The sequence below is a fragment of the Dipodomys ordii genome, unplaced genomic scaffold (genome assembly GCF_000151885.1).
Source record: "Dipodomys ordii isolate 6190 unplaced genomic scaffold, Dord_2.0 Scaffold45, whole genome shotgun sequence".
Lineage (NCBI taxonomy): Eukaryota > Metazoa > Chordata > Mammalia > Rodentia > Heteromyidae > Dipodomys > Dipodomys ordii.
This window is the reverse complement of record NW_012267261.1, coordinates 7,647,744-7,718,917: the sequence shown is the minus strand read 5'-3', so window position 1 is coordinate 7,718,917 and position 71,174 is coordinate 7,647,744. Positions and strand designations below refer to the sequence as shown.

At 44.1% G+C, this 71,174-nt stretch overlaps 2 protein-coding genes and 1 pseudogene across 3 annotated transcripts in view; 2 read left to right on the top strand and 1 right to left on the bottom strand.

The window, feature by feature from the left end:
* The window catches only part of Fbxo45 (F-box protein 45), a 16,876-nt gene extending 6,828 nt beyond the window's left edge, over positions 1-10,048 (top strand). Inside the window, exons 2-3 of the mRNA XM_013019312.1 lie at positions 281-637; positions 9,086-10,048. Of these exons, the coding sequence (XP_012874766.1) occupies positions 281-637; positions 9,086-9,271 (543 nt within the window). The 3' untranslated portion in view covers positions 9,272-10,048. The remainder of the gene's footprint in view (positions 1-280; positions 638-9,085) is intronic.
* A 26,221-nt stretch (positions 10,049-36,269) lies between these two features.
* LOC105987889 lies at positions 36,270-37,869 on the bottom strand (annotated as a pseudogene).
* Positions 37,870-42,582: 4,713 nt separating this feature from the next.
* Nrros (negative regulator of reactive oxygen species) lies at positions 42,583-56,968 on the top strand. Of its 2 annotated transcripts, none has more exons than XM_013019296.1 (3): positions 42,583-42,672; positions 54,073-54,193; positions 54,849-56,968. In XM_013019296.1, the coding sequence occupies exons 2-3, from the start codon at positions 54,139-54,141 to the stop codon at positions 56,813-56,815; spliced, it is 2,022 nt and encodes a 673-aa protein (XP_012874750.1). In that variant the 5' UTR covers positions 42,583-42,672; positions 54,073-54,138; the 3' UTR covers positions 56,816-56,968. The 2 variants fall into 2 exon arrangements, with proteins under 2 accessions (XP_012874750.1, XP_012874749.1); XM_013019295.1 differs by having other exon boundaries at positions 54,845-56,968.
* The last annotated feature ends 14,206 nt before the right edge of the window (positions 56,969-71,174 follow it).

Here is a 71,174-nt window from a genome sequence, read left to right as displayed (position 1 = left end):
AGTCTCATGGACTTTCCTGCCTGGGCTGGCTTTGAACTACAGTCCTCAGGTCTCAGCCTCCTGAGTAGCTAGAATTGGAGGTGTGAGCTACTAGCACCCAGCATGTTGTATAATCTTAATGTTTGGTTCCTATCCTAAAACTTAAGCCAATATTTGGAAACACTTGGTTATTTAAAAATATAGCCTTATTATTTAAAAACATAAGCCTCAAATTTGGGTACTTTTCAATATTTAAGAAAAATTAAATTTGTTTTCTTTGATATGTTTCTCATCTCTTTAGGTACGTGCTTTCCAACATGCCTTCAGCACTAATGACTGCTCCAGGAATGTCTATATCAAGAAGAATGGCTTTACTTTACATCGAAACCCCATTGCTCAGAGCACTGATGGTGCAAGGACCAAGATTGGTTTTAGTGAGGGCCGCCATGCGTGGGAAGTATGGTGGGAGGGCCCTCTGGGCACTGTGGCAGTAATTGGAATTGCTACAAAACGGGCCCCCATGCAGTGCCAAGGTTATGTGGCATTGCTGGGCAGTGATGACCAGAGCTGGGGCTGGAATCTAGTGGACAATAATCTGCTGCATAATGGAGAAGTCAATGGCAGTTTTCCACAGTGTAATAATGCACCAAAATACCAGGTGAGAAACAGATATTTTCTCAACTGTAGGCCTTGTTGAAATCACACATAGATTTGTTTAAACTTAGAAATTTTTATTTAGCAGTTATGAGGTTTTTTTGGTTGTAATTGTTTAAATGATATATATTGTTTAAATGATATATATTGTTTAAGTGATATTTATTTACTAATACATATTTGACCTTGAACAACTTATCTTTGCTATAGATCAGGGGTTATCAAGCTTTTTCTGAACAAGACTAGGGTAGATACTTTAAGCTTTGCAATTTGTATGGTCTTTTGTCACAGCTTTCAACTGTTGTTACAGCATGAACCTAACTATAGATACTGTGAATGAGTGAATGTGACTGTGCCCAAGTAACAGTTATAGTCTTCAGGGCAGATTTGGTCCAGTGACAATAGTTCGCCCGCTCATCTCTTGCTTGAAGTTTTCATCTTTCCTTTCATCTTTCCAAATCTTTCTTGTGTATAGGCTAGTACTGAGGCTTGAGCCCAGGTATTGCTTTTGGCCAGCTTTTGTGCCGTAAGCTGGTATATAACTAATTTGAAGTACACTTCCACTTTTAGCTTTTTCCTGGCTAATTGGGGGTAAGAATCTCAAGATTTTGTCTTCCTAGGCTGATTCCAAACTTTGATCCTTAGATGTCAGCCTCCTGAGTAACAATTATAGATTTGGTGCTGTCCCAAATCTATTTTAGATATCTTAGATACCACAGCCCATCAAATATATCTCTGTGTATTTGACTTGACACACACACACACACACACACACACACACACACACACACACACACAGCCCATCAAATATATTTCTGTGTATTTGACTTGACACACACACACACACACACATACACACAGAGGCATATTCACTTTTTGATATTTACTAATTTGTGCATTCAAAGCCCTTGGAGGCACTTGACTTTACTGTAGAGACAGGCAAGTTCAGGCAAACTTCTATGTTTTTATTCTTTTCATTTTAGCCTTAAGCCATATTCATTTTATTTTAGAGACAATTTGGGTACTTTTTAATATTTAATTCCTATTGCTAAAAGCCTACCACAGATTTGGCAGATGGTAAAATACAAAAATCTGATAAAAATTGAAAGTCTTAAGGAACTAAGACTTTCGCTCGATTAATTTTTTTTTATTTCTTTTGTGCTGGCCCTGGGGCTTGAACGTAGGGCCTGGGTACTGTCTCTGAGCTTTTGTGCTCATGACTAACACTCTGTCATTTGTGCCTCAGCTCTGCTTCTGGCTTCTTTAATAGGTAGCTGGAGGTAAGAGTCTCACAAACTTCCTTGCCCTGGCTGGCTTTGAGTTGCAATCCTCGGATCTCAGCCTTCTGAGTACTTCTTGGTATTTCTAGCCTCAATAATGACATCAAGCAAGTCATACTAAAGTAGAACTAAAAATACATCCCATTTTCTGATACATGAAAGTTAGAATTTCGTTTCACAGAAAAAGTTGGAGGATTCTTTCATAGGATCCCTTATTGTACTTGCAGGCATGTACCCTATGGAAAGGGGTATTTTGACTTACTATTGTAGAGAAGGTCTTGTTATTATCCTCCTAGTAAGTTTGTGTTAGAAGTCCTTAAGTCTTTGTTTTCAGGCACTTAGCATGTTTGATTTCAATTCTTCTCAGTTTTTTATTTTTTTTGGCGGTCATGGGGCCTGAACTCTGGGCCTGGACATTGTCCCTGAGCTCTTCAGCTCAAGGCTAGTGCTCTACCACTTGAGCCATAGCACTACTTCAAGCTTTTTCTGCTTATGTGGTGCTGAGGAATCAAACCCAGGGCCTCATGCATGCAAGGCAAGCACTCTACCACTGAGCCACCTTACCAGCCCCTCTTCTCAGTTAATTGAGACTTGTTTTAGTCTCAGCATATAGTTTGTTTTCAAGGCTATTCCATGTGTGCTTAAAAAGGATGTATATTTTATTCTTGGATATGGTATTATTTAAATGACAATTATGTCAAGTTAATAAGAGTTCAAGTCTGTATTATTAATGACTTTTTTGTTTTGTTTTGTTTTTTGTCGGGCTTGAATTCTGGGCCTGAGTGCTGTCCCTGTGTTTTTTAGCCCAAGGCCTGATGCTCTACCACTTGAGGCACAGTGCCATTTCTAGTTTTCTGGTGGTTCATTGGAGATAAGTCTCACAAACTTTCCTACCCAGGCTGGCTTTGAACCGTGATCCTCAGATCTCAGCCTCCTGAATAGCTAGGATTACAGGTGTGAGCCATCAGAGCTCGGCTTAATGATTTTTCTGATTTTTTTTTTAAGTTTCTGATTGACACATTTGAAAATACTGATAGGAAACAATATGTTTTAATACATGTAGACATTGCATAGTGATCAAATCAGTATAAAGTAACATATCTGTCATCTTAAACATTTATCATTTGTGCTGAGAACAATATTTTGAAATCTTAGATAACATTTTTGTTAGAGTTCTAATATTACACAGTACAATTTTTTCCTATCTCACTATAATTTTGTACCTACTGATTCTACTTATCTTGAGTAAACTATTGAAATCTTCTGATGTACCTTGTCTTTTTTTGGTTTTGTCAGTTTTTGGTTCATAATTTAAGAACTGTTTAGATGTCTATATGTTTCTAACTGTTACATCTTCCTGTCTTTTGAGGTTTTTTAATTCTTATATGATTTTTGACTCTGTTCATATTTTTTGTCTTTAACCATTTTGTCAGATTTTAATTTTAGTCCTTCTAGCTTTTTTATGCTTAATATTACAGAGCACTTTTTCCCCCGACTCTCAGTTTTAACCACTCTTGGGTTTCTTAGATCACTTTAAATGGATCTTGTTTTTTTTTTTTTTTTTTTTTTTGTGCCAGTCCTGGGGCTTGAACTCTGGGCTTGGGTGCTATCCCTGAGCTCCTTTTTGACCAAGTAGCACTCTACCACTTGAGGCATAGCACCACTTCTGTAAACTGATTTTTTTTTTCCTTTTGGTCGGTCATGGGGCTTGAACTCGGCCTGGTGTTGTCCCTGCGCTCTTCAGCTCAAGGCTAGCACTCTACCACATGAGCCACAGTGCCACTTCTGGTTTTCTTGTGGGTGATTGGAGATAAGAGTCTCAAGGACTTTCCTGTCTGGGCTGGCTTTGAACCATGATCCTCAGATCTCAGCCTCCTGAGTAGCTAGGATTACAGATGTGAGCCACCATTGCCCAGCTAACTGATTTTTTTTTAAATTATGGAAACAGCTTTATTCTCTGAAGTATATGTTTTCTTGTAATAGTAGACAGTTAAGTTGTATAAACCCAAACTTTAAATTTTGTCTCTCATGTGGTATGCAGCAGCAAAAGACGTTTTTAGTGTGCTGTTTTTAGTGTGGTTCCTTGGTACTTGTCCTGCCAATGTAATCCCTGTGGTCTCACTAAAATTTGGGCAGTTAATTCTCAGATTTGGAAGCTTATCCTTTCAGTAGTTCCATTGCACTGGAGTTTTCACAGTTCTCATTGTTCTGCCATTCCAAAGTACCCATGGACATCTAACAACAGTAAAACTTCTGTTTTGTGCATGTGTGTCTGTTTGTGTGTGTGTTGTTTATATGTGTGTTGGTCCTGGGGCTTGAACTCTCAGGGTCTGGGCACTATCCCTAAGCTTCTTTTGCTCAAGGCTAGTGCTTACCACAGCTCTACTTCTGGCTTTTTACTGGTTAATTGAAGATAAGAGTCTTAGGGAGTTTTCTTGCCTGGGCTGGCTTCAAAGTTTGATCCTCAGATCAGCCTCCTCAGTAGCTAGGATTATAGGTGTAAGGCATCAGCACCCAGCTGGTTTTTGTTCTTATATTGTGTACATGATATACACTTCAAAATGAAGCATACTTGTGAATTTCATTGTTTATTTATTTATTTAGCCAGTCCTGGGGCTTAAACTCTGGGCCTGGGTGCTGTCCTTGAGCTTTTGTGCTTAAGGCTAGCACTGTACCACTTGAGCTACAGCTTCAGTTCTGGCTTTTTTTGGTAGTTTTAGTGGAGATAAGAATCTCACAGACTTTTCTGCCCAGGCTGGCTTTGAACCATGATTCTCAGATCTCAGCTTGCTGAGAAGCTGGGATTATAGGCATGAGCCACCAGTGCCTGGCTAGTAGTATTGTTTTTGTCTGCTTATTTTTATCTCCCATAAAATAGTAATAACCCTGAGATTGATGTAAGGTTAAATGGGATAAAGACAAAAGTCAGTTACTCAACAAAACATTAACATTTTGTGGTTCTGAGGAATGAACCCATCCTTAGGACTTTAGGCATGTCCCCAGCGCTTTTGTTTGTATTTTGTTTCTGAAATAGGTTCTTCCTTGCTTTGCTTGATTGATCTGGAAGTTGAGAGCCTCTTGCTTTAGCCACTCACGTAGCTGGAATTAAAGGAGTGTGCTACCACACCTTGTTTTTGTTTGTGTATTGTTGGGAGCAGTGGTGACAATGAAGATTTGGAGAATTTTAGGTCCTTAAAATAGATTATGGGTTAATGAGTTACTTGGGAAAGAGAGGCAAAAAAAAATTGCAGTTATTTGTGAGAATATCATGAAAAAATTGATTTTTTATTATAAATGTTAAAACTTTCTATTTCTTCTTTTTTTTTTTTGGGCAGTCATGGGCCTGGGCCTGGGCCTGGGCACTGTCCCTGGGCACTGTCCCTCATCTCTTCAGCTCAAGGCTAGTGCTCTACCACTTGAACCACAGCACCACTACCTGTTTTCTGGTGGTTTATTGGAGAAAAGAGTATCACGGGCTTTCCTGCCTGAGCTCACTTTGAATTGCGATCCTCAGATCTCAGCCTCCAGAGTAGCTAGGATTCAGGTGTGAGCCACCAGTGCCTGGCTTCTACCTCTTTTTTTTTTTTTTTTTTTGTCGGTCGTGGGGCTTGAACTCTGGGCTTGGGGGTTTTCCTCAGCTCTTCAGCTCAAGGTGAGCGCTCTACCACTTGAGCTACAGTGCCACTTCCGGTTTTCTGGTGGTTTATTGGAGATAGGAGTCTCACGGTCTCTCCTGCCCGGGCTGGCTTTGAACCTCGATCCTCAGATCTCAGCCTCCTGAGTAGCTAGGATTACAGGCGTGAGCCACCAGCACCCGGCTCTACCTCTTAATTATATAGATTCAGAATTCTTTTTGTACATGCAAACTATAAAGGCAAGATAGTCTTCTTTCAAAATAGTAAAAGCACTGGATATATTGAATTTCCAGTTTAGTTTAACAAATGGTGCTGCTGTTCCTAAAGCAATTAAGTGTTTTAGAGCAATAGAACACAAACTGTTTAATAAGTCCCTTTTATTGGGGGAGGAGGGAGAAAGCAGGGGGGAAACATGGGTCCTAGGCCTTGAATTCAGGACCTGGGTGTCCCTGAGTTTCTTTTGCTCAAGAGTAGCACTCTACCACTTGAGCCACAGCACCACTTCTGGCTTTTTCTGAGTAGTTTATTGGAGGTAAGTCTTATGGTATTTGCTGCCCAGGCTGGCTTTGACTCTGATCCTCAGATTTCCAGCCTCCTGAGTAGATAGGATTACAAGAGTAAGCCACTAGCCCCGTGCTGCATTTTTTGGTAGTAAAAATGATAAAGTTTATTAGGAAAGAAATACGAAAGAGAAGGGAGGTTGCATGGCACAACATTATGAGAACCACTCTGCATTTTTAGCATCTACAGTTAGGTTATTTATGATTATATAAATTCTACATTGTATGTAAAACTGCTTTATAAACTTTAAACCCATTATTACTAGAGTGATTTTTACAATTAATGTTTTGGGGTTTTTTTGTTTTGTTTTGTTTGTCAGTTGTGGGTCTTGAACTCTGGGCTTGGGCGCTTTCCCTCAGCTCTTCAGCTCAAGGCGAGCTTTCTACCCTGCTTGCACAGCACCACTTCCAGTTTTCTAGTGGTTTATTGGAGATAAGAGTCTCATGTACTTTCCTGCCTGGGCTGGCTTTGAAACGTGATCCTCAGATCTCAGCCTTCTGAGTAGCTAGGATTGCAGGGGTGAGCCACCGATGCCTGGCTACTCCTAGCTTTTTTGTGCCCGGCTCAATTAATGTTATTTTAACCTTTTTTATGTTATAAAAATTATTTTATGCTGGATTCTGGTGGCTCACACCTGTAATCCTAGCTACTCAGGAGGCTGAGATCTGAGGATCACGTTTCAAAGCCAGCCCAGGCAGCAAAGTCTGTGAGACTCTTATCTCCAATTAACCACCAAAAAACCAGGAGTGGTGCCGTGGCTCAAGTGGTAGAGCACTAGCCTTGAGCTAAAGAGCTCAGGGACAAGGGCCCAGGCCCAGAGTTCACCCATAACTTCCCCTCCCCGCCTCAAAAAAAAAATTGTGCCAGTCCTGGGGCTTGAACTTAGGGACTGAGTACTGTACTTGAGCTTTTATTCTCAAGGCTAGTCCTCTGCCACCTGAGCTCCCTTTCTGGCTTTTTGATGGTTCATTGGAGAGAAGAGGCTCATGGGCTTTCCTGCCCAGGCAGACTTTGAACCACAATTCTCAGACCTCAGCCTCCTGAATAGCCAGGATGAACCACTGGAGGCAGCACCTGTTGTTGTTGTTGTTTTTTCTCCCCCTTAAGCTAGGGCAATACTAGGGTTTGAATTTAGAGCCTTACACTAGCTAGGCTCGAGCAATACCACTGATCCATCCCTCCAGCTCTGTGTGTATGTGTGTGTGTGTGTGTTTTAGTTTTCTGTCCGGTCATGGGGCCTGAACTCCTGGGCGCTGTCCCTCAGCTCTTCAGCTCAAGGCTAGCGCTCTACCACTTGAGCCACAGCGCCACTTCCGGCTTTTTTTTTTCCATTTTGCTTATGTGGTGCTGAGGAATTGAACCCAGGGCCTCATGCATGCAAGGCAAGCGCTCTACCACTGAGCCATGTGTGTGTGTGTGTGTGTGTGTGTGTGTGTGTGTGTGTGTGTGTGTGTGTGGTGTGTGTGTTTAGGATAGAACCTCCTCTTCCTCCTCTTCTTCCTCCTCCTCCTCCCTCACTTCCCTCCTTTCCCTCTTCTCCTCCCCCTCTTCTCCGTCTCCTCCTCCTCCCCTCTTCTCCTCCCCTTCTCTTCCTTCCCCTCTTTGATCCACCCCCATTCTTTCCTGCCCAGGCTGGCTTCAAATCCAATCATCAGATCTTAGCCTCCTGAGTAGTTAGGATTACAGGCATGAGTCACCAGTGCATACAGGTTCAAGCTGACCTGGTCCAATTTACCTTCTGTGGTCATTTGGGCTTATTTGTTTCACCTGGCTTGGCATCAGAATCTTTCTCATCCCAACCCCTCAAGTAGCTAAGATTATAGGCTTGAGCCATGGGTGCTGGGCTTTGTCATTCTAATTATTTTTAAGCATTCCGTTAAATGGAATTAAACATATTTACAATATATAATCATAACACTATAGCCAAATCATCCTTCATCCTCAATATAAACTTGTTACTCACTAAACAGTAACTCCCTATGTCTCCTGTTCCTCAGCCCCTGGAAATCTATATTCTATTTGTGTCTCTGGTTATACTAAGAACTTCATATAAATGGAATCAATGTAAAGACAATATTTGTCTTTTTATGTCTGGCTTATTTTATTTAGCATAATGTGTTGTAACAGGTTAACATTTCTTTTTCTCTCTACTATTACATTATATGTAAATGCTATCGTAATTTCAAAGACAATTTAGATAGACTTTTTATAGTAAAATATACCAAGTTGTAGAAAAGCCTTTAAGTGAAGAACAAGGAAAAATGTAAGGGCTGTTCGGGGGAACATTTGAGATGCTAATAACTAAATGTAGATCTTATATAAGTTAAAAAAAATGATCAGAGTGAGAGTGAGCATTTGTGGAAAGAATGATGTGTGTTAGTTATTTCTCCTAGATGGTTTCCCCTGACCAAAAAGTTTTCCTGAGCCAGGTGCCCGTGGTTTATGCCTGTAATCCTAGCTACTCAGGAGGCTGAGATCTGAGGATCAAGGTTCAAATTCAGCCCGGGCAAGGAAAGTCCATGAGAATGTTATCTCCAATAAACCACTAGAAAACTGGAAGTGGCGCTGTGGCTCAAGTGGTAGAAAGCTCGCCTTGAGCTGAAGAGCTGAGGGACAGCGCCCAAGCCCAGAGTTCAAGCCCCACGACCGACCAAAAAAAAAGTTTTTCCTTTCTAGATAGTTTTTTTTTTTTTTTTGGTCATGGGGCCTGAACTCTGGGCCTGGGCGCTGTCCTACTACTGGAGCCACAGCGCCACTTCCTGCTTTTTCTGCTTATGTGGTGGCTGAGGAATCGAACCAGGGCCTCATGCATGTGAGGCAAGCACTCTACTACTGAGCCACCTTCCCAGTCCCTCTAGATAGCTTTTAAGATATATATTCTTAATTATGTTTTCAACTTCTTAATTGGTGTCATTTTTTTTTCTGGCTGTGCCTTTGGTGGATTTTCTTCTAACTTTATGTAATGTCTGTTTACAGATAGGAGAAAGAATCCGAGTCATCTTGGACATGGAAGATAAGACTTTAGCATTTGAACGTGGATATGAATTCCTGGGGGTGGCCTTCAGAGGACTTCCAAAAGCCTGCTTATATCCAGCAGTTTCTGCTGTATATGGCAACACAGAAGTGACTTTGGTTTACCTTGGAAAACCTTTGGATGGATGACAGTGGCTTTTTTGGGTTGAAAGACAGAGTAGAGGAGACCTATTTGTGGAAAGTAGAATCATGAAGTGACAGTCATGTGTGCATGTCCAAGAAACATCCTGAAAACACATGAAGTTGTAAACTGGAGAAGCAACTCTACAGCAGAGATTATCTTAGTGTTTCCTCTTTCCACTGGGCCAGAATAATCCTCAGGGTTGCAGTTGGTTGAGTGGGCAGTTAACATATGCATGATACAACAGATTTATCTCTTAAGTTGTCAATGTGTTCTTTCCAGCGTTAAAGGTGAGATGTTAGAGGTGCTGTAAAAGGGATAAGATAAGGAAAAACAAGATTTTTAAGTAGTTTGTTTGTGAAGAAAGATTGATTCCATCTTACAACTGCCTGTTCTTTCTCCAGTCTCCAGTCCTTTTTTTTCCCCCCAGCCAGCTTGACTATTAGATAAGTATGAAACTGGTTGGGGTTTATTTAATATTTTTAATATATTGAGAAGCATGGTCTGCCTGGACTGCACTTCTCTAGCAATGAGAAATAAAATTGTGCAGGTATTTTAAAAGTTGTATATACAATATGTGTGTAAAAAAAAAAGGACAAAGGGTTGCTTTGTTCTAGTTAAATTTCTTAAACAGACCACTACATGGTACAAAATTAGAATAATATTCGGGGGAAATTGGGTAACCATAAAGAAGAGGACTTTAAGAGGACATGTGTTGTGTTGGCTCATTTTGTGTTATTTTTGGTTTACAGTTCCTATAGCTATTACAGTTGTCTTTAAAAAAACAAAAAAAAACCCAACCAGCATCATGATAATGGTAAAGATTCCTTACCTCCTGACTTAAGATTGAGGGAAGATAGTTCTTCTAATTATACCTATATAAGTAAAGATGATTCTAAAACATAATAGTAATATGCAACTTTTGGTACCTGGTTTCACTTTTTGGCTTTCTGAGAAAGTGTCTCATTTTACAGGACAATGCTATGTGCTCTTATAGTCCTCAAATATGAGAGCTGTTTGCCATAAACCGTAGGAAAAGAAATGGTTAATGGTTCTTTCATTTTCTAACTTTATAATGGTGTAGATGTTGTCAGATAATCTTAATTTAATATTGTTTACAACAAGCAACAGTCTAAGCCTCAAACTCTTCATTGGGGCTATCAAGAAAATGTTTACTCATCCATATGAAATAGCGCCAACCTGAGCTCAGGTTAAGAATATTCTTAATCTCATTATAGGTAATTGCTCCCAAGGGACTTGAACTACAACACATTGTGCTAAAAATTTAGGGTTGGCAATATTTTGAAAGTTGTACTGGAGAAGAGGTTAACATTTCCTATTTTACCTGATAAATCTTATCTCTTCACTAACTCTTGAATTAATAATCCAACACATAAGAGCTGAGATTTTTCTTTTGTTAGAAGAGAAACATCTTTCTGTGTGAAAGTATAAATTGTATGGTTTCAGATACGTAAGAATTGATCAAAGCAAGTGAAATCTTTGTACTTTTTAGATTATTGCTCTATTTATATTTTGCTTTAAATCTAACAAAATTAGGGACAGCAAGCAGCTTGCTGGGGTTCTTGGGTTGCTCCTAGAGAGTTAAAATGAACAATACTCCTGTGAAGCAGGAGATTTCAGCCATAGAACAAAAATTTGTTGTTGCTACCTGAAAGGTTTACAAGTATTTATTATGTTTCTGGTCCATTGCTTGAAAAGTGAAATTTGTTATTTCCTTTTGATAGCCCTGTCAAGAAGAAACTTAGTTGTATAGAGTGAAGTTGTATGTTAAATGTATTTGAGACTGTAGTTGACACAGAAATTGATTTTTCAACTCAACTCAATTTGATGAGATGTAAAATTTGACTAACGATGAGAACTGGGTCAGGATGAAAAATGACTGTTTAGACAATGATGAAGTCCTTTAAATACTTGTTGCATTTTCAGGTTGTGATACAGCCAATTTCAAGAGCTTTTGCTGATAATTTCGTTTGTAACTTCTGTTTGTCCCATTAGTAAACATTTGTAACCTGGTCTTGAAGGTGCTGATTGGAAAAACATATAGCAAACACATAGGTGTTTCATATTGAACCTAGGATCAGATAATTGCCTGACTATTTAACAAGCCATTTGGATCTCAAAGATTTGAATTTGCAAGTTTTATAAAATAGAAGTTGCTAGTTAGTGTGAACATTGGGGGAAATGAAGAGCCTTCATTTATAACCTGATAAATGACTGGTTACTAGAGACTAATAGCAGCTATCCAGATTATTAAAATGAACTGTTCAATGTTCAAGGAAATCCCTTTTTTCATTGGTGCTGAGAGCATTTAAGTAGAAGACAGTTGCACTAGAAGGTGGTATGTAACTCACCCTAAATCATTGCTTCTCAACCTTGGCTGTGCTTTGGAATCACTTCAAAATGTGTTTTTAAAAATATTTATGCTTAGATCCCATGCCATAGTTTCTGATGTTGGTTTGGGATATGACCTGACCATAAGGATTTTTTTTTTTAACTTTCTGATGATGTCAGTATGACATTGAGAACAGTTGATCTAAAATTCACATAGGATTTTCTTATCTGCAAAACAAAATTCTTGCTCCCTCCCTTTACTACCTCACAAGGATACTGAAGGTAAAAGAAAAAGTAATGGGAAAGTGTGCTGTGAACAAAAAGTACTGTTGGGAGACAATAGCACTTTCAGCCACAACAATGATCAGGAAAAAATGTGCAATCCAATTTACAGTGTTGCCTTGGGAGACAGGGAGCATTCCTTTGGTTCTTTAATGAAGCATGCAGTTGTGGAAGCAGACATTACTATTCCTCTGAATCATACTATGGTCTTCTGCTATACTCGAGATCAGCTGTTTTAATTATCTGGTTTGACGTAGGAAGGAAGAAATATTAAGGGGGAAGCCTGTAATGTTCATTGCTCATAATTCATTAAAATTTTTTCGTACAAGGAATTCTGTGGTTTAGAAATCATTTCATAGTTGCCATTACAGTTTCATTGTTTGACTTTTCAGTGTTCAGCTGTTTATTTCATCTTATTCCTGTAAGTTTAAATACAGATTTGATTATGTACCTAAAGCAAGAGGGCTTTGCTCAGTTGAATGTTTGAAATTGTGTCTCAATGATTAGGCATCTTTTTCCCTTTAGATAAAACTTGATTAGGGAGCTTTAAAATTAACAAAGACCCAAACCCTACTGAATTTATCATTTTAACTCCGTAAAGTACTGTTTATATAGATTGTAATATTAGAATTTTTTAATTGTTTTAAGAAATGAGCATTGTTTTAAGAGATAGAAGCTTAAAGAGTTTTAAATATTAATGTTGAACCCAAGACCACACAATTGGGACTGTGGGATCTAGGACCACTTTGAAGCCTTGTATATTAGGAAAGAATAGTCCATACCCAACCCAGATGCTGTCCTCAGAAAGCATTCTGCATATGCTCTAGCTGAATGTAATTGCTCCTTTGACATTGTTCTTATTTTATATTTTATCTGTACTAACTCATATTGTGTGACTTGTACCTTGTACAAAATATTTATATTTATTGATTATTTATTGGTGTCTTAGCTCCCTTACATTAGGATGGGACCTTTGATGGACTCATCTTTGTGCTCACATCTCTAAGCTCAGTAGGAAGGTGCCCACATAGATGCTGTGGAACAGACAAAAGCTCCTCTAAACTTATAGGAACAAAGACAGGTGAGAAAGACATTCTCTGCCGTAGGTCAAGGAACAAGGAAGTTAAGGGATGCAAAGCTGAGGCTAGCAAAGAAATAATTACTACAGATGCATTTTAGCCATTCCTCTTTATTTACAAATATTGTAGATTTCATATTTGTTTAGAATTGAAGTTAGAATTCTGTATTTTAATTTTTTTGGGATTCTGTTGTTTTGCTTTAGTTTCCTAATAAAAAGTTAAAACAAACCTTAATTACCTGTGATTGCTTACATCTTATAAGGAAATTTGTTAACTCTGTGGTCAAAATTGGGGTGCTGTAGTGCTAAAGGTAGTGATGGGATTGACATAAATTCCATGGCTTCTAGTTTACTACATTCATAAGGGAATACCATAGAGAACAGTGATCTCTAGGGTCCTGTCCTTACTGGCCCTCCCTGCAGCTAACAGTTGACTATGTAGTTGTTTGCTAACTCTATTGGGTGGATAAGGGACTCCTGTGAAGCAAAACCTTCCCAGAGGATCAATTCATCATGTTGTTAAAGTTATTTGATATAGTAATATGTTAAAATTTATACAAGCCATTTTAATTTTTGAAAAGGTAGGGGTGAAATTTTCATGATTGGAAAAAGATCAGAAACAGCTTTACTAAGCTATTGTCCTAGTTTCTTTTTTGGATCCTTCCTCAAAACAATCGCTTCTTATTTAATGCATTCAATAGAATACTGTTGACAGAACATACTTCTGTCAACACCACTTCTGGTTTACTGGTGGTTATTTGGAGATAAGAGTCTTATGTACTTTCCTGCCTGGCTGGCTTTGAACCACAATCCTCAGGTCTCAGCCTCCTAAGTAGCTAGGATTATAAGCAGGAGCCACCACCACCCAACTTAGAATACATTTTGATGGAAGTAATCACTCAAGATTTCAGACTTGGGGCTGGGAAGGTGGCTCAGTGGTAGAGTGCTTGTCCCGCATGCAGGAGCCCCTGGATTCGATTCCTCAGCACCACATAACCGCAAAAGCCAGAAGTGGCACTATGGCTCAAGTGGTAGTATACTATCCTTGAGCTGAAGAGCTGAGGGACAGTGCCCAGGCCCAGAGTTCAAGCCCCATGACTGGCAAAAAATAAAAATAAAAAAAATTTGTACGTAGGATACTCACTGACAGCTCAATTTCTGTTCTTTTAAAATTATAGCCAGGCATTTGTGGCCCCCACTGGTAATCCTAGCTACTAAAGAGGCTGAGATCTGAGGATAGCAGTTCAAAGCTAGCCTGGTCAGGAGAATCTGTTAGACTATCTCCAGTAAACTCAGAAAAAGTTGGAAGTGGTGCTGTGGCTCAAGTAGTAGATGCTAGCCTTGAACAAAAGAAGCTCAGGGACAGTGCCCAGGTCTAGAGTTCAAGCCCCAGGACCAACATCAAACAAAACAGGGAAGTCAAATCCTGGCTATTCTACATGCAAGTCATAGTGTATTTCTGATCCCTTCTTTCCTCTATAAAGTGGGGGTGGGAGGTGCATGGCTTTGAGTTCTATCTTCCTTGGAGAAAGGCTCTGTGAGGTTATTTACTAAAATGCTAATGTCCCAAGTTGGTTAGTTAGAGGCATATTAAAATGTAAATAGGCTAAATAGCTTTTTTTTTGGGGGGGGGTCAGTCGTGGGGCCTGAACTCTGGGCCTGGGTGCTGTCCCTCAGCTCTTCAGCTCAAGGCTAGCACTCTACCACTTGAGCCACAGCGCCACTTCCGGCTTTTTTCTTTTTGCTTATGTGGTGCTGAGGAATCGAACCCAGGGCCTCATGCATGCAAGGCAAGCAATCTACCACTGAGCCACCTTCCCAGACCCCTAAATAGCTTATTTTATTTTATTTTTTTGTCTGTCATGGGGCTTGAACTCTGGACCTGGGCACTTTCCCTCAGCTCTTCAGCTTAAGTATAGAGCTCTACCACTTAAGCCACAGTGTCACTTCTGGTTTTCTGGTGGTTTATTGGAGATGAGAGTCTCACAGACTTTTCCTGCCCAGATTGGCTTTGATGCTCTGATCTCAGCCTCCTGAGTAGCTAGGATTATAGGCATGAGCCATTGGCGCCCAGCTTTTGCTTATTTTTAATATAGCTAACTTTTTTTCCTTTTCCTAGCCAGTGTTTAAAAGGTAATAAAGTGTTAAATTATGTTTTCTTGGCCACCTACATCTTTGGAGGAGAGGAGACTTAAGGTTAAAATGAGAGTTGTCATGCCATCTCTCCCTCTTACAGGCTGAACAGCACAGTGGTAGTGGGGACTAGCTGCATTAAATCTCAGGAAGCAGTTGCATGTATCCACCCTTCCAAGCATAGCCCAATGGAACAGTGAACTGACGTAAGTTGTGGAATCTCATGGAACTGTTAGTGACTCTAAGCCACACTGCATTTTGTTTGTTCTATAGTTGAGACACAGTGTCTGAAGTTATGAAGTAATCTCCCTTGGCACCCAGCCACTAGTTACCCCTTAGTAATTTAAAAAGAAGAAATGATAATTCAGAATTCACTAAATATTTCCTTTCACTCATTATATACCGGGTTGTTGCCAGGTACTAGGGATGGAGAAATAAAAAACAAAAAACACCCAAACCAAAGTAGCTTGTTCTTAGATTATTCACATGCTGCTATAAGAACGAATGTAGAAGTGGATTACCATAAAGCAGTGGAATAGTTGTGGGATAATAGTGGGATTTTTATATTAGGTCTAATGTGGCATAGGAGAGTGAATATATTTGACAAACTGGAATGATATCTAGGTGATACTGCAGGAGATGAGCAGACAAGTTGCATGTATGCACACTGTGTCTGTGTGTGTCTGAGTGCATGTGCGCGCCTGTCTGAGTGCACTGCTACAATGGCTTAAAAACTCAGGACCTCAACCTTACTAGTTTTCTTGGTGCTACCACTTGAATCATTCCTCCAGCTTTGATTTGTACCATTAATTGGAGACATTCTCATATAGTATTCTGTCTGGGCTGATTCTATCTGGGCTTTGATCATCAGATCTCAGGCTCCTGTGTAGCTAGGATTAGAAGTGTGAGCTACCAGTGCTCAGCATCCCATCATTTGATGGGGCCCAGCCTGCACAGGAATATGGGAAGCAACACTGAGATATAGGCTGGAGCCAGTCTGTAGATTTTGGAATAAGATGTAAGAAAAGGATTATTGAGGGGTTTGAACATTATTCTCTTAATAATATAGTCTTAAATATTTTCCCTCATAATAAGCATTGGCTTTAGGAAGGTAACTATGCTGCTGATAAGCCAAAAAAAGACCAGATAACTTAGGCCTTATTCAAAGCCTTTCACTGGGCACCAGTGACTGCTTTTGAACAGGCTTGTACGCACAAGTCAGGTATTGGAGACATTTCCCACACATTTGTTTTGGTGCCCGGCTCTATTTAAATACTGTTTTATTTCCTGGACCTGACCCATCTTCTCATGTTCTCCCTGGGGTCCAGCAGCATCGTTTCAGCAGGGGGCAGCAGCAGCACACTTTTGATGCTCAATGGAGGGTGCAGGAGGGTACCCTTGGGGAGGAGTTTTGCAGGAGGAAACCCCATAATATGAAAGAAGCTCAGTTGTTCCTCAGTGCACCCTGTGGTGAGTTGAGCCATGTGTTTCTTGAGGAAAAGGGAGGAAGAGGGCACCTTTAGGACTTCTATGGAGTTCCCGGACTGATTGTCCTTTCTTTTCCAAATTCAGCATCCTCTACTTCAGCCATGTAAGTTCTAATTCCTCTCACCTTCCCTTCTTCCATTTCCAACATTTTCCAGTGTCTATCATAGTTATGATGGTGGGTCAGTCTGCGTAGTTCCTTTCCAGTGACTGTGGGAGGCCAGGGCAAGCTGTTAAGCTCCCCATGTCCTCATGTAGGATAAGGGGTATCACATTTATCTCTGTAACCCTGAGTGGCTGGAAAGCAAAGGCCTGGAGCTTCTCACACATCTCTTTTTCTCACTCACTTGCTGTTCTGCTGAACAGAACAGGGGCACACACCTGCCATGTGCAAGCACCTTTGTCCACTACTAGATATTACAATGAGGAGGCCTGAAGGCAGGACATGCAGGTTGGGGATCCAAGTATAGAGTGAAGAAAAACTGCAGGGATCCCAAAGGAATGTGATTCCTAGGATCTTCTCAGTACCCCTCTCTGCAGCCCACTACAATGTCCAAATGTGTCCTCATATCCAGGGAGCACAGTATAAACCACATGTGTAGGAGAGTGCCATTTCATGACTACTGGGGTGGGCCAGTGGCCTCATGCTTGCTTTAACACACTGCATTGTGGGCAGGTTATTTGCCTTTTTAGAGCCTCACAGTCTTCTTATCTCAAGTGGGTATTAATGCCTTCCATAACTACCTCACAGAATGAGTTACTCAAGGAAGATAAAGTGATAAGCAAAGATTTTATCTATGTCAAACCTTATTGTTCCTCCTACTTCTACATTTTTATGTTTCTGGCAATACTAAGGTTTGAAGTCAGGGCCTTGCATTTGCCAGGCAAATGCTCTTTTACCACTTGAGCCATGTCCTCAGCCCTTTTTGTTCTAGTTATTCTTCAAATATGGTCTTATATTTATTCCCACACAGGCCTGGACACCAACCTTCCTGATTTCTGTCTTCTAAAGTAGCTAGGATTACAGGTGTGAGTTTACAGTATACCTGACCATTTTTCTTCTTTTTATATGCCAGTACTGGAGCAGGAGCTCAGGGCCTGAGTATTGTCCCTTAGCTTTTTCACACAAGACTAGTGCTTTACCACTTGAGCCACAGCTTTACTTCCAGTTTTTTGTTGGTTAATTGAAAATAAGAATGTCACAGTTTTTTTTTCCCCAGGCTGGTTTTAACTATGATTCTCAGATCTCATTTTCCTGAGTAGTTAGGATTACAGGCATGAGCCACCAATACCGAGTTCATAGTTTTAAGTACATTGATGTTTGTTTTCTGGGTATGTTGAATCAAAACTGTGGAATTAGGTGTAGGTAAATACTGGATTCTTGAAGGTTGGGAGCTATTGACAGGCAGACAGGATGAGAGGAGTGAGCTCATTATTTTTAGGCATTTGGCTTCTAGCCTTTTGGGAGGAAAATGGGTTTATTTATTTTTTTCCTGGGGCCTAGAGAGGCTGATAGGGAAATCTACTTCTAGAACTTGAGTCAGAAGACCACTAAAATACCATCATTTCATTCAGGTCATTTCCCTGCCATCACTGGGCCATATAACCCCTTTGATGGATAAGAAAGAATGCCAGACTTTAGTCTATTTTCTGTTTTGAGAGAGAGTCTTCATTTTTTCCAGGTCTTTCAGGGCTAAGTATTTTTGATAGTGAGGTTTTGTTTTTGTTTTTGTTTTGGTGATGAAGCTTGAACTCTGGGCCTGGGCACTTTCCCTCAGCTTTTCAGCTCAAGGCCAGTGCTCTACCACTTGAGCCACAGCACTACTTCTGGTTTTCTGAGTGGTTTATTGGAGATAAGAATCTCATGACCTTTCCTGCCCAGGCTGGTTTTGAACTACTACCCTCAGATTTCAGCCTCCTGAGTAGCTAGGATTACAGGCATAAGCCTGGCTTGGTTTTGTATTCTTAATGCCTTAGTCTTCTGGCTACCATTGTTGCTTTGGGATGGAGCAGAGTCTATTCATCTTTATATCCTGTCCAGGCCTTGTACGTAGCAACCCCAGGGTCCAATTTGTTCTCTTCTGCTTATTCCTTCCTGCCAGGAGATAATAGGCTGGTCACTGTTCTTTCTCAGCTTTAATTACCATATTTGCAAACACGTTCCAATAACAGCACATAACTTCTCTTCAGTTTTGCAGCTTTCAGGATAGACTGGAGGGTCAACTCTGAACTCCTGTTTCTGCTCTCAGACTATCTGTCCCTGAGCTGTGGCTGTTTGGCTGGAACATTCAAATGAAATCCGATATTGAAGGAAAGTGCTTTCTCCACGTTGTGAGAGATAGGAAGCAGCTTGGAGGAGCAGGATTCTAAAGGTAAAAGAGACCAGAGAATTAGCTCATCTTGGCTAACAGGGCTGCCTCAGACCTACCTGCCTTTTCCTGGGTCCTGGCAGCTGAGACTGCTGAGGACTGTGGAGGTAAGTCATCCAGGCCACCTTCCACCACCAACTCACTCCCCAAGATGTCAAGCCTGTGAGTGATGTGAATCTGTTTCCCACAGATCAGCTGTTTGACCTTTGCGCCATCTGGAAAATCTTCCTCCTCCAGTCTACCCCACCATTCCCCCCTGGGCCTGCCTCTCTTCCCAAGGCCTAGCCTCCAGTAACCACCTCGTAACTGCTTCTCTTGAAAGCAGTGGTTTCTTAGAAACCCATGAATCCAAAGGGAGTCAGTCAGGAAGGCTGAGCAGGAAGGAAGTGTAGAGAACAATGTGTGCTGCCTTTCCTTGCCCAGAACATGCAAGCGCAGGCAATGGCTTAACCTTCATGTTTCCATATTAACTACAGTCCTCCCTTCTCGTGCCCAGAGCCTCAACAGACAAGGGAGCCCTGTCCTTCTTTTTTAGGGTGGGTGGGAGAATGTTTATTTGTCCTATTTGTAGCCCAGGCTGGTGGATCTTGCTGGCCTAGATCTTGTGGCCCTCCTTGCTCAGCCTGCCAAGAGTTGGATTGCAGACATGCATCTCCAGGCCTGGCTCATTACTTTCTCACTTTATTTTTGTTTTGGTAGTACTAAGTTAGCGCAGTGAGTCCTGTCCCATAGCTTAGTCCACTCCTTTCCTTCTCCACAACTTAGCATGCTCCCTTCCTAGGCAATACTAGGCCCATGTAGTAAAAGCAGTAAATAATCAGCCTCCAACCCCCTTTACCTTGGGATGGCACTTCTTTGGGGCAGCTGCCACCCTATAAGTTAACAAGAACCCCTTAGAGTGACCTTCAGGTCTGGGCAGTTGTAGGACCCCTTATCTACTATTTGGACAGCAGCCATAAATCCTAGTCCGCCATGATGAAGCCCCTGGCCCACACATCCACATCAGGGTCTCCACCTCCTAGCCCCTTCTAGCCCCTCCTAAACCCCTATGTTATATAGGTCACCCCAGACAATAGCCGGTGCTTTCTTCTCCTTCCTCCCTTGTGAGAAGGAGTCTTGCTGGCCCCCTTTCCCGGCAATAAACCTTTCTTTGTTCTCTGTACCTGGATGTCTGCGTGGTTCTCTGGCAAAGTCTATTAATCTTAATTTTGCTAACACTAAGATTTGAATTCAGGGCTCATGTTTGCTAGGGAGGCACTCTATGCTGAGTACCTGGCTACTGTGCCCAACCAGTGTTTTCGTGTGTGTGTGTGTGTGTGTGTGTGTGTGTGTGTGTGTGTGTGTTGGTCCTCGGGCTTAAACTCAGGGCCTGGGTGCTGTCCCTGCTGTCCCTGAGCTGCTTTTGCTCAATACTAGCACTCAACCACTCAAGCCACAGCTCCATTCTGAGCTTTTTAGTTAACTAGAGATAAGAGTCTCATGGACTTCCTGCACAGGCTGGCTTTGAACTCCAATCCTCAGGTCTCAGCCTCCTGAGTAGGTAGGATTACAGGTGTGAGCTAACAGTGCCTGGCTATACTACCTCTTTAATGAGCTATGTTTCACAATAGAATTCTATCTAGGAGAGACCAACCTTAGAGGTTTTGTACAGCCTCAATTTACCCATGGAAAATGAGACCCACTGATGGCAGCAGGTCTGAGTCTGCAAAATAGATCTCCCTACCCATTCAGTGCTCAGCATCATTCAGCTCTATAGGTTTCCTGGTTACTTGAATGAGCCCCTCAGGAAACATACCCAAGTACAGGAAAAGATAATCAGGCTGTTAAGAGGGAATTTTATTTTACTGAAACTCTGTTATGAAAATTTATATGTGTTTGGGGCTGGGAAGGTAGCTCAGTGGTAGAGTGCTTGCCTTGCATGCATGAGGCCCTGGGTTCGATTCCTCAGCACCACATAAGCAGAAAAAAAAAGCTGGAAGTGGTGCTATGGCTCAAGTGGTAGAGTGCTAGCCTTGAGCTGAAGAGCTGAGGGACAGTGCCCAGGCCCAGAGTTCAGACCCCACGACCGGCCCCCCCCCCAAAAAAAAAGAAAAAAAAAGAAAATTTACATGTGTTTGTTGTAGGTAACCTATTTACATGTTCAAAATGATTTTTGTCTGAATACAGTTGCTCATGCTTATAATCCCAGCTTCTTGGAAATTGGGATCTAGAGGATCAGGTTTCAAAAGTAGCCTGGGAGCGGGTGCTGGTGGCTCATGCCTGTAATCCTAGCTACTCAGAAGTCTGAGATCTGAGGATTGAGGTTCAAAGCCATCTCGGGCAGGAAAGTCTGTGACACACTTATCTCCAATAAACCACTAGAAAACCGGAAGTGGCGCTGTGGCTCAAGCAGTTGCCTTGAGCTGAAGAACACAGGGACAGCACCCAAGCCCAGAGTTCAAGCCCCACGGCCGACCAAAAAAAAAAAAAATAGCCTGGGCAAATAGTTAACAAAATCCCATTTGAACAAACAAGTTGCTAATGGCATTTCTCACCTGGAACCCAGGTAGCTACCTGGGAGATGTAGGTAGGACAATCACCATCTAAGCTAAGCCCTAAAGTCATGGGAGAAATGTGAGATGCCATCTGAAAAATAACTAAAGCAGAAGGGGCTAGGCCTGAGCCCCAGTGGCTCATGCTTGTGATCTTAGCTACTCAGTAGGCTGAGATCTGAGGATGACTTTGAAGCCATCCTGGGTAGGAAAGTCCACAAAACTCTTAGCTTCTTTTAAACACCAAAAAAGTCAGAAGTGGAGCTGTGGCTGAAGTGATAGAGTGCCAGCCTTGAGCAATTAAACCTCAGGGACAGAGCCTAGGCCCTGAGTTTAAGCCCCAGGACCAGCACACACACAGACACACACACACACATACACAGACACACACACACACACAAGGGCTGGGGGCATGACTTACATGGTATAGTGTCTGCCTAGCAAGCCTAAGATCCTGAATTCCCAACAAAAACCAGTATTTTACTTCCTTTCTTTTTTTCTTTTTCTTTTTTTGCCAGTCCTGGAGCTTGAACTCAGGTCCTGGGCACTGTCCCTGAGCTTCTTTTGCTCAAGGCTAGCACTCTACCACTTGAGCCACAGCACCACTTCTGGCTTTTTCTCTTTATGTGGTATTGAAAAATTGAACCTAGGGTTTCACGCATGCTAGGCAAGCACTCTACCACTAAGCCACATTCCCAGTCATAGTACTTTCTTAAAGAACTATGTACCCACTGTACACATATTGAGAGTGTGGACATCTGGTGGATGAGGCACTAGCTTAGAAAACAGGAACAAGGGGTAGAGACCTGGGCTCCACTATCCTATATGCACCGTGAAGAGAAGCTGCTCTAAGGGGTCTGTCTAAAGTTGCAGAGGGTGGTTATCCTTTCTACTTGCCAGCATCCTCCCATCTGATAAGAGCACCTTGCTTTTCTCTGGGGTATGACTCCTCATCCACATTTAGCTCATGTGCCTTGGGCAGAGCTTCAGAAGTAGGCAAGGACCCAAACCATTTCATCCCTCCACCCCCTACAGTGGCTGACTAGGGAAGAGGCGGGCCACCAGGACTGTGATCTGGAGGCCTCTTTCCCAGGGTTTGCTACACTGGTGCGTCCTTGTTCTGAGCCTTCTTCCACAGCCCCCAGAGGATTCTGTTGTTTTGGAGTGAAGGAGAGAGCAGACCCAGAGGTCTTTTTCAAAGCACTGATTAAGTACCTCACACTGTTGGGCTTGCCACCAGTTATTTCAGTTATAGGAGCCATTAAGTCACACACACGTGTGTGTGTGTGTGTGTGTGTGTGTGTGTGTGTGTGTGTGTGTGTGAGAGAGAGAGAGAGAGAGAGAGAGAGAGGTTGGGGGGGAGTATCCTGGTATTGGAGCTTGGCTTTTTCACTCAAGGTTGGCATTCTACCATTTGAGCCACAACTTCACTTCTGGCATTTTGCTGGTAATTTTTTTTTTTTTTTTTTTGGTGCGGTCATGGAGCCTGAACTCTGGGCCTGGGTGCTGTCCCTCAGCTCTTCAGCTCAAGGCTAGCGCTCTACCACTTGAGCCACAGCACCATTTCCGGCTTTTTTCTTTTTGCTTATGTGATGCTGAGGAATCGAACCCAGGGCCTCGAGCATGCAAGGCAAGCACTCTACCACTGAGCCACCTTCCCAGCCCCTTTTGCTGGTAAATTGAATGTAAGCATCTCGTGGACTCTTGGTTTTCTGGTTTGGATACTCAGATCTCAGCCTCTTGCATAGCTAGAATTACAGGCATGAGCCACCAGTGCCTGGCCTAATAAGTCCCCTCTTGACAGCTTTGCATTTCTTTCCATTTCTCTTTTTAAAAATTATGGTTAGAGTCAGGGTCAATGTTGCCCAAGTTGACTTTGAACTTGTGATTCTCTTGTATCTTCCTCTTGTGTAGCTGGGATTACAGGCATATACCTTTAGGCCAAACTTGAGTTGGGTTTCTATTACTGATAATTTTAAAAATCCTGTTTATTTCAAATTGTATGTTAAAATAGTTACATAAATTATCCAGCTGAATATAGTGGCTCAAGCCTGTAATCCTGACTGCTTGGGATGCAGAGATTAGGGGATTGTGGTTTGAGGGCAGCTCAGGCAAAAGAAAGTTCTCAAGACTCCATGTTGACAAATGGCTGGGCATTGTGGTTTCCACATTTCATCCCAGTGATTCAGGGATGACAAACAGGAGAATCACAGTCCAGGCAGGCCTGGGCATGAAATGAGACAATGTCTCAAAATATAACACAAAAATTAAGGCTGGCAAAGTAGCTCAAGTAGTAGAGTGCTTACCTATGAAGCACTAGATCTTGAGTTCAAACCTCAGTACCACAAAAAAAGATAATTATGTAACTTATCTGGAGGATGGTATAAGTACTATACAAATGATAGTGCAACTCAGATTCATTATTATTATTATTATTTTGACAGTAATGGGGTTTGAACTCAGGGCCCTCAACTTGCTAAGAGTTCCTTATCACTTGAGCCATGCCCCCAGCCTCGACTTTGCTTTAGTTTTTCAGAAAGTCCTCATGTTTTTGCTTGGGTCCAACCTCAGACCACCCACAATCCTCCTGCCTATTTCTTTCAGTTGCTGATATTACAGAGACAGATACCATAATGCCTGGTTTATTTGTCAAAATATAGGTCTCACAAATATTTTTGCCTGGACTGGCCTCAAATTTCAATCCTCCCCATCTCTACCTCGTAAATAGCTGGGAGTATAGGCCATCATACTTGGTCTTGAATTTTTTTTCTTTTTCGGTCTGTCATGAGGCCTGAACTCTTGGCCTGGATGCTGTCCCTTAGCTCTTCAGCTCAAGGCTAGCGCTCTACCACTTGAGCCACAGCACCACTTCTGGCTTTTTCTGCTTATGTGGTGCTAAGGAATTGAACCCAGGGCCTCATGCATGCAAGGCAAGCACTCTACACTGAGTCACCTGCCCAACCCCTTGAATTCTTTTAGTTAATACAAAATAGAACTGATGGGAATAGTTCCCATCAGAATATATATTTTTTTAATTTCTAGGGTTCCAAGCCAGGGCCATGCATACACTACGTAAATAACACTGAGCTACCATCTCAGCCCCCTTTCCTGGGATATGGTGTGAAATTATGTTAGAGAAAAGAGAAATGACTAGGGTTAAATTTCAGTCTAAGCAAACAGCTGGCAACACATTCAGAAAATGATTTAAATTCTATTCATTGTATGACAAATTGTAAAGCAAAGGAAACTAATATAACCCCTTACAAACATCCTGTTGCATTAGAAAAGCAGACAGAAAGCCTGGGACCTCATTCCTCCCCCACTGCCCAGCCCCCACTGCCCACTGCACCCTGCTGTCCCCTGCCATCTTCCAGGTCTCCTCTCTATTACCATCCTCAGGACGGTAGTACTGTACTGTGACTGTCCCCAGTGCTCTTGTCCTTTGGTTTCTCATGGGGATCCCTAAAGGAAAGCCCTGGTGAGAGGTGAGTGACAGGTTTGTATCTCCTGTTCCTGCTCTTGGGTTTTTCTCCGGGCACTGCCTCTCTAAAGCAGTGCTCAGGACTCAGGGAGGAGTGTGTCTCTGTCCCCCTCCATGCTCCCATGTCATGTGGATGTTACCTTCTGGTTGTGATCATCACTGTCTCCCTTTAGAGCTGGGGTGTCAGCAGCCCTGTGTGGCAAGACCTGGCTCATGTGCCAGTCCCTCTATCAACACCTTCAGTATCCCAGATTGCCTGTGCCAGCTCTTTCTGCAATGTGGCAGTATGTCATAATGCACTCAGGACAGTGCCCAGACCCTGAGTTCAAGCCCCAATACACACACACACACACACACACACACACACACACACACACACAGAGGCAAAACAAAAACTGCATAAAAAAGTGCCACCCCTGGGATCAAAATAGCAGGCATCCAAATGTTCTCCAGCACTAGACACTGACTCTGGGTGGCCTCTGCCTCTCTGAGGTACACATTAGCATCTCATTCATTTGTTTTGGTTCTGGGACCCCACAAACACAAAGGCTTGTGGAGCTGAATTCTGTTATAGGTTGTAATAAGGGTTGGCTCTGCAGCACTGGCCTGGCCAGTGAATAACATGCAGCTAGATCACTGGATTAGACTATGTTCTACTCAGATCACAGGACACTTGCTGAGACCCTGGAGAGATCTCTTGTCATTTTCCCTTCCATCAGGGGTAACTTTTCCAGGGCTTTTCAGTTCTTACTACATTCCCTTTGGCAGAGAAAAACAGAAGCTGAGGACACATTTTGAGTTCTGTTTTCTCCAATGTGACAACACTGACCGCAAGCAGAGGATCCCTTTTCTGCTTTGAACATGACTTTACCCCATTCAGGTCTCCGGGCAACGTGCCTTTTGCTTTCTTCAAGGCACATTCCCTCCTGTCCTCTGTGGTTGGGATGTACCTTGAACTCTTCCAGCCAGAGAACCAACTCTACAATGACCAAGCAGGGGCTTCCTTCGGCCCTTTCCCTTTTGTCACTGCCTTGAGATCTCTCAGGAAGGGAGTGTTTCCAAGAAGGAAATAGAACTTGAGGAGATGTAGCTCAGTGGTACAGCACTTGCTTAGCACATGAGACTTTGTATTCCGTCCTTACTTTCCCCTCCATCGCCCTCTCCTCCCCTCTCCTCACCCCAGAAAGTTACACAACTTTTTATATTTTGGTTGTACTGGGCTTTGAACTCAAGGCTTAGTGTTTGCTGGACAGGCACTCTATTACTGGACTCATACCTCTATCCTTTTCACATTCGTTTGTTTATAGATAGGGTCTTCACTTTTTGTTGTTGTTCATAGGTTTGAACTCAGGGTCTGGGCACTGTCCCTAGAGCTAATTTGCTCAAGGCTAGCATTCTACCACTTGGAGCCACAGCTCCACTTCCAGTTTTGAGTGGTTAATTGGAGATGAGTCTCACAGGGACTTTTCTGCCTGGACAGATCTCAGCCTCCTGGGTAGTGATGATTATAGACATGAGCAAGCAGTGCCCTGCAGGGTCTTCACTTTTGTTTAGGTCCACCTTGGACCATAATCTCCCTACCCCTGCCTCATGAATAGCTAAGATGACAAGTGTGAAAAAGGTATTAAAAACTTTTGAGCTTCTTCCTATTGTCTTATTCTGTAATATTTGGAAAGAATTTAAATTCAACAAACACATCTAATTGTCCTATCACTTCTCACAGCCACCAACCTGAAGACAGCAGCCGCTTTCTCCCAAGCTTTCTGTACTTCCACTCTGCCAACCAATTCCTCCTTTTGGCCAAATTTAGATTGAGAGTGGCAGTTCCCCTTATTACTTCCCCTGCTGCTCCCTGGAAGATGAAACTGCCAGCAGCAATAACATTAGCTAACATACCAAGCACTGGAGTGGAGGGCCTTAACCACCAGCTGAGGAAGGCACAGAGAAGCGACACACCTTGCTCAATTTTGTCCAGCTGGCAGGTAGTGAAGCTTGGGTTCTTCATAGTCTGTATATATTTGCAGCAGGCCTGAAGTTGACAAGGTCTCCTATCCCCAGCTCCTACCTTTGGAGTTGCTTTTAATTGTGTGTGTATGTGTGTGTGTGTGCACGCACGCACACGCATGCACATTCCCATGCACAGGTAGTGGAGTTTGAACTCGGTGCTTCCCATTCTTGCGTGGCTATTTTGCTCAAGGCTGGTACTCTATTGCTTGGGTCACATCTATTTTGTTTTGCTGGTTAATTGGAGAGAAGAGTGGTATAGATTTTTTTCTGCCTGGGTTGGCTTCAAACCACAATCCTCACGTCTCAGCCGTCAGAGTAGCTAGGATTATAGGCAAGCCACCAGTGCCAACTTCGCCTTTTGGGTTTCTTAATTTTGTTTCATCTGAATCATTGCCCAAAGCTACTTTTGCTTCCATAATTATTACAAGAAAAGAGACTTTACCCTCATCAACCCATCAACAATCCCAAGAACAATGAACACTTGCATGGGTCAGGCATGGTTACAAGATTTACAGAATTAACAATGTTTCATTAAAATTCTCTGAAGTATATATTGTTTTCATGGTCTTCTAACTGTGAAATGAGCACAGAGAGGCCATCTACCCATGGAGTGGGTAACTTCTGATAATCCATCCAGTGTGAACCTAAAATAGGACAGTTTATGTACATTTTTTATTTCACAAACTTTCTATTAATTATTTTCAACAAATCCATATGACTGACTTGTTCCCAGGTAGAAAGAAATATTATTTTACTGAAATTATCTTAAACTTAGTTTTACCGGCTGGCTACCAATCTGTTGTTGGGCACCAGTGGCTCATGCTCAAAATATTAGAGAAGCATTAACAATAAATGTTAATAAGTAAAGTAATTGTGTACCAAACATAAAATTAAGAATTAACAAGCCAGGGGCTGGAAAGTTGGCTCAGTGGTAGAGCTGTTACCTTGCATGCTTAAGGCCCTGGGTTCGATTCCTCAGCACCACATAAGCAGAAAAAAAAAGCCGGAAGTGGCACTGTGGCTTAAGTGGTAGAGCACTAGCCTTGAGCTGAAGAGCTGAGGGACAACACCCAGGCCAAGAGTTCAGGCCCGACGACCGGACCAAAAAAAAAAAAAAAAAAGAATTAACAGCCAGGTGCTAGTGGCTCACACCTGTAATCCTAGCTACTCAGAAAGCTAAGATCTGAGGATTGCTGTTCGAAGCTAGCCTGGGCTAGTCCATGAGACTCTTATCTCCAATTAATCACCAAAGAAGCCAGAAGTGGTGCTGAGGCTCAAGTTGTAGAGCAAAGCCTTGAGTGAAAAAACTAAAAGACAGCACCCAGGCTCTGAGTTCAGGCCCTGTTACTGGCATATACACACAGGAATCAACCTGTAAAACAGTAAAAGCTCAGAAAGCTTTATTTTCTTCTCAATAATTCAAAGAATTGTATTTGCTATTATAATTATATAGAATCAGAATTTTTGAATACATTGAATAGTAAATATAAGTGAAACTGTAAATATTCTATCATATAACCAGTAAGTAAATGATGTTAACTCTTTTGGGGGGGGGGTGTCGGTTGTCCAGCCAGTTCATTGGTCCTGGTTGATTATTCCCTCAGTTTTGGTTCTGGGAGGGTCCTAGAGAAGTTATTATTGCTGTCATCACTTGAAAGGAGCAATCTGGTCCCCATGAGGTGATTACTCCTTCTCTGAGGTGAAGCCTCAGCATTATGGGTAACTGCCTCAATTTGAGAGGTTAGCTCATCTTGGAGTGATCTGTCTTACAAGCCTTGCTGTTCCTTGGCAGTAGTGTCAGTCTCTTGTCACAAGATGTGTATCAGTGTTCCTCAATTTCTGCAGAAGAGAGAGACTCAGGACCAAAAAAAAAGCTAAAGAGGAAAATTGGGCAAAAGAGGACAAAATGAAGTGAGTTATGCCATGGACCGGTGCCCTCCTTCAGTAGCTCTTTCAGAGAAACACAAGTTCACATCCTTCACCTATTTCTAGATTGGATTATTATTGAGTCATAAGATTTTTTTCTTTTCCAGTGTTGGGGATTAAATCAAGGATTTGGAGCATGCTAAGCAAGTGCTCTACCACTGACCTACAGCTTCTCCCTGTGAATTCTGAATGTAAGTAAATTTGTTCTTGTTTTAGTGCACTGGTGTCAGAGGGTCTCTGTGATGGAGGAAGCTCTCAGAGAATCAGGAAGTTTGCAGCCCAGTGCTGTCAGGAAGAAGAAAGCAGGTAGCAGAGCATGTCCTTATTCATTTGTGGTTATCTTTTTTTTCTTTTCCAGAGCTGAGGACCGAACTCAGGGCCTTGCACTTGCCAGGCAAGTGTTCTTCCACTGAGCTAAATCTCCAACCCCTCGTGGGTATGTTTTGTCTTGTTTTCCCCTTGTATACTAATTCTCACAGCTTTAAATACTCCCATGATGTGGTGCCCAGGTCTGGCTGTGATTTGGGCAAGTGTAGCTGCCAGGAGTCCAAGTTCTAGAAGAGTTAGGAGGCATTTTACATAAGTAGAAATACAGTAGGTTGAATAGAGTGGGACGTTACTCCTTGGTACTGGGGAGGGGAGTCTTGTGTTTTAGAAGGAATGGGGAATAACTGACAGAGGAGAGCCCAGGCCCAAGGCGTGGGGGGGGGGAGGGGAGGGAGGGATGGAGAGAGGGAGGGAGGGTGCAAAGAGGCATTTGAAAACAGTCCTGGAGGAGGCGGTTCACAAGATGAATGAGAATCACATTATTGATGTGAGTGATCTTGGTGACTGTGGGGAGAGGTGATAAAGCTAAGCTGATGATAACTGATAGGCTTGGCTTCTTCTGGTTTGTAGGTGTAGAAACAGAGTGATTGCTCCTCCATTTCCGCTTCACCAGTCCCCCCTCCTCTACTTCACCCTTCCAGCCCCAACTTGTGGCTAAACTGCCAATTAAAACCCACACTTCCCAGCATGCCTTGCACCACCCAGAAGCCCCAGTCCCAGCCATTTACCTTGCTCCTTAGCTGAAAGGGGCTCTAGCAAATCACCTTTGGCCCCTGTAGGGCCTCTCCCTCTCTAGAGCACCCTATTCCACCTCCCACTCCATCCCCCAACATCCCTGACTATGATTGACCCTACTGCCACCTGATAGCAAGCCACACTGGATGAAGAACTTGGCCCATTGAAATTGTGCCAGGCTGTCCACCCCTCTGCAGGCAGCTGCTGGGCCTTTGCCCTTCCTTCCTTCTCTGGGCCTCAGGAGACCCAGCAGGGGACCCTCTGGGAGCTTATCCCTAACACAGAGAGCTTCTAGGTGGGAAATGAACTTGGGAGCTCTGGCCTTCTACTTCATGGCAGTTTGCCCTCTGTCCCACTCTGGCAAGGCCCTTCTGGTGTGTGACCAAGCTTTATTTCCTCACATCTCTGGAACCTTTAGCTGACCCCTGCTCCTGTACCCCTCCCTGTTCTAGGAACTTGCCACCACTGTTTGGCTTCCTTTGCTTTTCTGAGCAGCCAAAACTTGCCTCATGGGCGTGCCCGCCCCTCAACTGCCATGCCACTATGCCACAGCTGTTGGCAACACAGGCCAGGCAGGGAAGAAGGCAGGTTTCAGTTCTTGATAGGATGATAGCAGTCCACAATTCTGAACTCTACAAAGCTCTGAAAACCAAAGAGGTTTTTTTGTTTTTTTGGCTTTTGTTGTTGTTGTTTTTTATGTGTGTGTGTGATTTTGGTGAAAACTCATTTGTCTACAAAACCTAAGCTCAAGTGGGAAAAGCTACTCTATTTTCTATTGAATGTAGGTACTTAACATTTACTGTGGAAACACTATGCAGTGATTGGTGGTCTTGATTCTGAACCCTGTTGGAGGAATTAGGTAATATAAGGCACCCACGATGTGTTACCTCTCTAAACCATGAAAAACTGTGATCTTTGAAAGTCTCCGCTCCTTTGTCGAATTTAGAAGAGCTCTGTATCTGTGCTATCAAGCCACACAAAAGAGGACCCCAGTAGTCTAGGTTAGATGTTCATGTGCTAGAATACTATCAAAATCACATCCATGAGAATGTAAGGAATAGGAAAACAATCTCTCTCTCTCTCTCTCTCTCTCTCTGAGAGAGAGAGAGAGAGATTTTTTTTTGGTCAGTCATGGGCACTGTCCATCAGCTCTTCAGCTCAAAGCTAGGGCTCTACCACTTGAGCCACAGTGCCACTTCTGGCTTTTTCTGTTTATGTGGGGCAGAGGAATCAAACTCAGGGCCTCACTCTACCACTGCACCACCTTCCCAGCCCCCCCAATATATTATTATAAATTGTATATGAAACTTACAAAAGAATATGCAGAATCAGGTCCCCACCTTATAGACATGTATGTATAAATATAGCATTACCTCTATACATGGAAAAAGCTTGGATGGCAACATGCCTTAATGTTAACTATGAGCACCATCTGCATGATGTGGGCCTATGATTTCTTCTTTTTGCCCTTCTTTACCAGTAGCCATAAAATATTATTGGAGTCAGAAGCTTGAAAAAAACAATGACTATTCCCAAAACTAAGTTCATTCTGATACTACTGTGTGGCCTTGAGCAGGTCACCAAGGCAGTCTGAGGCCAGGTTTTCTCCTCTGTAAGTTGGGACTATTACTGCATACCCAGCATTCACTGGTGTGTGTATGGGGGTCATGTGTATCCCTGGGCAGAGGCAGCTATGATTGTGAGCCCTTTGTAAATAATCTGCTTTCTCCCCCACCAGGTGTGAGAACACTCATGAGTGGTCATAAAACAATACAGGCTGAGGCTCCCCATAATGCCTGCCATTTTCCAAATGGGTCCTTGCTGATGATCACCCTGTCTTTGGGTCTTCTTTTCCTTTCCTTATCACACTGCCTTGATTTCATATGTACCAAGTGGGTTTTCCTCTTTTGCCAAGGTTAAACATCACTGTACAGATACTTGTCCCATCTCTACTCTTCTTTCCCTGCTCTACCCTGCCACGGACAATGGGTATACTTCCATTGTATATGAATATACTGATCCTTCTCTTCATTTTTTTCCTTCCTTCCTTTCCCCCTTTTCTTTTTCTCTTTTCTTCCCTCCTTCACTTCCTTTTCCCTTTTTCCTTTAGTCCTCCCTCCCTTGTTTCCTTCCTTCTTTCCTTCCTCCCTTTCCTTCCTTACTTCCTCCCTCCCTCCCTCCCTTCCTTCCTTCTTTTCTTATTTTCTTCTTTCCTTCCTCTTCCTTTTATGTTCCTTTTCTTGTTTCTCCCCTTGTCTCTCAATCTAGAGTATCTTGCCCTGACTCTTCTTGAACTCTTAGGCTCAAACAATTCTTCATTCCAGCATCCACAGTGGCTGGGGTTCTAGGTAACACCATTGCTGGTGAAAATACCTAATTTATTTTTTTAAAACTTAATTTCTTGAAAGAACATTTGTCCTTCCCTGTTTTTACTTCAGTAACACCATTCAGTAACTAATCAACATGTGCAACCTGGCTCCTGGCCCCATTACCCTACTGAAACTTCTCTTTGTACAATCAACCATTTCTTCTCTCACTCTCCACACTCATGGAGTCCAAAGACGTTTATAGGCAGCTGGTCTACATCAGGTTCTGTTGTAAAGCCTATGATACAGCCATGAATAAACAGACAAGGGTTTTTCCCTCAAGGACACATAGTGGAGGAAGGCAGGCACATAATTAACAACTACATATATGTGAAATATTGGCTAGTGATCTAAGTTAAAAAATACTATGAAGGAATGGAAATGCCTTTGTACAACTAATTAAAGATAATTTTTTAAAAATACTATAAAAGTAGGGAAAAGAAAGTGACCAAGAAGGAACTGTTTGGGAAGTGGCGCTGTGGCTCAAGTGGTAGAGCGCTTGACTTGAGCTAAAGAGCTGAGGGACAGCGCCCAGGCCCAGAGTTCAAGCCCCTCCACCAACAAAAAATAAACAAAACAAAAAAAAAGAGAGAAGGAACTGTTTGATGGTTTAGTCAGAGAAGGCCTCTTTGAGGAGGAAACACTTGAGCAGAAGCCTAAGGGAAGTTAAGGAGTGTACTGTGTTGTGTGGGTACACAGGAAGAACAGTCCAGGGAGGTAAAAGCCAAAGACAGAAGCCTGCTTGGCTTGAATGGAGAGCTGCCAGGAGGACTTCCACAGAGGAAATGGGCAGGGGGGTATAGCCAATAAAGGACAGGGCAATTATGATTGTGAGGGTGATTCTTAGAATTCTTAGACCTTAGGTTACTAAGGGTTCTGGTGTTTGTTTTTCAGTTATGATTAAGGACTTCGAAATGACCAACAAATGACTTCCAGGGTCCTCAACCTCTCCAGGTACTCTAAAGCAAGCGTAGGCCCTACAAGGCCCGACACTGAGGATTGCTTGTTCACATACAAATATGAACAGATCACAGTTCCAGCCTGCCAAGATTCAGTGTCCCAGGGAAAATCCTCAATGCCTACAAGCCCCATGGAACGCCGGACAGAGCCATTGACAAAGTCCTGTAGAAACAACAGATGCCATGCCCCTCCTCGACATCATCTTCTCCTCATTGTCATTGTCCTCATGTCTTCTCCAGTCTCTGACTGGACATTCTAGTTTAGGTCTTTCAAAAAGTCTTGCTGGAAATCTCCCACTGTTGTTCTCTTCCATCACAAAGCTTCCAACACTTCCTGTTTCCTACATTTCTTCCCATGCTGACCTGATCAGTTCTATGGTTACAGTGTGGCCTGTCTCTCCACTGTCCCACTGCTAGCCATGCCCTGGTGTTGACAGGATGCTTCCACGAGCATCTTGCTCTCTTTGTACAATGTGAAATCTTTGATTGTATGTTGATTTTTTTTTTTTGGTCAGTTGTGGGGCTTGAACTCTGGGCCTGGGCACTGTCCTTCAGCTCTTCAGCTCAAGGCAAGCACTCTTACCATTTGAGCCACACCACCACTTCCGGTTTTCTGGTGGTTTTATTTGGAGATGAGTCTCACGGACTTTCCTGCCCAAGCTGGCTTTGAACCACCATCCTTAGATCTCAGCCTCCTGAGTAGCTAGGATTACAGGCGTGAGCCACTGGTGCCTGGCTTGATTGTATGTTGATACTTTTGACGTCTCCAGGAAAGGAAGAGGGGCGTCCCCACAGAGGTAAGTCACCGGAGTTGGTGGCTGAGGAAGAGCATGGGCAACAGGGAACAACAGGAACAGATCTCATCTTCTAGATGGTTAGGAAAGAGGAATAAACATGTCAGGAAGGACGCTCAGCCAGCCTTGACCCCCTATCCATCCCCAAAGCTTAGGGGTCTCTGCACAAACCCCTGAGCTTTTCCAGGCCTAGCATCATGGGGTGCTGGGTAGTATCACTGTGGGTAGCAGCCATTCTCCTTTCTGGTTTTGATTTTTTGGTTCTTTAAAACCTCCAATCCAAATGAGGGAACTGAAACTACTGAAGACTCTTGCTCAGCAGCTGGTTGATGTCAGCCAGCAGAACAATTCCTAGTTAGGGCCCCAAAGGAAACTCCCTTCCTGTCATGTGCCCAGGTTGTGAGAAGTGGGGGAGCTGCTAGCTTGGGCCCAGGCACAGGGTGAAAGTCAGGCTGGCAAGGCTGCTCTGTGTGTGTCAGAGGCAGAAAGCCCAACAGCAGAAAACACTAGAGATAAGAGCAAGAGGAACCAAGCCAGTTCCTACCATGGTACCGCTGGGCACTATGAACTTTCTCCTCTCTTATATGGAGTGCTCTGCAGAAGGGAAACTTAACCCTGCCTCTTTATCACTTGCATATGTGCCCTTCACAGTCTCCTTCATAAGTCTCCTCAACTCCCCTGGTTCTGCAGTAACTGGTTATCGCCTGGCAGAACAGTGAGAAATGCCACAGGTGACAAACTATTATGAAGTTTAGTTTAAGAGAGAAGACAAGGGGCTAAAGCATGGCTTAAGTGATAGAGTGCCTGCCTAGCAACCACAAGGACCTGAGTTCAATCCCCAGGCTCACTATAAATAAATACTTTTTTTAAAAGAAAAAAGACAAAACAATCCTCAGAAGGCAATACATAGAGAATCATAACCAGGGTAGATCTGCTGTTCTTTCCTCTCTTTTCTCCCTTTCTCCTCTTCCTCTTCTTCCTCCTCCTTTTTGCTGTTTTATGCCAGTACTGGGGCTTGGACTCAGGGCCTGGGTTTCTGTCCTTTTGCTTTTTCACCCAAGGCTCTACCATTTGATCCACAACTCCACTTCCAGCTTATTAACTGGAGATAAAAGTCTTATGGACTTCCCTGCACAGGCTTTTGAACCTTGATCCACAGATCTCAGCAACCTGAGTAACTATGGTTACAAATACGAACCACCAATGCTTAGCTTCCTCCTTTCTTCTTTGAGCAAATGTTTATGAGCCTCTGTATGTGCAGCATGGTCTTTGGAGTAACACATGGCCACTATGCTCAGAACTTTACAGTGTAGTTGGAAAAACAAATAGAAAATTTTAAATCACAACTAAGAGCTGTCACAAGGCTGTCTAAACTTTAGCATTAGTATCATGTGTTTAGAAGAAGAGGCGGCTTGAGGTGGAGGTTTCCCAGAGGAGGAGGGGAGCCCAAGGCTTGCCTTTGAGATGGGGAGGGCTGGATGGGCAGGCTGAGACAGGCCTTCCCAAGCAAGGAAAGCTCCTGAGAGGACAGAGTAGGGAAATGCTGTTGTGTTTTCACAGATAGGGAACAGACTGGATGACACGCCCTGGCAGGTGATGAGCTGAAGGGTAGGAGGCCATAGAAAGGCACCAGGCCAAGAGGCACTTGGCTTCCCCTCTGGGAAGTGCTGGCCCCCTGGCATCTCCATCAGCTGCTGCGTGATCCACTCTTGCTTTATTTCTAGAGGGTGGGAACAAACACAACCAAGGTCCAGGCTCCAAGAGAGGCCCTGCCTCTAGACTCTCAACTACTGGCCAGACCACCAAAATGCAAAGAAATCCTGGTTTGTATGGGAGTGTCAGTACTCCCATCTCTCTGCAGTATACCTTAAGAGTTGTAAAAGGAGTACCCAGCCAAGCACCCAGCCAAACTAGAAAGTCCTAAGCTGTGCAGTCAGGCTCATAGCTTACAGCTTACAACTCTGTTGGTAGGAACTCTTTTGCTCTACCACTTTGACCCACAACTATACTTCTGATTTTGAGTGATTGATTGACTGTTCTGCCCTGGCTGGCTTCGAACAGCAATCCTCAGATCTCAGCCTCCTGAGTAGCTAGGATTAAAGGCATAAGCCACAGTGCCTGGCCTTCTCCTTCTTTTCATCTTCTTCCTCTTCCTCCCACCTCCTCCCTCTCCTTCCTCCTCCTCTTCTTCCTCTTCTTCTTCCTCTTTCTCCTCTTCCTCCCTCCTCCTCCTTCTCCCCCACCTTCTTCTCCTCCTTTAGTGTTTCTTGGTGCATCTCCACAAGCATTTGTGGTTTCTTCATGGACTCTTCCAGTCTCATTACTTACCACACACTCCTCAGAGTTAAGAATCTCCTTTCCTGCTTCTCCAGTGCAATAAGAATACTTGAGTGACAGCAGTTGTATCCCCATTGGCCTTCTTTCCAGTAAGATCCCAGATGTGTATGTGTGGTTGTTGATCTTCATATCCACCTCATGCTTGGCACAGGTCACAGCCTGCTTCTGCCCCTGGATGGCCCCACACCTTGAGTACTCCATGTAGAGATCCATGTAGACTAAGAGCAACTCAGCTGGAGGAGCATCCAGGTGTTTTTGGCCACTCTACAGGATGCTTTCTTTCCGGTGTTTTTTTGTTTTGTTTTGTTTTTGGTTTTTTGGTGCTGAGCCTGGGGATGCTGTCCCTGAGCTTTTATGCTCAAGGCTAGTACTCTACCATTTGAGCCACAGCACCCACTTCGAGATTTTTCTGACTAGTTTATTGGAGATAAGAGTCTTCTTATGGACTTTCCTGCCCAGTCTGGCTTTAAACTGTGATCCTCAGATCTCAGCCTCCTGAGTAGTTAGGATTATAGGTGTGAACCACCAGCACCTGGCTCTGCTTTTCTTCGAAATCTTTTTTTGCCTTTGAAGTTGTTATACAACAGTTCTAGTTTTGTCAGATCTGCCTACAGATATACTTCTGAGCCCTTGTCATAGGCCTTTCAGGCAAACAACTGTGTCTGCACCATTGCAATAGTATCTCCTCTGCATCTGATGAAGTTTTCTTCCGCATAACTCACTTTGTCTGGATTCTCCTCTGTACTGACATAAGAATTTTCTCTAGTTGCTTTAGTTTTTGGATCACAGTAGGCTAAATTTCTCAAATATTTTGCAATATCTTCTCAAATCCTGAGATTCCAGACTGTAAATTGTCTCTTAGAGTCAAAAATTCTGCCCAGGCATGTCAGTATTGTGTATAGTTAGTTATCTTCTTCCTCAGCTTCACTGTTGTGACCTTTTTCCATCTGAGAATTTGGTTCCTCTTCTCTGCACTCATGTTCTGGAGAACTAGCTTGTTCCACTAATTTTCCTGAGGCTAATTCTTCTTGTAGTTTCTGGGCTTTCAGCATTTGTTTTTGCCAGGTCAACTTTGGCATCTTCTCCCATAATTTTCACATGTGTTCCTCTCCTCTGGATTGTAGCCATTCCAGTGAGTTTTCTTCCTGTAATAGTCAAACATCAGCCAAGGTTCCATGTGCTCATCTGCCGGTAAATTTGGTGCCAACTCATCTGAGTCTCTCAAAGCAGTCCTTCTTCTTGTGTGTCGTGGCCCCACAGTTCTGGCAGGCACCTTTGCCTGGTTGGCGGCTATGGAATTTTCTTTTACACCTCTCTGTGCCATTCTCCAGATGAAATGAACTGCCTTTGTTGCTCTGGTTGTGCTCTCTGAAGCTTTAAGGTGGGTCTTTTTGGAGGATTGATGTACTATGGGTACTGAAGAAATACACTGAGGGACCTCCATACTGCTTTCCAGAGTGGCTGAATAAGTTCACACTTCCATCCACAGTGTAGTAATGTTCCCTTTTGGCCATATCCCCACTTGCATCTGTTGTTATTAAAGTTCTTTTTGGGGGGGGGTCCGGTCGTGGGGCCTGAACTCTGGGCCTGGGCGCTGTCCCTCAGCTCTTCAGCTCAAGGCTAGCGCTCTACCACTTAAGCCACAGTGCCACTTCCGGCTTTTTTCTTTTTGCTTATGTGGTGCTGAGGAATCGAACTCAGGGCCTCAGGCATGCAAGGCAAGCACTCTACCACTGAGCCACCTTCCCAGCCCATTATTAGATTTCTTGATAATGGCCAGTCTTACTGGGGCAAAATAGAATCTCAATGTTGTTTTGATTTGCATTTCTTTTATGGCCAGAGATGTTGAGCATTTCACGTGCCTATTGGCCATTCTTATTTTCTGTCCAGAAAAGTCCTTTACATCTTTAGCTTACTTGTTAATTGGGTGGCTATTCCTTTGAGGATTTGTTTTGGAAGCATATTATTTTATTTTTTATTTATTTATTTTTGTTGGTCCTGGGGCCTGAACTCTGGGCCTGGGCGCTGTCCCTCCGCTCTTCAGCTCAAGGCTAGTGCTCCACCACTTGAGCCACAGCACCACTTCTGGCTTTTTTTCTGCTTATGTGGTGCTGACGAATCAAACCCAGGGCCTCATGAATGCAAGGCAAGCACTCTACCACTGAGCCACCTTCCCAGCTCTAAGTGTATTTTAGATATGAAGCTCTTGCGTTTTGTATGGATGGTGAAGATCTTCTCCTATTCTGTGGGCTTTCTATATATCTTGCTAGCTATGTCCTTTGCCATGCAGAAGCTCTGCAGTTTAATGCAATCCTATTTATCCAAACTTTCTGGGTCTTTATTAAGAAAGTTTCAACTTGTGCCAACGAGCACTGATGTCTGCCCTATTCATTCCTGTAACATTTTCAGGGTATCTACTGTTTTTTGGGGGGGTCCGGTCGTGGGGCCTGAACTCTGGGCCTGGGTGCTGTCCCTCAGCTCTTCAGCTCAAGGCGAGCGCTCTACCACTTGAGCCAGAGCGCCACTTCCAGCTTTTTCTTATGTGATGCTGAGGAATCGAACCCAGGGTGTCAGGCATGCAAGGCAAGCGCTCTACCTGAGCCAATTCCCAGCCCCAGGGTATCTACTTTTACCTCGAGGTCTTTGATCCATTTGGAGTAGATCTCACACTCTTTTGCTCCAGAGGAATTGTGAGATTTGAGCTGCTCACTTCCCTGATTAACCCCTGGTGGTGAGTGGAATCTCTTTGCTCGTTATGTCTCTTTTGCTACCATTTTTTGTGTCTTTGCTTTAATGTAGGGAGCCAGTCATCTGATGTTTGATAAGGGAGCTGAAGACATACAGTGGGGGGAAAAAAACCTCTTCAATAATTGGTGTTGGGGAAAGTGGGCATCTGTATGCAGAAAACTAAAAGTAGAGCCCTGTTTATCACCATGTACAAATATTAACTTAAATTTGATCAAAGGCCACAACGTCATACCTGAAACTTTGAAGTTACTGTAGAAGGGAGTAAAATAAACACCAAACCTAGGCAGAAACTTTTTTTTTTTTCTAGTTCTGGGGCTTGAACTCAGGGCCTGGGCACTGTCCCTCAGCTCCTTTTGCTCAAAGCTAGCATTCTACTACTCAAGGCTATCAAGGCTAGTACTCTACGAATTGAACCACAGCACCACTTCTGACTTTTTCTGTGTATGTGGTACTGAGGCTTCAAACCCAGGGCTTCATGCATTCTAGGCAAGCACTCTACCACTAAGCCACATTTCCAGCTTGGCAGAAACTTTTTGAAGAGTCTCAGGGGCACAACAGACTGGAGAAACTTGACAAATGGGATTTCATCAAACTAAAAAGTTTCTGCACAGCAAAGAACATAGTTACTAAACTAGAAAGACAGCCAACAGATTGTTAGAAGATCTTTTCAATATATTTATTTAAAACAAGGTCTCACAATGTAGCCTAAGATGGCCTTCAACTTGTGATCTTCCTGCCTCCCAGTGCTATTACTGAAGATTGTGCCAATAAACTGAGCCTTATAAGTGAATGTTTTAGACAGCAGAGATTTCATGCATGCTTGAAGCACAAAGAAGAAACTTGCTTCTATGTTTTTTTTGTTTTTTTTTTTTTGGTCGGTCCTGGGGCTTGAACTCTGGGCTTGGGCGCTATATCCCTCAGCTCTTCAGCTCAAGGCAAGCGCTCTACCGCTTGAGCCACAGCGCCACTTCTGGTTTTCTAGTGTTTATTGGAGATAAAGAGTCTCACGGATTTTCCTTGCCCGGGCTGGCTTTGAACCGCAATCCTCAGATCTCAGCCTCCTGAGTAGCTAGGATTACAGGCGTGAGCCACCAGCACCTGGCTGCTTCTATGTTCTTAGGACAGCAGTGCTGTACAGCATCACAGATCACTGAACTGTATAAGTGCCTCAACCCTGCAAGAGCCTACCAGAGGTGATGTGAGATTGCAGGGATGTGTAGAGCCTTTCTCTGTTCCTATGTGGTCGCCATACTGTCACTCAGCACACACTGGCATTGCACACATTTTACCTTCTCCACTAGAGGGTCAGCTCTTAGAAACAAAAGCTCTTCCTGCTGTGTTATTTTGGTTTTGTTTTCTGTCTTTTGAGGCAGGGTCTAGCCAGGCAGCCCAGGCTAGCCTCCTGAACTGAAAATCCTCCTGCTTCACACTCCATATTTTTTGCCACTCCCTCCAGCATGGTAGCTATATTAATAATTCATTTGTAATCGTCTTTTGAATTCTTGGCAAGAGCTAGCAGGGAACTTTATATAAATTAGATATTAAAACAAAACAATTTATGCTGTTTATCATCATGGTACTAGCAGTTCATAATGCAAGTTTCATTTCTTTTTCATTCTTGTTTTTAAAAAACTTTACTTTTTTATTGTTATTGTAAAAATGATGTACAGAGCAGTTACAGTTACAATAGTCAGGTAAAGAGTATATTTCTTGGGGCTGGGAAGGTGGGTCAGTGGTAGAGCGCTTGCCTTGCATGCCAGAGGTCCTGGGTTTGATTCCTCATTACCACATAAGAAAAAAGCCAGGGGCTGGGAAGGTGGCTCAGTGGTAGAGCACTTGCCTTGCATGCCTGAGGCCCTGGGTTCGCTTCCTCAGCACCACACAAGCAAAATGAAAAAAGCCGGAAGTGGTGCTGTGGCTCAAGTGGTAGAGTGCTAGCCTTGAGCTGAAGAGCTGAGGGACAGTGCCCAGGCCCAGAGTTCAGGCCCCACAACCGGAACAAAAACAAAACAAAAGAGTATATTTCTTTTTCTTTCTTTCTCTCTCTTTCTTTCTCTCTTCCTCTCCTTCCTTCCATCCTTTCTTTCTTTTTTCTTTCTTGTAGCTTATGGGGTTTGAATTTGGGGTCTGAGCTCTTTTGCTCAAGGCTACCACTTTGAGCCACAGTGCCCCTTCCAGTTTTCTGGTGGTTAATTGGAGATAAGAGTATCACAAACTTTCCTGACCAGGCTGGCTTTGAACTTAAGTATCTAGGATTACAGGCATGAGCCACCAGCACTCGACTAGAAGTACATTTCTTTTTTTGGGGGAGGGGGGTCCGGTTGTGGGGTCTGAACTCTGGGCTGGGCGCTGACCCTCAGCTCTTCAGCTCAAGGCTAACGCTCTACCACTTGAGCCATAACCCCACTTCTGGCTTTCTTCTGCTTATGTGGTGCTGAGGAATCGAACCCAGGGCCTCATGCATGCGAGGCAAGTGCTCTACCGCTGAGCCACCTTCCCAGCTGAAGTACATTTCTTTTAGGACAATGTTGTCCCTTCCCTCACTCTCTCCCAGTTCTTCCCTCCCATCCTCACCCACAAGTTGTATAGTTCATTTTCTAGGTAGTATCCAGTGAGTACCACTGCTGCATTTGTTCACTCCTTATATCTCCATTTGCCTTGTTTTTAAGCCAGTGCTGAGCCCATAAGATAACTGATAAGAACTAAGATGTGTGGACAGAAATACTAGTGAATGGATGATCCTTCCAGCCTGTGGACTCCTCCTTGGAAACCCTGTGTGCTGCCCTTTCTTAAAGAGTCTGTTTCAGCTTGGTGCTCCAGACTTGCTGGGCCAGGACTCCATACCTATCCCCCCACTCTGACCTCTCCCACCCCCACCCCCCAAAAAAAGAAAAAAAACTACAATAATAAAGCAAAACAAGGGCTGGGAAGGTGGCTCAGTCGTAGAGCGCTTGCCTTGCATGCATGAGGCCCTGGGTTCGATTCCTCAGCACCACATAAGCAGAAAAATCCGGAAGTGGAGCTATGGCTCTAGTGGTAGAGTGCTAGCCTTGAGCTGAAGAGCTGAGGGACAGCGCCCAGACCCAGATCAGGCCCCACAACCGACAAAAAAAAAAAAAAAACAACCACTAAAGAGAGAAAGCCTGGGGGGCCTGCTTAGCATGGCTGGAAGATCATTACCACCAACACCGCCAGCCTAGGTCACCAACCCCGCATTCCCTCCAAGGCCACCCCTCCCCAGCCTATCCCTTCCCATCCTCATGCCGCCCCAGGTTGCACTTCCCTCTAAGACGCCTGCTGTGTGCGTCTGCCAGCCCCTGAGCTGAGTCGCTGAGCATGTCGCTCTCCATGTGACTTCAGTTTCCGTCCTTTCCTTCCGCAAAGTGCTAAAATAATCTGATGCCCCAGAGCGAGGAGGCAGCTTGCGCTGGCTGCTGTCGAGGAGGCCGGGGTCCTGGAGACCATGCGCCCGCGGCAGTCACCTGGGCCTGCAGGAGCCGTGAGTATTGCCTCCTCCCCGCCTCCCCCCACCCGCACACCCCCCGCTGGGGTTTCTAAGCCACAGTGAGTGGTTGGAGATCAGGAGATCAGCCCTAGTGGGGCCTGGGCGTGTGGGTGGGGGCAGGATTCTGGCTGCAAAGCTCCAGGCCTCTAGGCTGGGTTTGGGGCACCAGGCTGTGTGTAGGTGGAAAGCCCTCCCTCGGGAGTACTTAGAGCTGGAAGAGGTGGTGTGTGGTGTAGTGGAGAGCCATCTGGGCTTCCTTATCAGTCGTGGGTTTGAGTCCTGCCTCTGCCTCAGTTTTCCCATCTGCAAAGAGGGAACACGATGAGCTCTCCCGGAGCTGGACTAGGGTACTTGGTGGATACTCTAGGTGCTCAGTGTTCGGATCTCCTATCCTGCCTCACAACATCGGTTACAAATCCCCCATTTCATACAGACTGATTTTAACAATACATAATTCCACATGGTGTTCAAGTGTCTAGTATGTGTGTTCAAGGCCATGGAGGTGCAGCAGAGAACACTGGCAAGCCCTGTCTTGGGAAGACTAGGGTTACAGAGCCCCAGAGCCCCAGTGAGAAAGTGTTAGAGGGAGGCCAGAGTCAGGCCCTTTTGAGTTCTGGTCCTGGGCTCTTGTGTAGCCCTCAGGTGTTGCCATGGGAGCTGGGTTTTAGGGCTCAGGGTATGAGCAAACCCCAGAGCCTGGCAGGAAGGAGTGCTGCTCTCAGGGCCCCTTGTGGGCTCCAGTTGCCTCCTGAGAGAAGTGACCACGTGCTGTGCGGCTGGGACTGCAGGAGGCTGGGGCAAGACCCCAAGGTGGGTGCCAGTGAAGGGACTCCACTGGGAGGGAGCAAGAAGAGCAGGACATGGGAACATTTACAGTTTACGGAGCTGGCCCTCCTCTATTTCCTGTGCCCCAATTTACTTACCAGAAGTGAGGCACAGAGCTGCTGGCCATGGGAGATGATCTCTCACCGGAGTAGGTTCCTTAACAAGTCTGCTAGTGTTCCTAGTGGGCTTATAAAATTATGGATCCCAAAAACAGTAGCAGCAGCAGCAACAACAAACCTCCAGTCTTTAGGTTTAAAACCATAACCAAAAATGGCTTCAGAGAGAAAGTACTTCCAGCACATGGGTGCCCTCCCAGAACTTCATGTACACCTTCTAAACGTCTTCCCCTGTAGTTCTCAGGCTGTCATCCAAAGGCAGGATGCCCCAAATATGTCTCCGAATGCCCCTGTCCCAGGGACAGGCTCTCTGTGCCTGTGTTCTGAGGTCCATGAGGGAAATGATTCTTGCTCCGGGAGAATGTGCTGCTGGTGTGGATCACAAGCTGACTCTGGCTGCCAGGTATGCCCCACCACAGCATGGACATCTGAGCAGCTTTCACAGTGGTCAGATCCACCAGCCATCCACGCAGGGGAGGGTGGGCTTTCTCAGGACTGCTTGTCTATAACATAACTTCAATTTTCTTCTTCTCGCCTGTTCATCCATGTGTCACTGAACATGACAAAGTCTTCTCTTTTTTTTTTTTTTTGCCCTTGGTAGATTAAAAAATACACCTTGCCCACAAGCCATTTTTCTCAGCTTAACCACTGGACAGATTTATGGGTCTTTTGTCAGGGGAGGGGGCAGGGGGGGGTCTCTGGGATAGGTAATGATTTTGAAATCTCATTCTTAGATCTTATAAAACTTCACACGCAACTATCAACCTGAGTTCAGGATGAGAATTGTTTAGTTAGTTGATCAATTAATTAGTTAATTAGCTAATTAATCACTTAATTTTACAGTGCTGGAACTGAAAGTCAGGGCCTTGTGCATGCTAGATCAGTGCTCTGCCACAAATCTACATCCTCAGCCTTAGCTAGTTATAGTTACTAGCACAGAAAACACAACTCCAATGGGATTTCAAGTAACTGAATGGCATTGAAAGGTTTGAGGCTTTCTGGATCCAGATTTGGAAAACATGTGCCAGGATCCCTGCCTCATTTCTTCAGCTCTTCTGTATAGATGTCAGTCCTGCACCAAGTCCTGGACTTGGTATAAAGTGGTCTACCCATGGGTGTTTGGCATCTGAGGCAGGAAGAGAGTAACTGCTTTGAATTAGTTCTAGCAAGTGTCCTTTGATTCTTCTGGAATCAGCTTCTTTAATGTGTGTACTCAGCACCCCTGAACTTCACATTCTTTTTTCTCTTTTTTGGTCCAAGACTGGGACTTGAACTTGGTATCTGATGCTTTCACTCATTGGCTGGCACTCTATCATCTGAGCCATGCCTCCAACCCCTGAACTTCACACTTAAAAATGGTTGAGATGATAAATTTATGTCATGTGTATTATACCGAATTCAAAATGAAAACAAGAAAGAAAGAAAAGGTGTGGTTTCCCCAAAGGGGAATTGAGGAGTTGTTAGCAGCAGAAAGAGAAATTAATGTGGGTTGGAAAAATCAATTGATTCTTACAGCAAATGAAGTTAGGTACTGAAACCAAACCATGTGATCTTTTCTCTCTCTCTCTCTCTCTCTCTCTCTCTCTCTCTCTCTCTCTCTCTCTCTCTTTCTCTCTGTGTGTGTGTGTGTGTGTTGGTGTGATTTCTGGGGCTTGGACTCAGGGCCTGGGCAGTATCCCAAGGTGGTATAGAGATTGAACTGATGCACAACTCACAGAATTGTGTTGGACTTGCATCTGTGCATTCTCCAGGTGTGTGCTCTCAGTCCACAATATGACTGATAATATTGATTTGCCCGGATCATTCAGAGATTATTCTATGTAAAGCATGTGAGCTTGCACTTACTCCACAGTGAGCATTCAGTCAACCTCCTAGCAGGAACTTTAAGCTATTAGTCACCCTCAAAAACCATCCTCCCAAGCCAAGCAGACCCCAAGAACCCATATCAGTCCTCACTTGTGCTCTTTAAACCAAACTGGGGAAGGTGGCTGTTTTTCATTCTCATTGCACTCCAGGCTGCTAGCCTCAGTCATCACTTGATCCCTATCCATGGTGCCATGGACCCTTGATTATCTCAAGTCCCCTTGGCATCAAAGGTCCACATGGATGGGAGGAGTTCATCTTACCCATCCCCTTCATCTTATCCATCCCAGCGCTCGTTTCTGTTCACTGGTGACACTCACTGATTCCAGGTGAGGGTTTTTGAAGTTTCATTCTAGAGGCAGGGACTCCCAGTTAGTGTCCTTGACTTTGATCATAGAATAAGAATTTCCAGACTAGTCACAATGGTAAGAAAACTTATTGAGTAAGCAAGCAAGCAAGTAGGCAGGCAGTCAAGCAGAAAGGCAGAGGCCCACTCTGACAGATAGAGCGTGGGTGCTCAAAGGGAGACACTGCTCTCTGTCAGCAGGGCTCTCTCTATATGATAAAGGCAGACTCTGACTTAAAGTTATTCTAAGGTTAAGTGTTTATCTTTGCTCTTTGGGTCTCTAAGACTAACCTGCTTTTAAAATTTAGACCATTATGGTTGGGTATCACTTTCAGGAAAGGATGCATCCCGCCATAAAACAGGTAGTTATCCTTGAGCGAAGTACTTTTTGCCAGGAGGAGTCATTATTTCCAAGTATTTGCTTTTCCAGGATACATGTTTGGGTGGTTTTTGTTTTTGTTTTTTGCCAGTCCTGAGGCTTGAACTCAGGGCCTGGGCACTGTCCCTGAGCTTTTTTTGCTCAAGGCTAGCACTCTACTACTTGAACCACAGCACCACTCCCAGCTTTTTCTGTTTATGTGGTACTGAGGAATCAGCTTCATGTATGCTAAACAAGAACTCTACCACTAAGCCACATTCCCAGTTGCCAAGCAAGGTCAGATGGAGAAAGCTCCTCTTTTTTTCCCCCTCATTAATACTGAAGTTTATTAAGGAGTGTAAGGATTAAAGCAAAGAAGATAGTGTTTCTATATTTCTAAACACATTGTTTCTGAATTCCTGGCTCTCATTTACCATGCCTCATTTTTCTAATCTATCCTGCCTCAACACTAGCTAGTCCTATTCCAGGACATGTCCACCCCCTAAGCAGGGAGGGGCACTGGTGCAGGCCTTAGATGAGTTGGTGGGAGTCCTTGGCCTCCAGTTCTTGAAATGAAGTCCACAACATTTCTTTGTCTGGACCAAGCTTCTTGTCCCTCAGTCTTGACATAACTCATTGCAATCTAAAAGGCTGGCATTATTGTCACCAAGGCCACCACTGGAATGAAGGAAGTAGACATGGGCCCAGGTCTCTTACCCTGGTCCACCTACTTCCTCTTAACAAGAAGGATGATAGGGGCTGGGGAGGTGGCTCAGTGGTAGAGAGCTTGCCTTGCATGCCTGAGGCCCTGGGTTCAATTCCTCAGCACCACATAAGCAAAAAGAAAAAAGCCAGCGCTGTGGCTCAAGTGGTAGAACGCTAGCCTTGAGCTGAAGAGCTGAGAGACAGCACCCAGGCCCAGAGTTCAGGCCCCACAACCGGACACCCCCCCAAAAAAAGAAGGATGATAGCAGGTGGTCCCCTTCTCAGAAGTGACTTCCATGAACAAACTTGCCTTTATGATGTGAACTGAAAAGCCTGAGATTATGTGGGCTTCTTATATACAGAGGTCACACTAGAGACTGTCCACCAGCCACAGACAGACACACAAGAGCAAAATGCTATCTCCCAATGGGAACAGATTTCCTTGAACTCAGGGCCTGAACACTGTCCCTGAGCTTTTTGCTTAAGACTAGCCCTCTAGCACCTGTGCCACAGCTCTACCTCTGGCTTTTTGGTGGTTAATTGGACATAAGAGTCTCACAGACTTTCCTGTCCTGATTGGCTTGGAACAGTGATCCTCAGATCTCAGCCTCCTGACTAGCTAGGATTATAGGCATGAGCCACTGATAGTGGCTCAGATTTGCAGTCAGTTGACTCATTTGTGTCCCTGTAGGAATGAAGTTGAGCAGGAGGTCATTGAACCTTGGAGTCACCGTGAGAAAAGCCTTGTGACCCTTAAACCTCAGTCAGAGTAGGGCAGGGCCTGAGCTATGTCCGTGCAGACTTTCACAAACTGGGGTCAAGCCTTTAAGCCTCAGAGTGGGAACCTGAGATTTTTATTTGATCAATTGTTGGGAAGCATACATGGCCCCTCCTCTGAGTCACCTAGTTTACATCATCCTATCTCTCTGGCCTGAGAGGGCTCACCTCCAAAAGAGTGGGGGTAGGGAGAGAGAAGGGCTAGGCTTTTAAGAAAGACTGCTGTTCTTAAAAGGATAGTTATTTGAATGAAAGCACACTTGCCTGAAGAATGAAGTTTGAATGAAAACACTTGTTTGCAGCAGAGCTATCTTTCCTCACATAAATTAATTGTGGCACAACTATGTGATAGAGTGTGATCATCATTACATTATAGTATCACTGTAGGGTATCTGCCTACCTGTGCTATACACACCGAGAATGGGAGATGGTTGCTGTAGCAGCAGATGATAGCTCTGAGATGTGATTATTCAGTGTTACTTTTTTCCTCTAGCTCCAACAGAATCATTCTAAGTGTACTCATGATAGAATCATTTTTTTTTTTTGGTCCGGTCGTGGGGCCTGAACTCTGGACCTGGACGCTGTCCCTCAGCTCTTCAGCTCAAGGCTAGCGCTCTACCACTTGAGCCACAGCACCACTTCCAGCTTTTTTCTTTTTGCTTATGTGGTGCTGAAGAATCGAACCCAGGGCCTCATGCACGCAAGGCAAGCACTCTACTACTGAGCCACCTTCCCAGAGTATCATTTTTATGTATCTATAATAAATTCTTGCAGGGTGCTGGTGGCTCACGCCTCTAATCATAGCTACTCAGAAGGCTGAGATCTGAGGATCACAGTTTAAAGCCAGCCTGGCAGGAAAGCCTGTGAGACTCTTATCTCCAATAAACCACCAGAAAATCAGAAGTGATGCTATGGCTCAAAGTGGTGGAGTGCTAGTTTTGAGTGCAAAAGTTCAAGGACAGCACCCGGGTGTTGTGTTCAAGCTCCATGACTGACAACAACAATGAAAGGAAATTCTCTACTTCAAAAATATTGAGTAGGCTGTGATTATGGCATATATTTTAATTTTTAAGTTATGACAGATTAGTTCTATCCTTTTTGAGCTAGCCTTCATACAAATTAAAAATTAACACAAAAATTTTAAATATGAAGAAAAATACAGACATGGAAAAGGTAAATATCAGGGGAACAAATCTCTCTATTTCTGAGACACACTTTCAAATTTTTATTTTATTTTATTTATTTTTATTTTTATTTTTATGTCAGTCCTGGGGCTTGAACTCAGGGCCTGGGTGCTGTACCAAAATTTTTTTATTGCTCAAGACTAGTGTTTTACCACTTGACCCACAGCTCTACTTCTGGCTATTTGGTGGTTAATTGGAGATAAGAGTCTCATGGACTTTCCTGTCTAGGCTGGCTTCAAACCAAACCCCAATCTTCAGATCTCTGCCTCCTGAGTAGCTGGGATTACAAGAGTGAACTGCTGGCTCAAGACTGACTCTTGAAGAATCCAAGTGGCTAATTTGGCAGGACATTGTTCACCTGCATGTGTTGGAGTGCCCATATGCCTGGATTCAGGGCATGTATTTTTGCTAGGGGACTGGAGGGGTAGTGCCCCTCATTTCTGAACTTGCTCTTGGTCCCAGAGGCAGAGAAGTAATGGTGCTCTTAACTCTAGTACACAAATAGGCTCAGAATGTCAGGTGGACTTACCTCCAGAGATGCTAAGTTTGAACTTTGGTGAAGGTTGAAATAATGCTAACTTTTGCTAAGAATCAAAGAGATCAAAGGTGCTTACCTGGGGCTTTTCTATGTTTCTTGGTAGTAGAAGTGGTTTGAAGTCATCAGTGGAGTTCCATTTCACTGTCTGTAGCCTCTGACCAGCTGCCCTTCCTTTTTTCTGAGATCCAGGTGGGGACTTGCTTTCTCCTGGAACTCTCTATCTAGTTGTAGATCTGTCTTTATTCACTTCATCTTTACACATTGCCGTTGTTGCGGGGAGGGACACCCTGCTTCTGAAAGTACCCCCTACACCACCTGCAAACACCTGTCATCCCTGCCACTGTTTTCAAAGCTTTGAGGAAATTCTCAGCTAGGTGGTAATATATGTATAACACTTGCTAGTATTTCCTTTAGTGAAGTGGTTCTAGTCCCGTCCCAGTAGCTGCTGCTGTAGTAACAGTTTACAGAGGTGAGCGGGAAGCCATCCTCTGTACACAGGGGAACAATGGCATTTTCCAATGAGAGTTGGTAACCATCTGTTGATCCTAGATCCTTTGCTGTGCCATAACTCTGAGGACATTTTCTGTAGTTACATGATTGTTTGTTTCTTGACCTAAATGGTTGCTGTTTTGAGGTGTGTGTGTGTATGTGTGTTGTGTGTGTATGTATGCATTGCTGGGATTGAACGCATGGTAATGAACTTGCTAGATGGGCACTCTACCACTTGAGCCACTCCTCTACTTCTTGCTTTTTGCAGGTTAACCAGAAATGAGTATCTCACATTTTTCTGCCTGGGCTGGCTTTTAACTTTGATGCTCAGATCTCAGCCACTTATTTTGTTGTTGTTGTTTGCAAAGCCTGGGCATTGTCGCTAAGCCTTTTTATGCTCAAAGCCAGCACTCTACAACTTGAGGCACAGTGCCACTTCTGGCTTTTTTCTTTTTGTTTATATGGTGCTGAGGAATCGAACCCAGGGCCTCAGGCATGCAAGGCAAGCACTCTACCACTGAGCCACCTTCCCAGCCATCAGCCACTTATGTAGCTAGCATTACAGGTGTGAGCCACAGTACCTGTTTCCTCTCTTTTTTTATTAGTAAATAGTGTAAAAAGGGATTTTATTGTGTTATTTCCATACATACATAACAAACTTTGACTAAATTTATCCCCTCTACTAGTTTTTCTTCTCCTTCTCCCTTTTAAAATAATTTTAACAGGTTTTATCATTCTAATTTTATACATGCACACGAAGTATTAGGATATTGTTAACTATTCACAGTTCACAAAGCATTTTACATAGCTTATAATACCAGACTCCTACAAAACTCGGTGTCTACTTGTTATTCTTGATTTATGGAAGGATTATATGAGGCTTGAGGATTTTACATAAATCACTCAAAGGAAACAAACTAGAATTGAAACTCTGAAATTCCATAATCTTCCCTGGACACTCTACTCCTGGATGTGTGGTAAACTTTCTGAGCTGGTTGGCTTAGTTTAGGAGGAAGGAGGTAATATATTTAAAATCCACAAAGTTCCTGGTGACCTAGAAATTCAAATGACACTTTTGGGTGTGACTCCATCTTGATCTAACATTCCAATCAGAAGAGTTATGTTCTCCTGAAGACATTTCCTATGTCAGCATAGAGAGTGGCTGTTCTAGCAAGATCAGAATTACAGCAGCATGTGCCAGCTCAAGCCTGATAGAGAGCAAGCGAGGGAGATACCAGTGAAATGTGAGTGTGAGCTAAGCAAGGCTTAGTGCGTCAGATGTTCAAATGGTGTCTGGCACTTGTTAAATCTGGCTAGTTTATCTCAAAGTGGGCAGTGGATCCCAGGGTTTCAGGGGCGTGGGTGTATGCTGGGTGGACACTGGGGACAGGAGTCCATATGGTTTTGCATTTGCCATCTGTGCCCTGGACTGGCCCTGAGGTAATAATTCCTGCACAGGTGCAGAAGATGAAGGAGGGCCTGGGGTGGGGCAGAATTCCAGTGTCAAGTCAGGACTGATGATACTGAATTGGAAATGGTCTCTGAGCTAAGGAGCACTGATCTGGCCTGAGTTGAAGGCTGTGGTTGGTTTACCTGGTTTTGCTTAGCTTTATTTTTTTTCCCTCCAAGACTGGAGGATGAACTCAAGGCCTTGTGCTTGCTATGTAAGTGCTATACCACTTGACATGATTCTAGTCCTTCACTTTTAGTTACGTTTCTTCAGAAAGAGTCTCATCCATATGCCTAGGGCCAGTCTCCTCTGGCCATTCTCCTATCTCCACTTCTCCTGGAGCACTTAAACCATTCTGTTAGTCTGTTTTCACAGGCAAGAATTCAGATCTGGCCAGGAAGTTAAAATCACCTTGTCAGGATGGGCAAACTCACTTTGAGGGGGGGCAAGAAGAAAAGGCTGCAAGTGTCCGCAGAAAGGTCTGTGAGTGGGACAGGATTAGGTACGGAGGCGTGTGAGTATGGGGCTGCTGGCAGGGAGGACACTGCGGAGCTGACCGTGGTCCTCACTGAGAGGAGGGTATCAAGGAGGCCTGGGCAGATGGAATGCTGGGCCAGGCACTCTCTCCTACTCTTAGGAGTCCAGAGCTTCAATTGGATGACATTAGGCCACAACCTTTGTTAACATGCGGATAGTCAGTTCAGTAGTACCTACAAGGAGAGAAATTGCAGTTTTTGATTCTGGAATTCAGGCAGAGAGATTTCTTTTTCAGTACTGGAGACTGGGCCCAGGACTTCATGCATGCTATCTAAGCTTTCTACCACTTGAACCATACCGCCAACCCTTATTTTATTTTTGAGTTACGGTCTTGCTAACAGTGCCTGGGCAGGCCTTGAAGTCTTGATTCTCCTACCTCTGCTTTCTCAGTAGCTGGGGTTATAGGCCTGAAGTACCATGCCTGACTTTAAACTGGATCCTTGAAGAGGCCAGTTTATCTCTGGGTCTCTGTTCCCTGTAAAAATGTGATAGTGGGGGGAATAACGTTTCCCTTATGATTCCTCTCAGCTTAGAGGAGCTGTGAATATGCTTTTGTTGTTGTTGTTGTTGATGATGATGATTGGGGGGCCTGAATTCATGGCCTGAGCTCTGTCCCTGAGCCTCTTTGTGCTCAAGGCTAGCACTCTACCAGTTGAGCCACAGAGCCACTTTCAGTTTTTGAGTGGTTTATTTGAGATAAGAGTCTCATGGGGCCTTTCCTTCCTGGGCTGGCTTTGAACCCAGTTCCTCAGATCTCAGCCTCCTGAGTAGCTGGGATTATAGGTATGAGCCACCAGCGCCCAGCTTTGTATATAATTTTAATTTTTAGGGCTATTGTCCTGTGAACACTTGCCAAGGAAAAGGGTCAATAACCATACCATAGCCATAATCTTTTTTTACATTGCTTTCTCATATGCCCCCCCCCCTTCAGGTTTTTTTACCCTGGCCAAGGAAAACATCAAAATGTGCTTTTCAAAGATGGGTGCTAGTGGCTCATACCTGTAATACTAGCTATTCAGGAGGCTGAGTTCTGAGGATCGTGGTTGGAAGCCAACCAAAGTCTGTGAGACTCTTATTTCCGATTAAGTACTCAGAAAAGACTGGAAGTGGTGCTGTGGTTCAGTTGGTAGAGCACTAGCATTGAGCACAAAGAGGCTCAGGGACAGTGTCCAGGTTCTGAATTCAAGTACCAGGAACAGCCAAAAAAAATTGTTTCCACTTTTAAGCTGAACACTGGTGACTCATGCCTGTAATCCTATGTAGGAGGCTGAGATCTAAAGGTTACTGTTCAAAGCCAGTCTGTGAAGAAAAGCTCTTGAGACTCTTACCTCCAATTCATTAGCAAAAAGCTAGAAGTGGTAGACCTCAAGCCTTGAGTAAAAAGGCAAGTGAGGTCTTGAGTTCTAGCCCTAGTACTGGCACAAACCATATGCATACATACATACACGCATACATGTATGTGTGCATACATGTATGTATGTTTATGTTCACATGAATTAATCAATGAGATCTATAGCATTCTAGAGCCTCAGGTTAGTGAAATAATTAGTAGTTGTAGGAACCAGAGGCTTCAATTCATATTTCATTCCCAGTTTCCCCTTCATTTGCTCATTCATTCATTTTTTTAAAATTTTGTTGTAGGGCTTGAACTCAGGGCCTGGGCGCTGTCCCTGAGCTCCTTTGCTCAAGGCTAGTGCTCTACCACTTTGAGCCACAGCTCCACTTCCAGTTTTGGAGTGGTTAATTGGAGATAAGAGTCTTACAGACTGTTCTATCCGGGCTGGCTTTGAACTGCGATCCTCAGAGCTCAGTCTCCTGAATAGCTAGGATTACAGGCGTGAGCGGCTGGCGCCCAGCTCATCCAGCTCACGGGATATACTGGGCAGAATTAAACCAGAGGGGAAAAACTTCCAAGGTGATGCAAAATTCTAGATGATTGGAGTGCTGGTCCCTTCAGTCCCCTGCTTCTCTGTGCTGCACTCTCATTGGAGTTTCAGCATGGAGCTCATCAAACGGCATGAAAATGAGTTCTTGTGGGTGGTTTCAGTGAAAGAAATTGAGGTATTCAAATCATCTGTGGGTTGCCACCTCCGTGCACCTGTGGGCCTCTAAGGCCAGACATAGGTAGGAACTGGCTCCTCCCAGTGAAAGCCTCCCTCTGGGATATCCTTGTCTTACTCCCTTCTTCCCTATCCTCTGTCCACAGTGCTGCCCTTGAGATGGAGTTGCTGCCCCTTTGGCTCTGCCTAGGTCTTTACTTCCTGACTGTGGAATGGAGGAACGGAAGCAGGACAGCCACAGCTGCTTCCCAAGGGAGCTGCAAGTTGGTGAGTTTCCCCTTGACCCTGACTTTTCTGTTGCTCCTGTCTTGGAAGGTTTTGTTCACTTGGAAAGGTAAGGGATTGTCAATCCAGGAGAGACTATTTTTGATGAAAGTAAAGACTATTTCCTATCCTATTCTAAAATCATAAGCTCTAGGGCTGAGGGCATAATCTCAGCAAAAGACCTTGTGCTCTGTGAGTGTGAAGTCCTGGGTTTAATCCCCAGCATCAAAAACACAATGATCATTAACAATAATGTACCTGGGCGCTGGTAGCTCCTAGCTACTCAGAAGGTGGAGAATGTGAGGATCATGTTCAAAGCCAACCAAGACAGAATAAATCCATGAGATTCTTATCCATGAGATTCTTCTTTACCTGCAAAAGACTGGAAGTAGAGGTATGACTCAAATAGTAGAGTGCCAGCCTGGTGAAATGACAACAACAAACCAACTGATAAGAGCTTAAGGCTCCAAATTCAAGCCTCATCAGTGACACACACACACACACACACACACACACACACACACACACACACACACATCTATAGAGCCATCCCAAGTGGTTGCTGAGACAGCCCAATACATGAACTCTGTTTCTCTGTATAGATCTCTGTCTCCATGGTCTCTTCCCCACTGACCCATGTGCTTTTGGATTTAGATAGATGGAGTTGCTGACTGCCAAGGGCAGAACCTTGTTTCAGTGCCCAGCAACCTCCCATCCCACACTAGTATGCTCATCCTGGATACCAACCCTCTGAAAACCCTGTGGAATTACTCTCTCCAGCCTTACCCCCTCCTGGAGAGCCTCAGCCTGCACAGCTGCCTCTTAGAGCGCATCGGCCGCCACGCCTTCCAGGAGCAAGGCCACCTGCGCAGCCTGGCCCTGGCTGACAACGCCCTGTGGGAGAACTACAAAGAGACAGCCGCTGCTCTGCATACCCTGCCTGGGCTGCAGAGGCTGGACTTGTCAGGAAACTCCTTGACGGAAGACATGGCAGCCCAGATGCTCCACAATCTCTCCTCGCTGCAGGTTATATCCCTGGCCAGGAACACCCTCATGAGGCTTGATGAGTCTGTCTTTGAGGGCCTGGAGTCTCTCCAGGAGCTGGATCTGCAGAGGAACTACATCTTTGAGATTGAAGGTGGTGCTTTTGATGGCTTGACCAAGCTGCAACGCCTCAACCTGGCTTACAACAACCTACCCTGCATCGTGGACTTCAGCCTTACCCAGCTGCGGTTCCTGAACGTCAGCTATAATATCCTGGAGTGGTTCTTGGCGGCCAGGGAAGAGGCGGCCTTCGAGCTGGAGCTGCTGGACCTGTCTCACAACCAGCTACTCTTCTTTCCTCTCCTGCCCCAGTGCAATAAGTTGCATACCCTGCTGCTTCGGGACAACAATATGGGCTTCTACAGGGACCTGTACAACACCTCGTCGCCACAGGAGATGGTGGCACAGTTCCTCCTTGTGGATGGAAATGTGACCAACATCACCACAGTGAGCCTGTGGGAAGAATTTGCCTCTGGTGAACTGTCAGCACTCCGTATCCTAGACATGAGCCAGAACCAGTTCCAGTACTTGCCAGATGGCTTCCTAAAGAAAGCACCTTCCCTCTCCCACCTAAACCTCAACCAGAATTGTCTGGTGAGGCTCCACATCCGGGAACATGAGCCCCCAGGAGCACTCACCGAGCTGGATCTGAGCCACAACCAGCTGTCAGAGCTACACCTGGCTCCAGGGCTCGTCGGCTGCCTGAGGAACCTTCGGGTATTCAATCTGAGCTCCAACCAGCTCCTCGGGGTCCCGACTGGCCTTTTTGCCAATGCCAGTGACATCACTACAATCGACATGAGCCACAACCAGATCTCACTGTGTCCCCAGCCAGCTGCCTTAGACTGGGTAGGCCCCACCAGCTGTGTGGATTTCAGGAATATGACATCTTTAAAGAGTCTCTCTCTGGAGGGCTGTGGGCTGAGGGCCTTACAAGACTGCCCTTTCCAGGGAACCTCTCTCACTCACTTAGATCTATCTAACAACTTAGGGGTTCTGAATGGAACTGTTGCCCCTCTCTGGGATATTGCCCCCACATTGCAGGTCCTGTCCCTCCGAAATGTGAGCCTTAGTTCTGGCTTGGCAGAGTTGGACTTCTCTGGGTTTGGAAATCTGAAACACTTGGATCTGTCAGGAAATTCCTTGGCCAGCTTTCCAAAGTTCAAGGGCAGCCTGGCTCTGCAGACTCTGGATCTCCGGAGAAACGCTCTCACCGCCTTTCCCCAGAGGGCTGTGTCTGAGCAGCTCCTGAGGAGTCTGCAGACTGTCTACCTCAGCCAGAATCCATATGACTGCTGTGGGATGGATGGGTGGGGGGCCCTGGAGCACTTAGAGGCCATCGCTGATTTGGCTATGGTCACTTGCAATCTCTCCTCCAAGGTTGTTCGCGTGATGGAGCTGCCCGGAGGGAGGCCCCAGATCTGTAAGTGGGAGCAGGTGGACATGGGCCTGCTCTACCTTGTGCTTCTTCTCCCCAGCTGTCTCACCCTTCTGGTGGCCTGCACCATCATCTTCCTCACTTTCAAGAAGCCTCTGCTTCAGCTAATCAAAAGCCGCTGTCACTGGTCCTCCATATACTGACCCACAACATGCCAGCTCAGATATTTCATCTGTGCATACAAGGATGCTTTCCCAGCTAGACTTGAAGATCTGCTGCAGGGGTCAAAGTTTGTTTTGTTTTGTGTGTGCCCATTTTGTTTTGTTTTGAGCCCAGGGCTTGGGTTCTATCCCTATTTTTTTTGGTCAAGGCTAGTGCTCTACCATTTGAGCCAGAGCTCTACTTCTAACTCTTTAAGAGTTCATCGAGGATAAGAGTCTCTCAGTCTTTCCTGCCTGGATTGGCTGGAATCCTGATCCTTGGATCTGTCAGTCTCCTGACTAGCTAGATTACAGTCATGAGCCACCAATTCTTGGCCCCTTTAGAGGTCAAGTTTGATGAGCTAAGGGTTAAATTAAAAATTCAAATATTTCCATCCTTTATTCTTCCTGAGCCATAACTTCCCATTCTCATTGTCTGGTTAAAATATTTATTAAATGACATTCTATGAAAATAAAAGATATGCCTTATAAATATTTTTAAATCAAAATCAAATGCATCTTGGGTTTATTCTTTTTTCTAGTGACATTCTCTCTCTCTCTCTCTCAAAGCCTTGTACTCTTACCTCTCAATTGGCTTTTTTTTTTGTTTGAGGCTAGCACTCAACCACTTGAGCCATACTTCCACTTCAGGCTTTTTGGTAGTTAATTGTAGCTTAGAGTTTCACAGACTTTACTGTCTGAGCTGGCTTTAAACCATGATTTCAGATCTCAGCCTCCTGAGTAGTTAGGATTGCAGGCGTGAACCATCACCACCTATACAGGAAGACTTTTGGAGCCTTTCAAGTTACACTAGGTAGCTCCCTGTCCTTCCTTCCTGTTCAGCCTGGCAGAGTTGCAGATTGAGACAAAGCCTTGCACCTACTGGTGGCTGTGACTTCAGAAGACTAAGGCTCTCCTTTCTGGTTTATTCCAGCACTGTTGTCCCAACCTAGTGACTTTCTAGGTTTCTTTCCATGTGGTGAGAAGGTTGGACCTAACAGATGAATATATCTCTCTCTTTCTCCCTCTCCCCCTGCCCCCCCATCTGTCTCTCTCTGTCTCTTTGCAGTTCTGAAGTTTGCAATCAGAGCCTTGCACTTGCTAGACAGGCAGTATACCACTTGAGCAATACTCCTAGCCCTTTTTGCTGCTGATATTTTTTTAAATAAGGTCTCAGTTTTTAACTAGGTCAGTCTGGACTATTGTCCTCCTTTTTACAATCTAGGATGACATGTACATACTACCACACCAGCTTTTTCTTGGTTAAGGTGGGGGCTTATAAACTGATTATCCATTGTGGGGTGCCTTTTCCTGACTACTCCTTTGTAAATCATCCCGTTAGGCCTTGTGGAGGTGTCTTCGTTTGAATGTGTTCCTATTAGACCTCTGAGTGTTGCAGTCAGTAACCCTGAGTCAGAGAAATCCCAGAACTTGCATTAGGAAGTCACAGAGTGCTAAAAAAAAAAAAAAAAAAAAGTAGTCAGAGCAAAGAGGCCAACTCCTGAAGACTGTCTCTCTCACTGATTATGAGTAGACAAGAAGGAGGAGGCGCTCATAGATACAAAACTCATCATAGTACAACTATTTTCAGATTTTATTCAAATAAGAACAGAAGAAGTTTCCAGCCCAGAAGAAATCCAAATGAGTGTGAAGACCTCCAAAAGGGTGTAGATGTAGTGGTGACCCAGTGAACAGAGGAAGCCTGGGGAAGAAAGTATTAAAAAATACTGAGGTGGGAAGGTGGCTCAGTGGTAGAGTGCTTTACTTACATGCATGAGGCCCTGGGTTCGATTCCCCAGCACCACATAAGAAAAAAGGAAAAAATCCGGAAGTGGCGCTGAGGTAGAGCACTAGCCTTGAGCTGAAGAGCTGAGGGACAGCACCCAGGCCCAGAGTTCAGGCCCCATATAGATAATCCTTGTTACCTTCCCCTTCCCTCAACCTCATCAGCTACCAAAGACTTATTTTTGTGCTAAGTGCTTTTTTGTAAGCACACTTTATTTTGGCCAGTCTGGGGTTTGAACTCAGAGCCTCCCAGTGTCCAGGCTGGCACACTACCTCTTGAGCCACCGCCTCAACCCTTGCTAAGTGCTTTCTATGAATAATTTCATTTACTCTTGGGGAAATTTGCTGAAGGTCCTGGCCAACTGTGGTCCAGATGTTATCATTAAACTGAAGAAAACAAAGCAGCTTTCGAAACCTTCATCTTTATCTGGTCTATCAGCCCTTAGGTGGTTAGTGGTAGCTGAAGCACATTTGCTGATTAAATGGCCAAGGTGGAGAAGGTTCCTGTGGGGCCTGAGTGAGGAAGCCCAGTGTAGTCAAAGGTCATCTGCTGCACCCGACTATACAGAAGGCAGCATTGTGGTACAGGGATGGCTTGAAGGTAATTTGTCATTTAGGAATCTCATAATTCCTTCACCCTTAACAGACAACATCTTGCAGAACAATCAGGCAGGTAGCAGTTTTCACTCTGATGTTTAAAGTTCCTTGTGTTTGGGGGACCAATGAGGGAAGCCATCTTGCTGTGATAATCACCTGGTCCATCCTGGTCAGTCAGATGTAGAACTCAACTTGGGTAAAAGTAGTTTCTTGGGAAACAAAGATTCCATTAAATATCAATACCCATGACTTAGAGATTTACAAGTTGTTAAGACATTGACTCATTCATTCTAGGACCTCTGGCAAAGAACAGTTCTTATCATTACCAAGAAGGGTAGATGAGGGTGAGCTAAAAGCCAAGAAAACTGAAGGGAAATATGTAATGCATGTGTCCTGACACTCCAGATGCAATCTTCCTCAAGTGACACTTCTAAAGGCTTTTTACAAAGTGTCTTTTTTCTTTTTGTCCGTCATGGAATTTGAACTCTGGGCCTGAGCGCTCTCTGCCAGCTCTTCAGCTCAAGGCTAGCACTCTACCACTTGAGCCACAGCGCCACTTCTGGTTTTCTGGTGGTTTACTGGAGATAAGAGTTTCATGGCTTTTCCTGCCTGGGCTGCCTTTGAGCCATGATCCTCAGATCTCAGCCTCCTGAGTAGCTAGGATTACAGGTGTGAGCCACCAGTGCTCAGCCAAACTGTCTTGCTTAATACTTGTTCCCAAGTTTCTAGTGTCTCCTACTCATTCTAAAGTAGCCACGCCTCCAGCCCTTTGGAATGTTGCTTATATTTCAGATAGGGCCTTGTATCCTTCCCAGCTCATGTCCAAACCACAATATACCTATTTTAGGCTTCCTGTTATATCTGGGCTGATAGGTGCCACCAGGCCCAACTTTTTCTTTTGAGATGCAAACTTTTCTGTCTTGACTGATCTAGACTTGTGATCCACAAAAACTAGCTTCTAAACTATAGTTATATTTAAAACCCTTGCTGGGCACTGGTGATTCACACTTATAATCCAAGCTACTCAAGAGGCTAAGATCTAAGGATCATGGTTCAAAGCCAGCCCGGCTAGGAAAGTCTGTGAGACTTTTTTCCCCCTAGTCCTCGCGCTTGAACTCAGGGCCCGGGCACTGTCCCTGAGCTTCTTTTCTTCAAGGCTAGCACACTACCATTTGAGCCACAGTGCCACTTCTGGCTTTTTCTGTTTATGTGGTACTGAGGAATCAAACCCAGTGCTTCATGCATACAAGATAAGCACTCTACCACTAAGCCACATTCTCAGCCTGAGACTCTTATCTCTAATAAACTACTTAGAAAAAAACTAGAAGTGTTGCTGTGGCTTAAGAGGTAGAGCATTAGCCTTGAGAAAAAGAATTTCAAGGACAGCACCCAGATCCTGGGTCCAAAAACCTTTATTTTTAGCCAGGTACTGGTGGTTCATGCCTGTAATCCTAGCTACTCAGGAGGCTGAGGTCTGAGGATCACGTTCAAAGCCAGCTTGGGCAGGAAAGTCCATGAGACTCTTATCTCCAATTAACCACCAGAATGCTGGAAGTGACATGTGGCTCTAGTGGTAGAGTGCTCACTTTGAGCTGAAGAACTCAGGGACAGTACCCAGGCTCAGAGTTAAAAGCCCCATGACCAACCAAAACAAACAAACCTTACTTTCAGATGCATTGTATTTGTAATCAATAATCCTTTCCTATGCTGATGTGAAGGATACTCAGTTTCTAACGCAGAGCACGTCTGTTTTACAAAGAAGACCATGCAGAATAATTCTGACCTTGAAATAAAGCTGGATTTCAGTGTTGACCCTTAGTAACTTTATATAACAGTATCTCCCAGTTTTCTGGGGCTGAGCAAAGCCTTTTGTATAATCTCAACATTGAAGGAGAGATGGTATTGAAAGATCATTTCACAAAGACTTCCAAAGACATTGTCAAAGAAAAGAGAAGGGCGTGGGAAAGCACAAGGTAAAGCAGTGGAGGTAATAAAGCCAGCTTGAGCACTGGTGTGGTCCCCCTGGCTCAGAGAAGTGGAGAATGAGCTGGGATCTGAGGGGAGGTGGACAGGGTCTTGTTTTCTGGAGGGTGGGTGTGTTTCTCTCTTTTCCGGTTACTGTTTTCATGTGGTGAGCCCATCCCTTCAGCTGAAGGCCCTAGAGAGGAAGCATAGCACTTCCTGTTATCTTACAGTGCTGCAAGATGCAAGCTAGCAGAAAAAAAGGGAAAGAGAGGGGAAGATGGGAAGATCTTTTGAGGTGAGGTCAGGATTTCCCACCACCAAGGGGAAACCCAGCTCATCTTTTCCTGGAGATGCGGAAGAAGAGGCAGTCCCAGATGTCAGTTTCTTCTAAGACCAACCAGAAGCCAGAAAAGAATCTCTGTATAAAAAAGGGGGGGGCTGGGAAGGTGGCTCAGTGGTAGAGCACTTGCCTTGCATGCCTGAGGCCCTGGGTTCGATTCCTCAGCACCACATAAGCATAAAGAAAAAAAGCTAGAAGTGGTGCTGTGGCTCAAGTGGTAGAGTGCTAGCCTTGAGCTGAAGAACTGAGGGACAGCGCCCAGGCCCAGAGTTCAGGCCCCACAACTGGACCCTCCCAAAAATAATTAAAAAAAAAAAAAAGGATACTTGCCGAGTGCTGGTGGCTCACGCTTGTAATCCTAGCTACAAAGGAGGCTGAGATCTGCAGTTCAAAGCCAGCTTGGGCAGGAAAGTCTGTGAGACCTATCTCCAGTAAACCACCAGAAAACCAGAAGTGGTGCTGTAGCTCAAGTAGTAGAGCGCTAGCCTTGAGCTGAAGAGCTCAGGGACAGTGCCCAGGCCCAGAGTTCAAGCCCCATGACTGACACCCCCCCTACCCCCAAACAAAGGATACTTTCTGTTCAAAAAAGGAACTCCTATAATAGTCTTCTGGAGTTTTATCATTAGAATAGTTCGCAAACCAGGTCTGCCTAAAAGACCCTTCCTGGACGATCTCATACCCCTTTCTGCCCTCTCTCAGCGGTAAGTAGCCTGGAGTGGTCATTACCCCTGTTCCCTAACAGCACTTAGGGTTTACAGCTGAGAGGAGGGAATGAGGGGCAGAGGTAAAAAGTGGTGGATACAACACATGACAGATAATGTGTCCCATACAAGGTGCTGCATGTTCCCATAATGCTTCCGACTCCTGCTCAAATGCTTCATCTTCCCATAATGCCCTGGGTGTCTGCTCAACCAATTAAATGAGCTGGGGAGATGCATGCATAAGCCCTGGGGTGGAGATATGGAGGAACCCCATACTATAAAAATAGCCCTCAGAGAGGACTTCACTGGAGTCCTCTATAGGCCCCTCTCTGGATGGAGAGTCTCTCTACTTTCCTTTCATGGTCTTCCTTTACTTTCAAATAAACTTACTCTGCTTAACAACAACAAAAAGGACACTTTGCAACGCAACAGAAGAAGCAATGAAGTTGAAGATCACTACAAGAAAGAATAAGGAGACACTCATAGGGTACTACTGCTGATGAAATGTCTAGCTCTTGCATAATGCCCTTTAAAACCTTGCCAGTCTGTGAGACTACACCAAAGTTTTGCAGTATTGGAAAGAATTTTTGTTGTTGTTCGCGTCATGGGCCTTGAACTCAGGACCTGGGTTATGTTCCTGAACTAATTTGCTCAAGCCTAACACTCTACCACTTTAAGCCACGGCTCTGCTTTCCTTCCTGGGCTGGTTTTGAACCACAATCCTCAGATCTCAGCCTCCTGAGTAGCTAAGATTACAAGTGTGAACCACTAATGCCCGGCAGAAGGAACCATTTTGATATTAGGCTCTGTTTTATTGTTTTGCTGTGGGAAGCATCCTTCATGCTCCTTGAGATACTTCATGAGATTTAATAGAAATAATATCCTCAGCGGGTGACAGTGGCTCATGGCTGTAATCCTAGCTACCCAGGAGGCTGAGATCTGGGAATCATGGTTCAAAGTCAGCCCAGGCAGGAAAGTCTATGAGACTCTTATCTCCAGTTAACCATCAGAAAACTGGAAGTGGTGCTTTGGCTCAAAGTGTTAGAGTGCTAGCCTTGAGCACAAAAGCTCAGAGATAGGACCCAGGCCCCAAGTTTAAACCTCACAACCAACAAATATATCCTGGGTCCTGAGTTGGGGGTCAACAGATGCTGCTAACAGACCACCAGATATTTATAGATTAAAAAATTATATCACTGGCTGGGAAGGTGGCTCAGTGGTAGAGTGCTTGCCTTGCATGCATGAGGCCCTGGTTCCTCAGCACCATATATGCAGAAAAAGCTGGAAGTGGTGCTGTGGTTCAAGAGGTAGAACACTAGTCTTGAGCTGAAGAGCTGAGGGACAGTGCCCAGGCCCAGAGTTCAGGCCCACAACTGGCAAAAAAAAAAAAAATTGTATCACTATAATCCATAGCAATACATTTATTTTCTAAATCACCATACAGCTCTGTGTGTATGTGTGTGTGTGTGTGTGTGTGTATGTGTGTGTGTGTGTGTGTGTGCATGTGCATGTGTGCACATGTACACACCAATCCTGGGGTTTGAACTTAGAGCCTGAGCACTGTCCCTGAACTCTTTCTCAAGGCCAGTGTTCTACACTGTGAACCACAGCTCTATTTCTGGCTTTTTTTTGGTAGTTAATTGAAGGTAATAGTCTCATGAACTTTCCTGTTTGAGTTGGCTTCAGTGATTCTCAGATCTCAGCTTTCTGAGTGGCTAGAATTACAGGGGTAAGCAATTGATACCTGGCCACTTCCAGCTAGCTTTTTAATGGCTAATTGAAGATATGAATCTCATAGACTTTCCTGCTCTGACTGGCTTCCAACCGTGCCCACATCTCAGCCTCCTGCATAGCTAGGATTGCAAGCATGAACCATGGGCACCTTCTTTTGTTCTGCTTTTCAGACCAACCCTGACTTTCTTGAACTAGATTTCTTGAAAAATAACATCTTCCTCTACTGCCTATGTTTCACTTCATGGAACACCCTTCCTTTGCAAGACAGAAAACAACAAGACTTCCACTTTGATGATGAGAGCAGATTACAAGAGGAAACACCCTCAAAATTTCTAACTTTTCAAAAATGTCATGCTTTTCCCTTGTCATACCAGTAACCTTTACTTCCCCAGCCCCATCTCCTTCAGTCTTCCTAAGAGGTAGTTATTGTCTGCCAGGTAGGTGGGGCAAAAACAGAAACAGCACTTTCATTGCTGTCATTAACTTAGGTTCTTCTAGCTTTGTTTTGTAAAAATAATGTTTTCCTACATTGCTGATTTCACCGGAAGCTCCATTATCTTCTGGACCAACTGTTATGACAGATTGTAATCATCATTTTATTTTTTTTGCCAGTCCTGGGACTTGAACTCAAGGCCTGTCCCTGAGTTTCTTTTGTTCAAGGCTAGTCCTCTACCACTTGAGCTACAGAGCTTTTTCTGTTTATGTGGTACTGAGGAATCCAGCCCAGGGCTTCATGCATGCAGGTAAGCATTCTACAACTAAGCCACATTCCTAGTCCTTGCTATATTCTTTACACCTTTAATTCTAGCTTCTCAGGAGCAGAGATCTGAAGATCAAAGCCAGGCTGGGCAGAAAGTCCTTATTATTCTTTCCAATTAACCAGCAAAAAGCCTGAAGTAGAGGTATGGTTCAAGTGGTAGAGTACTAGGCTTGAGTGAAAAATCCAAGTAGGGTATATCCAAGCACGCACGCACGCACACACGCACACACACACACACACACACACACACACACACACACACACCGTCATTTTTTGCCCTACATGGATACGGTTTCTGTAACATTCATCAGAATAAAAGTCAATGTTTGTTAAGAAAAGGCAGACAATACACATATACACAGGAACTGAAAGCCTAAATGATCATGATATAATGATAGATTTGACATCATGTGAATTGGGTAGAAGTGAAAATAAATATATAAGCTATAAAAAATTTTTGAGCAAAATCAATCCACTTACTGAAGCTAGAAAATGAAAATGTGCATCTTTGCTAGAGATAAAGCAAAGAGATGTCATTTGGATACATTTAGATGAATTAAGAAATTACATACTAACAAGAGGACCCATAAATGGAAAAAGGAATATCAGTAAGGCATATTATGTAAAAGAAAAAAGGCCAGGTGCCAGTGGCTCATGCCTGTAATCCTAGCTACTCAGGAGGTTAAGATCTGAGGATCATGGTTTGAAGCCAGCCTGGGCAGGAAAGTCCATGAGACTCATCTCCAATTAATCACCGAAAGAGGTGGAAGTGGTACTGTAGCTCAACTAGCAAAAAGGAGCTTAGGGACAGCACCTAGACCCAGAATTCAAGGCCAAGGACAAGCAAAAAAAAAAAAAAAGAGGAAAAAGGAAAAAATTAAAAATTTGAATGTGTAAAGACAGTTGCACTTAGAAAGAACTGTTTGCATAAAGGATATGTTCATGAACAAGAAACACATTCATGAAGTCAATGGCTGGAACATAATTTTGTTGTTGTTGTCCTGGGACTTGAACTCAGGCCCTGGGCTCAAGGCTAGCGCTCTACTATTTGAGCCACAACACCACTTCCAGCTTTTTCTGAGTAGTTTATTGGAGATAAGAGTCTCATGGACTTTCTTGCCTGGGCTGGTTTTGAACCTTGACCCTCAGATCTCAGCTTCCTGAGTAGCTAGGATTACAGGTGTGAGCTACCAGCACCTGGCTTACAATCTTATATATGAAAGAAATGAAAGTACAAAGTCTTTTAAAAAAAAATATGTCTACTTCCAGGCACAGTGGCACACACCTTAATCCCAGCTACTTGGGAGGCAGAGATTGATAAGATTGTAGGTGCACATCAGTCCAGACAGTCACTTTTAAGTGAGATCCAATCTTAGCCAATAAAAGGCTGGGCTTTGTGGCCTGCACCTGTCATCCCAGTTATTCAGGAGTGTAAAGAGGAAGAGCTCAGTCCAGGCTGACCTAGATATAAATGTGAGACCTTATTCAAAAAAAAATAACTAAATCAAAACACCTGCTTAGTAAACACAAGGCCCTGAATTCAAACATTAGAAAAAATAAAAATGCCTATGGCTCGGTGTGGCAGTACATGTCTCTGAGCTCAGCATTCAGGCTGAAATGGGAGGATATGGACTGCATTTCTTTTTTGGTTTTCCAGTCCTAGGGCTTGAACTCAGGGCCTGGGCACTGTTCCTGAGCTGCTTTTGCCCAAGGCTAGCACTCTACTACTTGAGCCACAGCGCCAAATATAGGGTTTTTTCTGTGTATGTGGTACAGAGGAATCAAACCCAAGGCTTCATGCATGCTAGGCGAGCACTCTACCACTAAGCCACATACCCAACCCTGACTGAATTTCTTATCAGCTTGAACTGCAGTTCAAGACCTTGTTAGGGAGCTGGGGAGGTGGCTCAGTGGTAGAGTGCTCGCCTTGCATACATGGGACCCTGGGTTCAATTCCTCAGCACCACATATGCAGAAAAAGCCAGAAGTGGTGCTGTAGCTCAAGTGGTAGAGCTCTAGCCCTGAGCTAAAGAGCTGAGGGACAGTGCCCAGGCCCAGAGTTCAGGCCCCATGACTGACAAAAAAGAAAGAAAGAAAGAAAAAGACTGTTGCAAGAAAAAAAAACTTATTTACTTTTGAGTTGTTATCAATTTTTACTGAGGGTTTCATGTGGGAGGCAGGTCTACAACCATTCCAATTCTCTCTAGGTTTTCCAGTCTCTCAACTCTTTTTTTTTTTTTTTTTCCTTTCCAGGCCAAGCACTTAGGAAGTAGAACATTGTGTTTAACTTTCCAAGTTTATTCAGACAGGTGGTAAATCTTTTAGCATTTTTCCCCCTTCTTCTGCTAGCTATTACCTTTAGCACTCTCTTTGGAGACATGTAAAATCTTGTAAACAGATACAATGTGTTTCTCTGACTTCAAAGGATAAAAATAACTGGTATAACTAGAACTTCTTCTTCTTCTTCTTCTTCTTCTTCTTCTTATTATTATTATTATTATTATTATTATTATTATTAAGTATGAGGCCCTGAGTTCAAGCCCATTCAAAACAAGAAAGAAGCAATGGAGGAATATGGAGGCATTTGGATTGAAGATAATCAAGATGCAGATAAACGGCCCTACAGCCCTTTGCCCAACATTCCATCTTCTTGTTTGTAAGTGGGACCTTCCAGGACTTGAGGAACACTTGTAAGGATTATATTTGCTTCTCTTTCTTGAGACTTTTTGGCTAAATCATACTCCTCCCCCCACCCCCCACCCTGAACATGCCCCAAATTCCAGTAACTCTTTGAGACTGGTGAGTCTCAGCTCTACCCTTCCTTGGAGTTCCAGGATCTACCTTTGGAATAATAACCAGGAACCTTCCTCTTCAGTCCTCCTAAAATGGGCTGGAATTTCCCTTCCCCAGGCCCCAGATCAAGTGACATCAACGGAAATGGGCAAGGCTTAAGGGAGTTACTAGTCACTGTGCATGACAAATGGTTCTCCTGGAGAACTCCCCAAGGTTTCTGAGGATCGACCAAGTGGACTTATTAAAGAAACAGCTTCATAACCCACCCCACACCTCTAACATTGTTCAATCTGGTATCCTAACTGGGGACTTCACACTCAGCATCTTTATGATTTTGACATCACAAACATTGTAAGTCGGACAACTTTTAGGAATATGCATTTGTGTGCTTTGGCTTATTTCAAATCCAAATGCACAGAATTATCATACTCTCAAACCTGTGCCCTTCAGTGTTCTACAATGAGGGAATGGCCATTTATTCATTCTGAAAATATTTACCTGCCCTGTTCTTGTGCTGATCCCGCTTAGCTCTGAGGACACATACAGAATTATTTGTTTGCTCCTTGGCTGTCACTTATAAATGACTGCTTTTCATTTCCAACTCTCAGTCCCTCTACTGTTGTGGACCCTCTGAGGTACTGAAAGCTGCTTACTTTGGTCAATCCTGGCTGATACACTCTGAGTTGTAGTTGTATATAGTTATAGGGTGAGGAACTTGTGTAATACAAGTCCTTTTCAGTGTCTTCAGTTTTCTTCACTTAATATGCTCCCTAGAGAGGAATCAATTTCTGTACCTGGGCAAACTATGTGTTGTCACACACATATAACACAATAACTCCTTTTTTTCTTTTTAGAGGTGCCAAGGTTTAAACTGAAGATATGCTTGCTAGGCTGGCACCCTACCACTTGAGCCATACCTCTACTTCCAGCTTTTGCTGTTAATTGAAAATAAGAGTGTCTTGGACTTTTCCACCTAGACTGGCTTTAAACCATCATCCTCCAGATCTCAAGTCTCTGGGATAGCCAGGATTATACTTGTGAGCCACCAGGGCCCAGGACACAATAGCCTCTTTCTATTCCTGGTTCCAAAGCTGGTGCTAGAGAGTCAAAGTTGCACAGATCCAATCATCCAATAGACACTTTCGTCCAGGCCCTCAGCCCAGAATAGAAGCTAGAAAACAAGGAAAAGTGACCTTGCCTTGCCACCATTTTACTGCCTCTTTCCTTTCTGCTCTGTGCCCCTCACTGCTTTGCTCTGTATCCACCCATATTGAAAGGTAAATGGTTGAATCAACAAACACATAAGTCAGAACAAGTCTTCCCTTCCAAACAACTCTGAATAGAATAACGTGGGTACATAAGTGTTCCTTACTCTTGGAGATGAAGCTCTTCCTATTACCCTCATCTCTCCCCCTCCTTCAATTCTGGAGTGTGGGCTGGACTTGGTGACTCACTTCAGAGAACAGATGATGGCTAGGGAGAAACAGTACCAAGGCAGTGAAGTGTTCTGGCAGATTCTGCTTCAGCAAGAGATGGTGGCATGTGAACATTGTGTGCCCTTTGATAGGATGGGCTGAGATAGGCACAGTGTTGCTGTGGCATTCCCTCCCAGCCCCCGCTCCCAGTTGGATGTACATTGTACAACATATCTGACCAATACTTCAAAACTATCCAGGTCATAAGAAGCAAGAAAATATAAAAAAGAAACAACTAATCAATAAATACAATAGTTATTTTGGAATGGATGCTGAGACAGACAAAAGTCATCAGTGAAAATATGTAGTGAAATACAGTAAGGTCTGAAGTTTAATTAATAATAACACACTTGTTGGTTGATGAGGAATATTTATGTATTTATTTACAGAGAGTCTTGCTATGCAAGTGTTATACAACTTAGGCTATTTTCACACTCTCAATCCTCCTGTCTCAGCCCCCTAAATTCTAGGATTACAGGTATTCAACACCATATCTGATTCCATGTGTGTGTGTGTGTGTGTGTGTGTGTGTGTGTGTGTGTGTGTGTGCGCGTGCGCACGTGCGCATGTACCAGTCCTGGGGCTTGAACTCAGGGTCTGAATGTTGTTCCTGAGCTTTAGTGCTCAAGGCTAGAGCTCTGACACTTGAGCCACAGTGCCACTTCCAGCTTTTTTGCTGGTTAATTGGAAATAGGAGTCTCATAACCTTTCCAGCCTAGGCTGGCTTTGAACCACCATCCTCAGATCTCAGCCTCCTGAGTAGCTAGGATTATACATGTGAGCCACTAGCACCCAGCTTTTAGAAACTCATTCTTGATTCCTGTCTTCACTCCATTCATAATAGTAATTCATTTGAAAGAAATCATAGACATAAAAATTGAAAACTGCAAGTTTCTAGGAGAAAAGAACATTCCTTTGTGACTCTGAAGCCAGCAAAGATTACTTAGTCATGACATACTACTGAAGGAAAAAAATGATTAATTAAATTTATTAAAATTGATATTATTTATCAAAGACACTACTGACAGTAGAAAGAGAAGCCTTGTACTGGAAGAAGAGTTTCACAGTATGTGTAACCAAGGACTCATTATTTGACTATATAAAGTGCTTTTGAACATCTATAAAAGTCAAACAGTCTATTTGTGTGTGTTTGTGTGTGTGTGTGCACACACTCAAAGCATGTTGGTCAGGCTGGGAAGGTGGCTCAGTGGTAGAGCGCTTGCCTTGCATGCTTGAGGCCCTGGGTTCGATTCCTCAGCACCACATAAGCAAAAAGAAAAAAGCTGGAAGTGGCATTGTGGCTCAAGTGGTAGAGCTCTAGCCTTGAGCAGAAGAGCTGAGGGTCAGCGCCCAGGCTCAGAGTTCAGGCCCACGACTGGACCCAAAAAAAATAAATAAATAAAAATAAATTTTTTTTTTTAAAAAAAGCATGTTGGTCCTAGAACTTGAACTCAGGATCTGGGTGTTGAGCTGAGGGACAGTGCCCAGGCCCAGAGCTCAGGCCCCACAACCGGACCCCCCCAAAAAAAAAGCACAAAATACAAAGATGGAAATCCCCAATAGTTTGCTGATACATATCTACCAGAAGTTTGTTTTATAAATGCTGAACACAAGCCGGGTGCTGGTGGCTCACGCCTGTAATCCTAGCTGCTCAGGAGGCTGAGATCTGAGGATCAGGGTTCAAAGCCAGCCTGTGGAGGGAAGCCCATGAGACTCTTTTTTTTTGTCAGTCGTGGGGCCTGAACTCTGGGCCTGAACGTTGTCCCTCAGCTCTTCAGCTCAAAGCTAGTGTTCTACCACTTGAGCTACAGCGCCACTTCCGGTTTTCTGGTGGTTTATTGGAGGTAATAGTTTCACAGACTTTTCTGCCTGGGCTGGCTTTGAACCGCAATCCTCAGATTTCAGCCTCCTGAGTAGCTAGGATTACAGGCGTGAGCCACCAGCAGCGGACCCTTGAGACTCTTAACTCCAATAAACCACTCAAAAACAGGAAGTGGCGCTGTGGCTCAAGTGGTAGAGCGCTCGCCTTGGGCTGAAGAGCTGAGGGACAGCGCCCAGACCGAGTTCAAACCCCATGACCGGAAAAAAAATATGCTGAACATACAAATTGTGGATGAGGATTTGGAACAACTAAACCCTATTGTTTGTTTGTTTGTTTGTTCGGTCATGGGGCTTGAACTCTGGGTCTGGGCGCTGTCCCTCAGCTCTTCAG

Bases quoted from the DNA above. Each gene is read 5' to 3' on its own strand.
- Nrros (XM_013019295.1), top strand. From the start codon at position 54,086: ATGGAGTTGCTGCCCCTTTGGCTCTGCCTAGGTCTTTACTTCCTGACT. The intron at 54,194-54,844 runs GTGAGTTTCCCC...TTTTGGATTTAG, and splicing joins CCCAAGGGAGCTGCAAGTTG to ATAGATGGAGTTGCTGACTG.